This window comes from Pygocentrus nattereri, chromosome 15, assembly GCF_015220715.1.
Source record: "Pygocentrus nattereri isolate fPygNat1 chromosome 15, fPygNat1.pri, whole genome shotgun sequence".
Lineage (NCBI taxonomy): Eukaryota > Metazoa > Chordata > Actinopteri > Characiformes > Serrasalmidae > Pygocentrus > Pygocentrus nattereri.
This window is the reverse complement of record NC_051225.1, coordinates 18,718,707-18,787,507: the sequence shown is the minus strand read 5'-3', so window position 1 is coordinate 18,787,507 and position 68,801 is coordinate 18,718,707. Positions and strand designations below refer to the sequence as shown.

The window sequence follows — 68,801 nt, the reverse complement described above, 5'->3', positions numbered from 1 at the left end:
CACAGTCTGAATACATTGGTAATAACACACAACACGGTCATTTCTTTAAATCAGCCCAGAGGATAATGATTCAATACACTCTTAACGGTTTTCAGATTCTCAGTACACGAATTTTTTCCTAACGGCTGCTTCAAGGCCTGAGAGGCAGGTGAGATTTTTCACCTCAGCAGTATGCGTGGGGTGTTATTTGACTGATGGTCGGCATACAAGAACTTGGCATCTTTTCAAGAACGGATGTTGTGTTAATCTTTATCAAAGTCCATGTCACGTCTTTTTTTTGTTCAAGCATAAAGTAAAGTAGAGGACAGCATTTGGAAAAAAGCATAACTTGACCATATTGAATTTAAACAAAGATAAAACGAGGGACAATGCATAGCCTAACGTGGACATTTCTAATAGTTCACTGTTTGGGTGCCATGGCCACACATTTGTCCCCTGTGCCCTGTAATGACAAAAGTGTGGAGAAACTGGCACGACTTGCCATAACTTACATCAATGAGGACCGACAAACAGGATACAAATTTGCCCTCAACCGGATTTTCAATGTCCACGTTCATCCTCAGGTAGGTCCTCTCGCACGAGATTCAGACAAATGTACAGAGAAATGAACAAAAACAGCAAAACAGTCGTTCTTAGCCGGTAACGTTGCTGTTAGCTTGTTTGTTAGTAAGCCGCCAGTTGTACGTTGAGTCTCCTCAATCGAGGACAAAAATTCTGAGTGAAGAACCGTTCTCTGTAGAGGAACTTTCGGGGAACAAAAACTGTGGAACACTTTTTCTTTTCTAGGGTCCGGCTGGGAAGGTCTACTACCTGGACCTGGACGTTCTTGAGACCAAATGTCATATCCTAAGCCCCAAATCCTGGAAGCGTTGTGACATAAGGCCTTTCATGGAAACAGTAAGTGTTAGTTTGTCAGTTTAAATAATTGTAAACTGATTCTGTATTAAAAGCTCAGCTGTCTCGGAAGCAGCGATGGAGTCTTGTGCAGGGGGACTGTATGTGTTGCTCATACATAACCATTACTGTTTGCTGAGGCTTAGCAGACTGGCTGCTTCTGCCAGTTGGCTTTGTTTAATCCGTTGTCACATCATGAAACTTAAAAAAAACGGTCAGTAATTGTTTCAGCGCTGTCACACGCCATAAACTGATGAATTTAAGAAAAGATTGGCTGGAAAATCGGAAAGAAAAAAGACAGACTTTCTGATTGCTTGTGTTTGGTGCATGATAGAATTTACCTCTGGCTTGCTTGTTTTGTAGCAAATCTCTGGAAATTGCAACACCACTGTTTTACACACGCCAGATGGATTCTCTTACCTGTACAGCTATGACTGCACTCTGGTTCCAGGTACTTTATCGATGTCAAAGTCTCCATCCACACGAAAACACTGAAAATGTGTTAGTGAGACCAAAATGCAGAGAAAAAAAAAATGTTTTCAAAAATATCCTAATGCATAGTTATATTCCATTAAGTTGCTAAGTTATATATTGAACTAACAGGTGAGCTGATCTCTCTCTCTCTCTCTCTCTCTCTCTCTCTCTCTCTCTCTATATATATATATATATATATATATATATATATATATATATATATATATATATATATATATATATAAAATGTATGTGTATATATGTATATGCGTGTGTGTATATGTATGTATGTATCAGATGCGCCAGAAAAGTTACAGAGGACATGTCCAGACTGCCCCCTCCTGTTAGCCATAGACAGTGACAAGGCAGTGTCCACCGCTAAGACCACTCTTCAGAGATACAACTACCAGAGCACCTTACCTGTCAAACTGACCTTAGGAGACATTACCAGGGCCTCCCACCAGGTGCTGCACCAATCCTATGCTTTCTTCTAATTTACTATAAATGCAGTGTCCAGTTACTCAAAATATTAACTTCTAAATCTCTTCAAATTTGCGTTTCCCAGAGCTGATATCCAGATTTTTGTTTTTACGAGTGTCTACTCAACACTAGTTCATGCATTGTTAACAAAAGAAAAAAAAATCTGAAATATTATATAAGAGAAGTCAAATGAGTCAAAGGATTTAGTTACCACAAACATACATACAGTGGGTTGCAAAAGTATTCAGCCCCCTTGAACTTTTCAACCTTTTGCCACATTTCAGGCTTCAAACATAAAGATATGAAATTGACATTTTTTGTGAAGAGTCAACAACAAGTGAGACACAATTGTGAAGTGGAACGAAATTTGTTGGATATTTTAAACTTTTTTTAGAAATAAAAAACTGAAAAGTGGGGCGTGCAATATTATTCAGCCCCCTTGCTTTAATACTTTGTAGCGCCACCTTTTGCTGTGATTACAGCTGCAAGTGGCTTGGGGTACGTCTCTGTCAGTCTTGCACATCGAGAGACTGAAATTTTTGCCCATTCTTCCTTGCAAAACAGCTCGAGCTCAGTGAAGTTGGATGGAGAGCGTTTGTGAACAGCAGTTTTCAGCTCTTTCCACAGATTCTCGATTGGATTCAGGTCTGGACTTTGACTTGGCCGTTCTAACACCTGGATACGTTTATTTGTGAACCATTCCATTGTAGATGTTGCTTTATGTTTTGGATCATTGTCTTGTTGGAAGATAAATCTCCGTCCCAGTCTCAGGTCTTTTGCAGACTCCAACAGGTTTTCTTCCAGAATGGTCCTGTATTTGGCTCCATCCATCTTCCCATCAATATTAACCATCTTCCCTGTCCCTGCTGAAGAAAAGCAGGCCCAAACCATGATGCTGCCACCACCATGTTTGACAGTGGGGATGGTGTCTTCAGGGTGATGAGCTGTATTGCTTTTACGCCAAACATAAGTTCGATTTTGGTTTCATCTGACCAGAGCACCTTCTTCCACATGTTTGGTGTGTCTCCCAGGTGGCTTGTGGCAAACATTAAATGAGAATTTTTATGGATATCTTTGAGAAATGGCTTTTTCTTGCCACTCTTCCATAAAGCCCAGATTTGTGCAGTGTACCACTGATCGTTGTCCTATGGACAAAGTCTCCCACCTCAGCTGTAGATCTCTGCAGTTCATCCAGAGTGATCATGGGCCTCTTGGCTGCATCTATGATCAGTCTTCTCCTTGTTTGAGCTGAAAGTTTAGAGGGACGGCCGGGTCTCGGTAGATTTGCAGTGGTCTGATGCTCCTTCCATTTCAATATGATCGCTTGCACAGTGCTCCTTGAGATGTTTAAAGCTTGGGAAATCTTTTTCTTTCCAAATCCGGCTTTAAACTTCTCCACAACGGTATCTCGGACCTGCCTGGTGTGTTCCTTGGTCTTCATGATGCTCTCTGCGCTTTAAACAGAACTCTGAGACTATCACAGAGCAGGTGCATTTATACGGAGACTTGATTACACACAGGTGGATTCTATTTATCATCATCAGTCATTTAGGTCAACATTGGATCATTCAGAGATCCTCACTGAACTTCTGGAGTGAGTTTGCTGCACTGAAAGTAAAGGGGCCGAATAATATTGCACGCCCCACTTTTCAGTTTTTTATTTCTAAAAAAAGTTTAAAATATCCAATAAATTTCGTTCCACTTCACAATTGTGTCCCACTTGTTGTTGATTCTTCACAAAAAATTACAATTTCATATCTTTATGTTTGAAGCCTGAAATGTGGCAAAAGGTTGAAAAGTTCAAGGGGGCCGAATACTTTTGCAACCCACTGTACATGTGCATACATTCAAAATAAAAAATTAATTTCAAGAAGCATTTTTTGTCATCATCATTATCATCTTAAGTGTGTGTTATGTTAATTACCTGTGCATGAAAATAAATGCAATAGTTAATTTAAATACTTTTAGTATACTCTAGTCACAGTCCTGTGCCATGTAGGATACAGCGTTTCTACCAAGTATCTCTGCTGGATCTACATGATCTCTACTTGCTTGTTTGTGAGCCTGCAGATGTTTTTCACTTTCACATGGATTATACAGGCCTCAAGGCCACATTTACAAACCATAGCTGTAATCCTTTTGTCAAGCCATTTGAATTTAGATGAAGGGTTTTAGGTAATAGAATGAATGACAGCTCAATTAGAACAGTGTTTCTTAACCCTGGTCCTGGTAGCCCACTGCCTCCAACATATTTGATCCAACTAAAGCAGGTCATTAACAACCCCTTACTGGGTTGAAGTGGGTGTGTTAAAGCAAGAGAAATAGAAAAAAGTGCAGGGCAGTGGGACTTGGGACCAGGGTTGAGAAACACTAAATTAGAGAATAAGCAGTTTATATAATATTGACACAAAGCTCAGCTTAAATACAGTAATCAAAATGTATTTTAAACATTTCAAAAGCCCTAGTAGACTATAATCCAGTTAGAAAACCATTGTTTAAATTGTGTGAATAGCAATACAATAAAAAGTCCTTGCTGATGGCATTGTTAAATATTGTGAAAATGGGACTAGAATCTAAGGAACCTTGTCCTTTTCTTCGCCAGATTTCTCCAGTTGCAGCTAGTTTTGTTGAGTATACAGTACAGGAGTGCACTGTGACACCAGTGGAGGAGGTCTTGTGTGTGCCAGTGGATGCAGGGAAAGGGGTGAGTCTCTGCCAACAGCCAATATTGCTGCATAGCTGGCTATTTCTCTCAAGTATGTATAATGTTGCTGTACTTCAATAGCATGCTTTATGGCCATTATGAATGTGAATATCTATGAGTGGATGGAAAGTCCTTTTCTGTTCCTCTTCTTTTAGTCCAAGAAATGTTTATTCTGTTGATTTTCCACAAATGATGATAACTTCAGTTACTTCACTGCCCAGTTTGTCTCTGTCTGCTCATGAGTTGCTGCTTGTTTTCATTTCAGGCCGTCGGATTCTGCGTTGGGGTGGTTTTTGGTGCTGACCCTGTGCAGGCAGACGTTAAAGTGTCTTGTGAAATATTCCAACCGCAGGTACAATAAACATCCTTGTTTGTCTGTCAACCTGGATCCCCCAGTTCATGCACTATAAATTTAATTTTCTTTGAAGAAAAAAACTTTCTGGCTCTGAATTGATAGTGAATTAGATCCAGATGGTGTGGATGACAGCAAAACAACACCCCAAAAGGGGGTCTCCCATGAGTCAGCAGCATGGGAAAGAGAATCAAGGGTGGCAAGTGGGCCAAAACTAACAGACCAACCCTCCTAGACCTCTCCCTGTCCACACTCACCTACACCTCATCTGTCTTTTCTTCTTTCCTCCCTTTCCAATTTCCTTTCCCTTTTTTCAGTTCACTCATTCTCTTAGTGAAAGTCATCTGTCAAATGTTTGATTGTTCTGTGTAAATACTAATAGTAACTGATATTTTGATAAGTAATATTATATTGCTGTTAATCACACAGGTTAGTTCTCCTTTCTTGAGAATATAAAGCCTGAATTTGCGGTACCTGTTTAGAAGGCTTTACAGAACATCCCATTCTAATTCAAGCTTTTAGTAAGTAATGCTTCATCCTACAAGTTGCGTGGAAGACAGGCATCAAGACTCTTCTCCACCCTGTGTCTCAGGTGGTGGAATGAACTTTCACTGGCTGTGTGAATAGTCCAGTTCAGGAGCGTAGGGAATTTTTAACTGGAATCACGACATGGCATAGCAAGCCTAAACTCATTAGGTTAAAGGTTAAGTTCATTGGTTCAATGCACCAGATCAAATTTGTGGGTGGAGCATGTATAATTTGTGTGTAATAACAGTACCTTCTATTCTCTTCCTCTGTAGCGCATTGGGATTTCAGCTGTTGTTCCACAACAAGAGGAAAAGTCTACCACTCAACAGGATACTCCCACCCCTCCAGTTTATGTTCCTGATGCCCACGTCCCTACATTTCAAGACACCAGTCAAGGTGGACTAGTAGACACTGTTCAACAGCTTAGACCACACCCATCCCATCTCCCTATGTCCAGTGAATCCAGCGAGTCATCTGAGACAGGATCTTCTTCATCAGAAGAACTTCCAGGCTCTGTTCGTGTCGCCAGGCCTCCCCTAGACTTCCGCTATGCAGCTTTGCGCCAGAAGAGACAAGCACCTGCAGTCATCAAACCCCTACACAGCCCCACTTTCCTAGCTGGTTTTCCCAGCACACCCTCACCTTTCCGTTCCTGCCCTGGTGCTGCCCGCTACACTACTGTGTAGAAATTTCTCATACAAGAATTTACACATTGTTAAAGTTGGACGAAGTGGTGGATTAGCAGATGGAGCATTTCTTATGACTTTGTGCAAAATAAATCAATCAAAATCAAATAAAAATAAATCAACTAAATCAATATCACATAATACCTCTTAATAAAAAAAAATCAAGAATAGGACATTTAAATGTTAACATTATGTTAATGTTAGATTGAAACCAGTAAGGAGACTTACTTTGAGCTATGCCGTAACAAATCATTGGTATTTCTAAGTGTAAGTAAGATCTAAGAAGAAGCTGCACTCTGTTATCCATTCTTTTTTTGCAAAGAATTTTTACATTTTTTAGCACAAAACTTAAAAGCTTAATATGCCATTCTTTATTTTTGACATGCTTATTTTCTCCAAAAATGCAATAATCCAATAAAGATTCTTTAAGCAAGACATTCGCAGCTATCTCCTATGTATGTAGTAAGTACACTTAACACACTCATGTGCTGATTTAAACATATTTTTATTGGTGCCTCATTCAAATACATTGAGTAAACACATTTTACTGTTACAACAGAAACTAAAGTTATTAGGGGGTGTATTATATCTACACATATACAATACCTTTACAGATACACACGGCTTTAGTTGCATTACAGTTTTTCTAATTTTCTAATCTCACTTAATTTTTTTTGGCACTTCTATTCCCATTGTTTTCCGGCGTGTTTCACATACATCTACAGTGCAGTTAACACAGCTTACAGAAAAACACAAAAATTCATTGCATATCTTTGTAAAACAAAAGGAAAATGTAGTGACGGCTTATAGAAAATACATTTTATATTTATAAATACCTTCACCACTCATGTGCTGGTAAGACTGACAATATACAAAACTGATTAATAAAAAGACAGGTACCAACTGAGACTGTGAAACAGTCAATGGATTCTATCAGAGACACTATATATAAAACTCTGTACTGCTCACCCTCAATTGTTCCATATTCATTGAGTGGAAAGGGGAAATACTGTGGAAAAGCTCTAATAAGGACTTATATTTGCATGTTGGAAATGTTAATAAAATACAACTGATATTTACTGCTTTCCAAGACACATACCTTTATACAGGATAACATGGCAGTTTGCCATGTAAGCTTCCATAGTCCAGTGTCAGAAAACAGAAGGTCATTTACACTGAATATTGCATAATATTCTTCCAAATCTATTTGGATTTTGCCAGTTGCTGTTGTATACTACAGCTAGACTTGCTTTAAATCAGACTCAGATGTGCAGGCATGTACTGTTGAAATCTGACTTAATTTTCTTAGTAACAAAAGCAAAACCATGTGTCCTATGTTTACTGATATTTCCCCTCTAAATCAGTTTTGGTTGTTTTTCATTGAGAATATGAAGCTATGTGTTTTTCCATTGGGGTCTCATGTATTCATCGATATCCAACAAACATGCACAAAACATCACACATTAGTATGGAAAGGGTATTTTTTATCAGAATAGTTAAATGGATAATTATTGGATTAATTGGTGATTCTTTCACTGTAGCTATGCAATGCTACATCTAGGGCTCTTGAAGGTACATATTGAATGCTCCATTTGTTGACTATACTTCAGATTAATGATTAATATTTATCATCAAAATATTTCTGTTTTACCACTAAATTTCTCTTGTACGGTAAGATCCACATTTCAGAATCTGCTCAGGAAAAATATTTCTGGCATGTCTTCACCTGTCCTGGGAAGGCTATCCATAGTTATAACTCACTGTGGTGCATTGAACATTTGAAAATGAAATGAAATGCCTATATTTGCAATATAATTTTTCATGAGTCATTTGTGACACAAACACATACACACACACTTTTTCTAAGCCGATTATCCTTCTGGGTCTCATGGGTCATTTGTGATATTAAAAACAGCAATTTGTCATTTAATTTTAGTCATTCTGGTATTTCATGGCCACATCCAAAATGAAAAAGGTAATAGAGAAAAGAAAATCCAAGCCTAACTTTGGCTTTGGCTTTTCTTCATGAAATGTGTGATATGTGTCAATACTAAAATCAAAATGCAATGTTTAAATTATTTTTACATTTTAGGACATCCTCAAACTTCAGCCTTGGGAAAACCACCATCATGTCTCAGATGTGGTATCTCAGAATAAATTTATCAGACCAAACAGCCCCCCTAATGTTCATCACTATATATTTACATGTTGGTAAACTTGAAAACAAAAAAGCAAAGTGGGATGGTGCCTGTATTCGTTTACATTTGCCCTTTTATTTAAACACTGAATTGTGAGTTGATTTTTACATTTTCATTTTGTAAGATATGCAGCCTATTGATACAAAAAGAAATAACAATGTAAACATTGCTTTTTGATTTTAGTTTTGACACATATTATCAATTTCATGAAGAAAAGGCCTCTCCATGGATCACCACCTTATCGTGGTGGAGAGCTTTGTGTGCTTGAAGGACCCTAGGAGCTATGTTGTCTGGAGCAAAAGCTCCTGGTAGGATCTCCCATGGCAAACTGGTCCTAGGTGACAGGCCAGAGAAAGTGTGATCCATAACCACCCCTATGAGGACAACAAAGCAGGACTTGTGTACCCTGCCCGGATCAGGGTTACCGGGGCCCCACCCTGGAGCCAGGCCTGGGGGAGGGGCTCGCCAGCGAGCGTCTGGTGGCCGGGCATTCACTCATGGTGCCCGGCCGGGCCCAGCCCGAAGGAGCTACATGAGTCCCCCCTCCCATCGACCCACCACCGATGGGAGGGGCAGTAGTAGGGGTGCGGTGCATTGTGGATCGGGCAGTGTCCGAAGGCGTGGGCCTTGGCGTTCTGATCCTCGGTTGCTGAAACTGGCTTTTGGAACTTGGAACGTTACCTCACTGGCGGGGAAGGAGCCTGAGTTGGTGCGCAAGGTCGAGAGATACCGGCTAGATATAGTCGGGCTCACCTCAACACACAGCTTGGGCTCTGGGTCCAATCTCCTTGAGAGGGGCTGGACTTTTTTCTTTTCTGGAGTTGCCCATGGTGAGAGGTGGCGGGCAGGTGTGGGCTTTCTCATAGCCCCTCGACTCGGCGCCTGTATGTTGGGGTTTTCCCCGGTGGACGAGAGGGTAGCTTCCCTACGCCTTCGGGTTGGGGAACGGGTCCTGACTGTTGTCTGTGCTTATGCACCGAACAGCAGTTCAGAGTACCCAGCCTTCATAGAGTCCTTGGAAGGGGTGCTTGAAAGTGCTCCTCCTGGAGACTCGATTGTCCTACTGGGGGACTTCAACGCTCACGTGGGCAACGACAGTAAGACCTGGAGGGGTGTGATTGGGAGGAATGGCCTCTCTGATCTGAACCCAAGTGGTGTTCAGTTTTTGGACTTCTGTGCAAACCACAGTTTGTCCATAACGAACACCATGTTTGAACACAAGGATGTCCATAAGTGCACATGGCACCAGGACACCCTAGGCCGCAGTTCAATGATTGACTTTGTAGTCGTGTCAGCGGACTTGCGGCCATGTGTACTGGACACTCGGGTAAAGAGAGGAGCTGAGCTGTCAACTGATCACCACCTGGTGGTGAGTTGGATCAGGTGGTGGGGGAAGATGCCAGTCAGACCAGGCAAACCCAAACGTATAGTGAGGGTTTGCTGGGAACGTCTGGCAGAAGAACCTGTCAGATTGATCTTCAACTCACACCTCCGTCAGAACTTTGACCAGATATCGGGTGAGGTGGGGGACATTGACTCAGAATGGGCCATGTTCCGCTCCTCCATTGTTGAAGCGGCTGACTATAGCTGTGGTCGCAAGGTAGTTGGTGCCTGTCGGGGCGGTAATCCTCGAACCCGGTGGTGGACACCCCAGGTGAGAGATGCCGTCAAGCTGAAGAAGGAGTCCTACCGGACATGGTTGGCCTGTAGGACACCAGAGGCAGCTGGCAGGTATCGACAGGCCAAGCGATCTGCGGCTTCAGTCGTTGCCAAGGCAAAAACCCGGGTGTGGGAAGAGTTCGGTGAGGCCTTGGAAAGTGACTTTAAGTCGGCTCCGAAAAGATTCTGGCAAACCGTCAGGCGACTCAGAAGGGGAAAGCAGTGTGCCACTAGCACTGTATATAGTGGAGATGGTGTGCTGCTGACTTCGACTGAAGACGTCATTGGGCGGTGGAAGGAATACTTTGAGGACCTTCTCAATCCCACCAACACATTCTCCAGTGAGGAGGCAGAGTCTGGGGACACGGGAATAGGCTTGTCCATTACTGAGGCCGAAGTCGCTAAGGTAGTTAAAAAGCTCCTTGGCGGCAGGGCTGCAGGGGTGGATGAGATCCGTCCCGAGTTCCTCAAAGCTCTGGATGTTGTGGGGCTGTCTTGGCTGACACGCCTTTTCAACATTGCGTGGACATCGGGGGTGGTGCCACTTGATTGGCAGACTGGGGTGGTGGTGCCTCTTTTTAAAAAGGGGGACCGGAGGGTGTGTTCCAACTACAGGGGAATCACACTCCTCAGCCTCCCTGGTAAGGTCTATGCAAGGGTACTGGAGAAGAGAGTCCGGCTTATAGTCGAACCTCGGATTCAGGAGGAGCAGTGCGGGTTCCGCCCTGGTCGTGGAACACTGGACCAACTCTTTACCCTCTCCAGGATTCTCGAGGGTTCATGGGAGTTTGCCCAACCAGTCCACATGTGCTTTGTGGATTTGGGCATTCGACTGTGTTCCCCGGGGTATTCTGTGGCAGGTGCTTCGGGAGTACGGGGTACATGGCTCTTTGCTACGAGCCATTCAGGCCCTGTACAAACAAAGCAGGAGCTTGGTTCGCATGGCCGGCAGTAAGTCAGACTTTTTCCCAGTGAGAGTTGGACTCCGTCAGGGCTGCCCTTTGTCACCGATTCTATTCATAATTTTTATGGATAGAATTTCTAGGCGCAGTCAGGGGATGGAGGGTGTCCGGTTTGGTGACCTCAGGGTCACATCGCTGCTGTTTGCAGATGATGTGGTCCTATTGGGGACATCAGGCCGTGAACTTCAGCTTTCACTGGATCGGTTTGCAGCCGAGTGTGAAGCGGCCGGGATGAGGATCAGTACCTCCAAATCCGAGGCCATGGTTCTCACGCGGGAAAGGGTCGGGGATGAGCTCTTGCCTCAAGTGGAGGAGTTTAAGTATCTCGGGGTCTTGTTCACGAGTGATGGTACAAGGGAGCGGGAGATTGACAGGCAGATTGGTGCTGGGTCAGCAGTGATGCGGGCTCTTTACCGGTCTGTTGTGGTAAAGAAAGAGCTGAGCCATAAGGCAAGGCTCTCGATTTACTGGTCAATCTATGTTCCCACCCTCACCTATGGTCATGAGCTTTGGGTAATGACCGAAAGAACAAGATCGCGAATACAAGCGGCTGAAATGAGTTTCCTCCGCAGGATGGCTGGATGGATGGATCTCCCTTAGAGATAGGGTGAGAAGTTCGGTCATCCGGGAGGGATCCGAGTAGAGCCGCTGCTTCTTCACGTCGAGAGGAGCCAGTTGAGGTGGTTCGGGCATCTTGTTAGGATGCCTCCTGGACGCCTCCCTTGGGAGGTGTCACAGGCAAGTCCACCGGGGAGGAGACCCCGGGGAAGACCCAGGACACGCTGGCGTGACTATATCGCCCAGCTGGCCTGGGAGCGCCTCGGAATCCCTCCCAGGGAGCTAGTGGAAGTGGCTGGGGAAAGGGAGGTCTGGGCTTCATTGCTCAGGATGCTGCCCCCGCGACCCGAACCCCGGAGAAGCGGAAGATGATGGATGGATGGATGGATGGATGAAGAAAAGGTAACACTTGGATTTTCTTTTCTTTATTAGCTTTTCCATTTTAGATATGGGCATGAATTAAAATAATGACTAAAATAAAATGACAAATAGCTTCAAAATTTATTTTTATTTTTCTCAAAATTACTGTAAATTTTTTTTTAAATGGAACTGCAAATATAGGTATTTAATTTTCAATTTTGGCAAGATATTTGCACAGATGTTTGAAAAAAGAAATGGCAAAAACTTTTATTGTTTAAATTATAATTTCTTTTTTTGGACGGATATGCCTCCTGTAGTAATGCACAGTTGAAACGTATATAGGGTTCTGATGAGTCAACTTTTCAGATTGTTTGTGGAAGTAAACGACGTGATCATTTTGGGGCAACATATTCAGTCTTCTACATGCAAGCAAGCAAGTAAAGTCTATTTATATAGCGCTTTTCACAACAGGTGTTGTCACAAAGCAGTTTTACAGAAGAATCCAGTTCCAAGCCCCCATGACTGTCACCAATGATGACAGTGGCAAGGAAGAACTCCCTAGGAGCAGGAGGATGAAACCTTGAGAGATTCCAAGACTCAGAAGGGGGAACCATCCTCCTCTGGTTGACACCGTAGAGCATACAGTGTTAGTCTAAAGTATTATAGCATAAAACGGGGAAAAGAGATGGAGCAATGGTTAATTAGATTCGATTTTGCAGCAGCATCAGCAGCAGTCAGTTCATAAGGGTGAGGTTTGCACAGCATTGTACAGCATGAAGCTCAATGGTGGTCAAGCCAGTCCAGGAGCCTGGCGAGCACTGGCCACCCAATCAAGGCAGAAGAAGCAGCAGCATCAAACACACAGGATGGGCAACTGTTCAACTCAGCAAAGAATGGAAAACACTCAGAGCATTGGTTCTGTAATAAATGACTAATCACAGATTGCAGTATTAACAGGGCAGCAGAGACTCCAAAAGGTCTACTTATAACAGCCCTTTACTAAAATGGAGAAACCAGAAGGTAAGGTAACAGACAGAGGTGGACAAAGTACACAAATCATGTACTTGAGTTAAAGTAGAGATACCCAAGGTAAAATATTACTCCAGTAAAAGTAGAAGTTCCTGCATTTAGACTTCCACTTGAGTAAAAGTACTAAAGTATTTACCTTCAAATGTACTTCAGTATTGAAAGTAAAAGTACTAAAAGATTAATTATGGCTCTACTGTCCTGTTATCATTTCTGAAACAAGACTCGCTTCATGAACTAATTTTAGGTGAAAATCCTCCAGTGTCTCTCTTGGTAAACCAGTCTTTTAATAGAATGTTATTAATTAGTGACACTGATGTCTATTAAAATGATCATACGCACAAAACACTAAAAGCAAACTGAGTGGCCCTGATATCACTTTTACAAACAAAGTTTCAGTTTAAGATTACTTTGTAAATTAGTTACAAGATAAAAAGTTGCTTTAAACTCAGGATCACAAATAAGTTTTCCTTTACTATATTGATCTGTAGGTCTCTGTTCATAAACATAAACTAACTGAAACTAATTTACTGTGAAACGAAAGTGTTTGTATGAATTCAGAAAAAAAGAAACGTGCCAGTCACGACTGCACACGTGTACATATTTCTATATTGTGGTCTATTTACAGGTTAGGTTAGTTCCATCATTGGTGTTCTTGCTTTGCACTTCTTTTGTTTTGACATGTTGTTTTTATACACACAAAAACCAAAAGGAACGACAGCTTTCTCAAAATGTAGTGGAGTAAAAAGTAAGATATTTGACTTTCAAATGTAGTGGAGTGAAAGTAAAAAGTCACCCAAAATGGAAATACTTAAGTAAAGTACAGATACAGAAAAAAACTACTTAAGCGTCCACCGTCGGCTTGAGTGAAGTGCGACGACAGCACCAATGCTCCCAGTTTACCATTATACTCTATGATCATGAACCCCCAGGTCTGCACCTTTTATCGGAGAAGGAAAACTAATTACCAAAGTCTCCACTAAACAAGTAAGTCTTAGCCTAAGACTCTGTCTGAGTCCCAATCACTGACTGGAAGATTATTCCATAGCGGGGGGGGCTTTGTATGAGAAGGCTCTACCCCTGATGTAACTTCTTAATTCTAGGTACTAATAGTAAACCAGCACCTTGTGATCTAAGTACACGTGATGGTTCATAGTAGGAGAGAAGTTCACTCATGTACTGAGGGGTGAGTCCATTTAGAGCTTTATAGGTCAGTAAAAGGATTTTATAATCAATGCAAAATTTAACTGACAACAAGTGTAGCGTTAATAAAATTGGGCTGATATGGTCAAACTTTCTGGTTCTTGTGAGGACTCTGGCTGCAGCATTCTGGAATAACTGAAGCTTGTTAAGGCTTTTTGATTACAGTAATCCAGCCTTGAGATAATAAATGCATGAACTAACTTTTCTGGAAGGAAGGCTCATTCAGATCAGGATCTATCACAACCCAGATTTTTACAGATGAACTTGGTGCAACTGAGAAATTGTTAAGTTTAAGTGTAAAATTAGACCGTTTGTTTCTAGCTGCTTTTGGACCAAGAAACAGAACCTCTGTTTTATCCGAGTTAAATGGAAGAATGTTACTCAACAGCCAGTATTTTATGTCTTTTATACAGTTCTCAATCTTGCTAAGTTTCATTTTATCATCCGGTTTGCTTGATATAGATATAACTGGTTATCATTGGCATAACAGTGGAAATTCATTCCATGTTTACTGATAATGGTGCCCATTGGTAGCATTTATATTGTGAATAATCAATCCATCCATCCATCCATCCATCCATCCATACATCCATCCATCATCATCCGCTTCTCCGGGGTTCGGGTCACGGGGGCAGCATCCTAAGCAATGAGGCCCAGACCTCCCTTTCCCCAGCCACTTCCACTAGTGAATAATATAAGTCCTAAAATAGAGCCTTTTGGAACACCATACTTTACTTTTGCAAGGACAAATGATTCACTGCTTATGTTAACAAGCTGATAGTGTTCAGTGAGGTAAGACCTGAACCAGGAAAAAGCTATTCCTGTTACCCCTACAAGGTTTTCTAGTCTATCTAGTAATATAGAGTCAAATGCCACACTGAGATCAAGGAGGACTAGCAAAGACATTTCCTTTTTTTTTTTAAGAAAATAATAAAAGATCATTTACATTTTTAACTAGTGCCGTCTCTGTACTATGATGTAGACTAAAACCGGACTGAAATTTTTCATGTATATGATTCCTATACAAATAGGAGCTTAATTGTTTTGCTACAACTTTTTCCAGGATCTTAGATATAAAGGGGAGATTCAAGATAGGTCTATAATTTGATAGTTCGCAGGTATCGACGTTAGCTTTCTCAATCAGCACTCTAATTACTGCTAGTTTAAAAGTTTTTGGGATATATCCAAGTTTATTAATGACAGAATAGACTTGGTTATTTCTGGCAAAATGTCCTTGAGTAAACCTGTAGGAATATGGAACTAACAAGTAGAAGATTTTGCGGAAGAAACTATTGTAACTAGTTCATTTTGTTGAAATAAGGTAAATGATACCAGACTATCTGCAGTGCTTATAATATTCAAGATTTAGACTGGCATTATAAGGCAGCAGGTTTGTAGAGTTTAACTGTGAATTTGTATTGTTTTCTATGAGAGAAGAGAGATAGGCTGAGCACATTGTAGCAAGTGCTCTTCTATAGTCTATAAGGCTCTCCTTATAGACGTATCTCCTTCCAGGCAGACTGGAACACTTCTAGTTTAGTCAGGCACCATTTTCATTCTTGCTGTCTGGCCATCTGTTTTAAAGCTCTAATATGGTCATTATACCATGGGGTGAGTTTTTTTCTGCCTTACTATTTTACTTTTTAATGGAGCCACACTATCTAGAGTAGATTGAAAAGTATCCTCTAAGAACTTGGTCATAATATCTAACTCTGTAGGTTTAGATGGACAGATGACAGAAGCTGATAATTGTGGAAGGTTTCTAATAAAGCTACCAGCTGTGGAGGAAGTTATAGTCTGTTTAACATGATAACATATTGATGATCGTACATTACCACTAAAGTGAATTTCATATGAGATTAGGTAATGATCTGAGACTGCTGTGCTCTGGGGAAGAACGACTAAGTTATCTATGTCTACATCAAATGTCAGTATTAAGTATAGACTGTGGTTGTGGTCATGTGTGGGGCCCCTTTATAATTTGGGTGAAACCTATCGAGTTTAAGATAGATATAAATGCCTTACTTACTGCATCTTGAGGATTTTCAAAATGGATATTAAAATCTCTGACAGTTATTACTTTATATGAAATTTTTATTAAACTTGATAGAAACTTGATAGAATTCCTGTAAGAACTGATAATACGGCCCTGGCTGCCTGTAGATTAGTAAAAAGGAATTTTTATTTGTTCCTTATTCATATACAGTATTTCTCAAAAGTGAGTACACCCCTCACATTTCTGCAAATATTTTATTATATCTTTTCATGGGACAACACTATAGAAATGAAACTTGGATTTAACTTAAAGGAGTCAGTGTACAGACGGTGGCGTGGTGGGTAGCACTGTCGCCTCACAGCGAGGAGGGCCTGGGTTCGATTCCCCAGCCGGGCGACTAGAGTCCTCTCTGTGTGGAGTTTGCGTGTTCTCCCCGTGTCTGCGTGGGTTTCCTCCGGGTTCTCCGGTTTCCTCCCACAGTCCAAAGACATACAGTCAGGCCAATTGGACATGCTAAATTGTGTGAGTGACTGTCTGTGTCTGTCTGTCTGCCCTGCGATGGACTGGCGACCTGTCCAGGGTGCATCCTGCCTTCCGCCCGATGACTGCTGGGATAGGCTCCAGCACCACCACCCGAAGCAGCTTAGAAAATGGATGGAGTCAGTGTACAGCTTGCATATCAGTATCATTACTGTCCTCTGAAAATAACTCAACACACAGCTATTAATGTCTGAATAGCTGGCAACACAAGTGAGTACACCTCACAGTGAACATGTCCAAATTGTGCTCAAAGTGTCTAGCACTGCTTTAACCCTGTTGGACATGGAATTCACCAGACCTGCACAGGTTGTTACTGGAATCATCTACCACTCCTCATCACGGAGCTGATTGATGTTAGACACCTTGCGCTCCTCCTGCTTCGACTTGAGGATGCCCCACAGGTGCTCAATTGGGTTTAGGTCTGGAGACATACTTGGCCAGTCCATCGACTTTACCTTCAGCAAGGCAGTTGTAATCTTGGAGGTGTGTTTGGGGTCATTATCAAGTTGGAAAACTGCCGCGCAGTTTCCGAAGGTGGGGGATCACACTTTGCTTCAGAATGTCACAGTACATGTTGGAATTCCCTCAATGAACTCCAGCTCCCCAGTGCCGGCAGCACTCATACAGCTCCAGACCATGATGCTACCACCACCATGCTAGACTGCAGGCAAGAGACAGTTGTCTTGGTACTCCTCACCAGAGATGCTGGACACCATCTGAGCCAAACAAGTTTGTCTTGGTCTCGTCCGATCACAGGACATGGTCCAGTAATCTATATTCTTGGACTGGTGGTCTTCAGCAAACTGTTTGTGGGCTTTCTTGTGCGTCAGCTTCAGAAGAGGCTTCCTTCTGGGTCGATGGCCATGCAGACCAAGTTAATGCATGGCACGGTGTCTGGTCTGAGCACTGACAGGCTGACCTCCCACTTCTTCAACCTCTCCAGCAATGCTGGCAGCACTTATGCGTATATTTTTTGAAGCCAACTTCTGGATATGACGCAGAACACATGGACTCAACTTCTTTGCTCGACGCTGGTGAGGCCTGTTCAGAGTGGAACCAGTAGAAAACCACTATATGACCTTGGCCACCATGCTATAGCTCATTTTCAGGGTGTTAGCAATCTTCTTATAGCCTAGGCCATCTTTGTGGAGAGCAACAATTTTATTTCTGATGTCCTAAGAGAGTTCTTTTCTATGAGGTGCATTGTTGAATATCCAGTAAGAGAATTGTACCCAAAACATTAAATTTAACAGCCCTGCTCCCCATTCACACCTGGAGCCTTGTAACTCTAACAAGTCACATGACACAACTGGGTACAATTTGGACATGTTCACTGTGAGGTGTACTCACTTTTGATGCCAGCTATTTAGACATTAATCATTCATTTAGACTAAAGTATTCATCGAGTGTAATCCACGTTTCTATGAGGCAGAGAGCATCAAAATTTGATCGGTAGTAATTTAATTTACAACGACGGCTTTAGATGTAAGAGAGCTTATGTTAAGCAGTCCTAGTTTTAGACCAAAGGTGCAGTCATTGCAGACTGGTATAACTGGTCTGATATTAATCAAGTTACCTGAGCAAACCTTTCGGCTTTTTGATGCTTTGTTTTATTCGGGGAACAGACACAGTCTTAATTGGGAGGAACCTATGTGGCAACTCAAGACAGTTTGCGATATGAGCATTAGTATTTCTAGGATAAGTATAACCGTATACCGGTACTTATATATTACCGTATAAGTGCTGGCATTCGCCTTATTTTCAGTATTAACACTAGCATTATTAGCTATAACATTTCTATTTTTGGTGCTACTTAGGTGGGCTTCACTTTGTAGTCAGTGGATGGCCCTCTTCATGTTCTGTGAGAGGACAACAGATCCAAGGCAACTAGGGTGAAGCCCATCCCTCCGGTAAAGTGGATTTTCCAGAGCCACTTTAAAATATATATTATCTCTATATTTGGGTATATTTAATATATTTCAGTTTGGTGTTTTTATATTTTACATTTACTTATTTACTTTCTGTAGAGTGATTAGTTGAGCCTCATTTGACGTTGTGCAAAGGACAAATAAACTTGAAACTTGAAACTTGAAACTAAAGCGCTGGCTGTTCCCGAAGGCCAGTTGTCTACGTAGCCCAGGCCGTTAAGGCCGCACCAGCCATGGAACCAGGACTGCAGGACGAAGAGCCTGCTGAAATGCTTGGATCCCCTCTTGTATGAGGGAAGAGGTCAGGAGATGATGATCCTGTCCTCCGTCATCTAGTAGCATCTGGTACACCATGTATAACCATGGTCCCAAAGGTGTTGCGTCTGCTGAGAGCTGAGAGGAGGCCCTTGGCTATGTCTAAAACACGAGCACCTGGAAACAGTGAAGAAACAGTGGAATAGCTGTTTATATCTTTTACGTGGCGGACAATAGAGCTACCATTTTTTGCAACTGTTTTTTTGTTAGCATTTCATGTACTGTCTAAAACTTTTTGGAATTAAGTTTGAACTTATTTTTTCCCAGCACTTGATCAATTCTGTTAAAAACAACTGATGAAACATCTAGACTCCTATTGGTGTATCGGTGCAGTCAAACATGCAATTTTTGTTTGCATTTTGTTACGCATTGTCTTCCTGTTTATAAGAAAAGCCAGAGGACTGACATCTCATTAGTTTTGCTTTTCTGGCTGTTATAGTGTATGAACATAACAGTTGCATGGCTGTATTTTGTTTTCTGGATTTACCAGCTCCACATAATGAACTACAGTTTTGTGAGACAAAGACAAGCTGCAGTTTCCATTACTGCTGCAAAATGTAACAATAACTACTCACATTTCATGACTGCGTAATGATATCCTATTGATGAGATCTCACCTACTGCACCTTTAAATGTAAAGCACAGTTAAACTTAAAAAAAATACTTTTAATTATTATAGTTTTTAATATTTAGTACATTAGCAAAACAAGTTGAAAGCTGATGTATGAAATGTTGCAATGTTATGCTTATCTGACTCACTTTTCTAAGAAAATGCTTGACCTGTCAAAATAATCTCCAAATAACCATGCAGCTAGTTAAATGTCTGCCCTGTTTACACAATCCTAGTCAAGAGATATTTGACTGAGGCAAGATTGCCTTATCTTTCAGTTCTGTGAGAAATCAATAGAGTACTTTTGGGCTGAGTGGATTGTTTTTTTAACCTTTCTACTCTGCCTACGCTAAAAGGCACAAAAGTTAATGATTCATGTCTTCAGTGACTCTTTTAACAGAGTTTTTTTTTCATTAGAAGAAAAAAAATTTTCAAAAGTATACGCCACTCTTTTAAGAATATTCAGATCTGAATTCACTTTGTGTTTAATGACCAATCCAGGAGATACTTGGTTGCTATGTTATACATCCTTAGTTTTTAAAAATGACAAAGGTGCTAACTGAAGGCAAAAAAACACCTTCTCATAACTCTAGATGAAATAGCCTTAGTGCAGACCCCTTTCTCAGATGGAATTCTGAAATACATGTTATTAAAATTTCTAAATTTTAGCTGATCATAGAGCAAACACCCCAGGACTGCTTTACCCTGGTCTAATAACCTGTTGTCTACGCCCTCAAATTCATTGACTTTGGCACCTGTCATAAAACTGTTTACTTTTGGCTGTTTCACTGTGTTCTATAAAGGACGAGGATCGGACCCGAGCTGGATTAGTCTCACGTTTGTGGGTTTCCCATAACTCCACATTGTACTATGAGACGACTGTTGATTCTAGCAGCCCTGGCCCAGGTGTTGCTTGCACTCAGTGAACCAGAGAAATACAAATGTGAGGAAGAGAAGGACGATACTGCGATTGATGATGCGGTGCAATTCATTAATGAACTACACCACCATGGATACAAGTTCAAACTCGTCAAAAAGAATAGCCGCACATATCAGACAACGGTGAGTTTGATTGGGAAGCAAGCTGTCATTAAATAAAATGAACATTTCTACATCACAATCATCTCTAAACTCAAATGAATTAAAAGTGTAAATAATTTTAAATGTCATCTGACACTTGCAGGGTGATTCCTGTGATGTGGTCATGGCACTGACCTTAGAGGAAACCCACTGCCACATCGTGAACCCCAAACCTGTGCAGGAGTGCAAGGTCAGGCAAACCCATGAAACGGTAAGCTGAACTCTTCCCATTTCTGCTACTTAACCCTAAATGTAAGTTTCACAGACACTTCATATAAACACATTCTCTCACACTAATTTAATTTCTTTCCTTGAAGAAAGTAACAGCAAAATGTAATGTTACTATATGTGGAGGTGGACATAAACCAGGCATCAAAAGTTTCAGCTGTGACACAGAGCCAGGTACTTAAGTAATCTGTAACATGGTTTTCCTTAGAAATCATTTAAAACCACCTTCAACAGCTTTCTGTTTCAATTAAACGTATAACTTTGTTTTCCTCAACAGCTTCAAGCAAAGAACTATTGGCCACTTGCCCCGACTGCCCTACTCTTCTGCCTTTGCATGATCCTAAAGGCCTGGAGAGTGTGAAAGCTGCTCTTGAGAAGTATAATGAGGATGCTGAACATACATCCTACTTTAAATTATTGGAAGTAGGCAGACTAACCACGCAGGTAAGGTAGCTATTTATGGAAATATGGATCTGTTCTTTTGTTTCAAATAATTTAGCCAGCAACTGTTATGAAGACATATACACTGTAAAATATACACTGTATTGTTATTATTGAGAATGGGGAGAAGAGATATCTCATTTTGCTTAAGGTGTTTTATGTCTTTCCAGCATAACATGGTGTCCGGAATGAGCTATTTTGCTGACTTTGCCATAATGGAGACTGAGTGCTCAGACAAGGTGAAAGCAGAGGAAAGACCAGCATGCAAGGGGCTCTGCTCTCCAGCAGCTGTAAGACTACATTTTTAGCACAAGCTCTTTCTGTTTTTTTTTTGTTTTTTGTTTTTTTTATTTTCCTTGGTCAAGACAGAGAACAACCTGGTACTAATGTTTTCTTACTCTTCCTAAAGCGCTATGGATTCTGCCATTCCACCAAACTTGGAAATGGTATTGTAACTGTAAATTGTGAGATTTATCCTGCCAAGGTATGCTGTGCCTTTTTCACTTGCAGTCACATTTTAGGTTTAAACAAAGAGATCTGGTATTTTTCATCAAATTCCTAAAAATTTTGTTTTGTCCTTTACAGAATACAACGCATGTTGGTGCCCCAGGAAAGCGCTGCAAGCACCATAAAGGCCATCACAGCCACTCAAGTCATCATGAGCGACCAGAACATGGCCCTCACCCAGGTCACCATGACAGATCTGATCGCCCTGATCACCCACCACATCATAAACCAGGTCAACCAAGCCCCACTCCCCATCATCGCACTGGTCCATCAATCCCCCCTCCTCATCCACACTGCTTTATTCCTTCAGAAAGACCATTTCATGTAGGTCCCCCTAGTTTTCCTCATCATAGAGGTCCTCCTCACCATGGAGGTCCTCCTCACCATGGAGGTCCTCCTCACCATGGAGGTCCTCCTCACCATGGAGGTCCTCCTCATCATCGAGGTACTCCTCCTCCTGGAAGTCCTCCACCCCATGGAGGTCCTCCGCACCATGGAGGTCCTCCACCCCATGGAGGTCCTCCACCTCATGGGGGCCACCATGACGAAAAGAAACGTCCGAAGCCAACTGGACCACCCCACAAGGTGCTGCCTGACGGCAAACCAACTCCTCCAGGATCTAAGGATGTCTCAGATTTCCCCTTCCCACAATGCCATGGCTTTGTGAAAATACCCCCCTCCATCCACCCTATATGTCCATTTCCTCCTAGACCACATAGCAGAAGTACCGAGGTTTGAGAAAATGTGCACAGTCTATTAAAGAAAACTGAAATGTAATAGTTCTTCTTGTGTTAATCACAAATTATCATTATCCATTTCAGTGCAATAAACAATAAATCGTCTTTAATGACATCAAATCAGATTTGGTCTCAGCTTTTTTCATTTATATTAATCATCCTTATGCTATATGCTAGCCTGGTCATTTTGTTTAATCATTTAGAACAGGACAAACATTTTGTCCCTCAGATTTTCACTGATTTCTTTAAAAAAATAATTAAGATAAAGGAAAACGTTTACACTGTAAACTGTTCCACTCTTTTTCAGTTGATTTTGGAGGATATGGTGAAACTTACATAAAATTATACATATGCATATATTTTTACCATGTCAACATATAATAAATGCAAACATAATGTTACAAAAGAAGACACTGCATTTTTTTTATTCAAGACATATGATAGAGCAAAGAACTGTGAGCAAGTCAATTTGGCAATATCTAATGAAGCTCATGTGTACAGTATTTACTTTTCAGAGGTAGTGAGGCAATGAAGAGTCCTGTCATGTACAGAGCTGTGAGTGGTATAATGGTGTTCTTTCATCTTAGCTAAAGAGAGCTACATAGGACCTATGAGAGACTAAGGCATTCAGAAATGAATCAATAACATAATCAACAACCCCCTCAATAATCAATTAGTTTAAATAGGTCAATCAGGTCAGTGAGTTGAAAGGGCATTGTTTTGCTGGGCTGATTGGGGTTGTGTGATTGAAATTGAACGACATCACAGGGGCTTTTCATGAAAAATGGACCTTGTTTACTGACAGGGAGGGCATAGGCCTCAAGACTGCTGGTCCTGAGGGGTGTTATAGTGGGCTATAAAAGCATTGTTGCTCCTTCCTCCTTCAGTGATGTGTCTTTGTCTTTGAGAGAGAATGAAAGGTGGCAGTTACACCATGAAGGAGTGTCTGCTTTTGTTGCTAGTATTTGCATGTGGACATGGAGCCCCTGCAGGCATTGTGCCATCAAGTTCCTGTAAAGATGCTTCAAGTAAAGATGCTGCTGCACAGGCAATGGACAAAATCAACCTAGAACTCAGCGAAGGCTACATCTTTAGCCTGGAACGTCTCAGCAACGTTGGCCTGCTGCGCCACGTGAGTGTGTTTGACGTAATAAGTTGGTTACACAGAAATAAGAGTCAGCAAAATTTACAGGAAACTATATTTTTCCCACCTGCAGGGCGAGACTGGAGTGGTGTATTATCTAACAATTGATGTACTTGAGACTGACTGCCATGTCCTCAGTAAGAAGAACTGGAGGGACTGCAAAGTCAGAGATATTGGTGGACACCCGGTATAACTACTCTGTTTTCTAAACTTCCAATCCATTTGCATTCAGGAGTCTATTTAAGTGATTAAATTAAGAGCTTAACATTGTTTTGTACTGTGATGCCCAGGTGTATGGTCAGTGCAAAGCAGTGATCTACATAAACAAAGTTCATAGAGTATCCCGCCTCTACAAATACAGTTGTGCAGTCAGGCCAGGTAATAACCCGTACACAATAATGCGACGCAATCTCTCCTGTGTTAACTATCCCAGCAGGAAGATAATAGAGAAATGTCTGCTTCCTTTGGCAGTCCCTACCTCCAAAATTGCGTTAGTATGCCCTGACTGCCCAGTTCTAATTCCACTGGATAATGAAGAAGTCCAGAAGACTATGAGGATGGGCCTGGAGAAGTACAATAAGGAGAGCATGCAGGCTAACTACTTTAGTCTTCTTAACATAACAAGAGCTACCAGCCAAGTAAGACCTTTTTTTTCACAGATGACGAAAAAAAGAAAGTAAGAAAGAAAGAAAGATTGCACTGGATTTTATGTTTTGCAGGGAGGGTTTATCACTTTCTACAATGTTGAGTTCACCATCCAGGAGACAGTCTGCTCCAACACAACTGATATAGCTGAGGTTTCAAAGTGCGAAATAATGACCTGCGAGTTTGCAGTAAGTAAAAGTGTCTTCAAATGAGTATCTGCAGTAAATCCTTAATAACGAAATGTATTAATTTATGTAATGCATGATTAAATTCAATTCCATGGTGGTGATGTAAGTAGTAAACTATTGTTTTCCATCCTCAGCACAAGGGCTTTTGCAAAGCCACCCACTCTCAATCTGCTAGAGGTGAACACCTAAACCTTAAGTGTGACCTTTTTGAACCTGAGGTAAGATCATAGACAAGAACTTAGCAAAACTCAAAGGGGTTCACCTACCTGACTTGTGAGCCATTTGCAATTGCCATAGTCAGCGCATCAGGAGTGTACCACCATGTGTACCACCATGGCCCATTATTGTCTGGCCTAGTGGCCACAGAGGATTAATTTCATTAAATTACATTTTTTGAGACTTTTGAGACACTGCAAAACTGTGGAGTAAAAACTTGTTTTCCATAATATAAAAGAGAATATGATGAATGTATATAAGTAAATAGCAGTGGTAACTAGGGCACCTCTGAAAAGCTTAAAGTAAATGCTGCAAACATTGTGCAAAATCTTTTTTTTAACCTCATAGCCAATATCACAGGAGTTTTGATGAATTTTGAAATTTCCTAAACTGAAGACACAAGAGGAAAAAGGATTGTAAGAATATAACACAACATAAATGTATAATGTATAAGAGTACATATAAAAGCCATTTGTACTACTCAAGTACAAATATACATATTTTTTATCTTATATTTTTACTACTTTCACAAAAATAGAAGATTTAGGCACTTTGTTTACCACAGCAGAAATCACAGTTGAATTAAGTATATATACTTTAGTACCTCCTTAAAATGCCAGGGCCTGCTGGCAGCCTGAATGTTATATTATACATTTACTGAGCAATAAGTAACCCCTTAAAATGCAAGGCTTATTTAATTCTAAGGCTTATTATTCAGTTACTACAGGGACTTCAGTTCAAACTAGATGTACTGTTCTTAGGTTACTGAAGTGTGTAATGAAACTTTGGGCCATTTAAGGGGCTAATGCATTAATAAAAATATTATGGCAGTATGTTTAATTCTATATACACATGCTTCCCATGCTTCCTATTCAACCTTGTCTTTCAGGCTGCAGAGGAGGAAAAGAAGAGGCATCTGCTGGAACAGAAGCTGGACCACAGCCACAGCAGCACTGCTAATATTTCCTTAGGGCATGACCACACTCACGACCACACACATGCCCACTCCCCCTCACACGCACAAGACCATGATCATCCCGACGATCACAGGCATGATCACGACCATAAAGCCCTGCATGCCCACGATCACACCAAGGATTTCAGTCACCACCACACACATGAACATAACGAGGGTCATAATCAGTCCCATGGTCATGCGCACTCCCATCACCATGCTCATGACCATGACCACACTCACTCACACCACGCCAAAGCTCACAACCACACCCAGGACCAGGGCAAGCACCCCCACCACAACTATGGTCACAGTGATGGGGAAACCCATGAGCATGACCATGAGTTAGCACTAGACCATGAGCACAAACACGCACACCTCCATGAGTATGAGCATCACCACCATCATCACGAACACCAGCATGAAAGCTCAACTAAACGGCCTGAGGGTGTGGTCTACATGCTGCCCTCCATGGACAAGCCCATGATCCTTCCTTCCCACCCTGACCAGCCAGTGGCTGACCCAGCACAGCCTTCCACTCTGCCCTTCCACCCTGACCCACAGATTCCTGGAGAGAGAGAGCCCACCATAATGCCCTTCCCAACTGCCCAGTCCAAGGAGTGCCCAGCAGACTTCAAGACTGAGAGCAAGCTCATTAAGGAGGTCTTTGTTCAGGACCCTCTATTCAAAAGTGCTGCATGTGAAAAACCTGTGAAAAGCCTTTCCATGTTTGCCTATTGTAGCTAGGAAAACAAACTGTATGAGGTACCCAGTGGAATAAATCATATTTTGAACTTGCTGACTGACTACTGATTATTGTGTACAGCTCCACATGCCCACAAAACATTTTATATATATATATATATATATATATATATATATATATATATTAATTACAATAAAAATAATAATAATCACTCTCATAATCATCATTACCATCAGACAGAGACAGAACAGAAAAAATTAACAAAATATAGAAAAAAATTTAAATCACTATGATGCCACGATTTATAAAGAGAAATGTCTGACTGAAATAATGACTATGTAAAACTACTAACTTAAATGAGAGGTTATGAGAGAAATTATCTAAAGTAAGAAAATAACTGAATGGAAATAATCAAATTTAACGCCTGACAAAATAAAAAAATAATAATTTCATCAGTCTAAACAAAATCAAGCCTGAATGGAAGATGAATATTGGATGAATATATTTTATTAAGTAAATGATTAAAAGAAGAACTTTAAAAGTTCTTTTAAATGATTAAAAGAAAAGCTAGCAGAAACGTTAGAGGGATATTTTAAAGCAATGCAATGAAGTACAGACTAGTACTGTATTACTAGTATTGTGACCTGCTATATTTTTAATGAAAGTGACGTAAAGCGAGCCAGTCACAAAAACACATATTCTGATGTTTTAATTGCTAATGCTAATAAGCATTTCCAGTTAAATTTGATTTCATTTATTTCTCCAGTATGGAACAGGTCACAGATCCAAATTCACGTCCCAGCTCAAATGTAATGTCAACATTTGACATGACATGACACTCATACTCGATAAAGGGTTTACAGCTCTAGCAATATCATTAATAAATCTGTCAATAAATCTGTCATACAGAAGTAGCAGCATTGCCCAAGTGTGCCATGTGTTGCCTCATTCCAAAAGGCATGGTAACAGCGAAGGTACTATTGTTGTTAGAAAGACATTTGTGCAGCTGCTAAGAAGAAAAAAAAATGGAAATCAGTATCTGAAGAAGCAGTATCTGTATATTGTATTTTGCTTGTGATTATGATATGAAATGTCAACTGAAACTAGAACTTACTTTTGAATGGGGCCTTTATTGCATAGGTAAAAGGCCAGTGGCAGATAACACTGCTGTTTGCTGATGGGCGCAGGTGAAAGTTCAGGGTTTGCTGTGTGACCAGAACTGCACACACTTTTGTGTCTTCTCTGTCTGCTCGGGTTTGGCTAAAGGAGATTTACTGGAGAAAATGCTGAAATACGTCTTTCTCTTATTTATATGCTTGCACTTGCAGAATGGTATTGCCACACCTGATCCTACAGGGTGCCAGGACCCGGCTATTGTGACGGCAGCTGAGGAGACACTGGATCATATCAATGCATACAGACAAGAAGGGTACATCTTCTCACTTAACAGAATATATGATGTCAAGCAAGAGCCAAAGGTGAGTTAGTGCTGATAAAAGTTTAGACACTATGCCATTACTTGTTAACAGTGTTGACCAGTAGTAAGAAAATGTTCATAAGATTTTCTTTGAACTGGCCAGTTTCTACATATCATGACATAAATATGAATTAAGCTGACCCAGTTTGTCGCTATGCCCAAAGGAGGGAGGTGCAAGCCTGTTACATCTGATAATAGACGTGCTGGAAACAAAGTGTCACGTGATCAGCAAAAAAGCATGGAAGTCATGTGAAGTAAAGACAGTTTCGGATGTTCCAGTAAGCCCTTGTGTTTCTTGCCAGCAACTTGATCTGTACTAAATCATGTCAACATACCTAGGTAAAGCACAATGGTTTTTCAGAAACACTGAAAATCTTAATTCCTTAACAAATCTTCCAGGTCTTTGGAAAGTGTGAGGCATCAGTCACTTTTCAGACCACTATTATACTGCATAACTTTAACTGCACCATTCAGCAAGGTGAGATGTAATTGTGATTTTAGTTATTCAATCATATTCAGTTATAATGTCAAGAGTCATAAAAAAACAGAACAACTGTGCTCTTTTTCAGTTCCTGCTGTTGCCATTGTTGAAACTTGCCCAGACTGTCCAACAGCAGAGCGCCTGGATGAACCAATCATAGTAGAGACAGCAAATCTCTCTATGCAAAAATTTAACAAAGAGACAACCATGCCCAATTACTTTGCTCTACTGAACATAACATCTGCAAGTATGCAGGTACGTTAAATCCACTCTCTGTAAAATCTAACCATTCAAAATCATGATTCAGTTAGTTGTACCTCAAGACAATTTGTTTTCACAGTGGGTTGTTGGTCCAGCCTATTTTGTGGAGTTCACCATTCAGGAGACAGATTGTGCCAAAGCCTCAACAGATGTTAATTTCACTCAATGTCGCCCAAAAGATGGTCCATCTGTGAGTATCATAGTTGTTGCATCATGTGCCTGCAATCTAACAATGCACAGTTAGCTTGTAGTATCATTTTAAATCTGTATTCTATTTAAGATTAAGGGATTTTGTACTGGCTCACACACTACCATTGATGATAGCCCTGAGATCAAAATTCCCATAGAGGTCAACTGTTCCATGTATAAACCAACAGTAAGTAGCATTCAATGATCTAAAATTCAAATGTAATATTTACTTGGTAGAAAGTGTGATGGATCGACTGTGAGTTCTTTGTGTATTGTAGCCTGACAATGAGCCAGAGAAGTTCCATGATGCAATCAGCCACAGAACAACTGAAAAACCTGCAGTCCAAACTCCGTCTGGATCTGTGCTGCTTCTGCCCCCTCCACCCATCCCGAAGCCTCCCAGAGTACGGGCTGCTGCCAGCAACTGCCCTGGAGAAAGGAGACACTCCCTCGGACTAAGAGCACTAAAGCTGTGAACCAACTGTCCATTAACATCCTGTCCATAACAAATTATGCTATCTAGAAGTCAAAAAGCACTGGTGTCCATATGTATTATGTTGTGGTGCTAACTACATCCTCACTGGGCTGTGAGTTGTACTGTATGTCTCCCTGTCAAGCCCACACTGTAACCTCATTACACTTCTGTAAGCTGACCTCAGACAAGCTATTATCACAGAATTACGTGCTTTAAAAATACTTTACAAGATGGTAGTGTCTTGAATACCACTGACAGTGTGGAAATTTCAAACTTCCAGATTAAATCACCATTTCTATCATCTATCCAATTGAAATGATCATTTTATCTGGCACTTTAAGCCCAGTACTGCCATGAAGATGGTAATCTTGATCTAGCTATTCAAGGCATTAGGGAGCACCTAAATAATACAGTCACACTGTATGCAGAAAAATCGCAAATATTACATTCATCTTATCACTTTGTTTCTAGTTAGAAATATAAGAAGAAAAAAAAAAAAGAAATATAAGAAGAGATTTCACTGATTTCACTCAGTGTGAACTACCCTTAGTCTTTCTTCCTTTGAAATATCCAAGATTACTTCAAAAAGACCTGACATTTTATGTTTCTGTAACACGACAAAGAACCGTAGCACAAAATGCATTATTAAAATAAAATTATATGTATATATTTTAAATAAATTTAACACAGACCAGGCAGTCATTTTAATGCATCATTATAATTTAAACTGAAAAATGACTGTTGGCAGTGGTTATACCTCTGGTTTTATATCTGGTAAACTGTCACTGACTCTCTATGGCTATGAATAAAAATAGATGCTTTTGGAGCTGTTTTTTGACATATGTTCCTAAAAAGGCCACGAGGAGAAAATCCTTTGCGTTACGCCATGAAGTCCCGGTTCTGATACACAAATACGTCGTTGTGAGTGAGAATATCCAATCAAATACAGCTGGCTTTGTTGACAGATGAAACAGCCAATGAGTGATTGATTTCGACGCGTAGGCGGCATCTCAGCGCGTTTTACAGGAAGTATGTGCGGGGAGAATTTATGTATTTTCAGAACCTGACGCCGTTCTTCTTAGTTTGTTATGTCGTTTTTGTGTCGTTTATTCACAAATGAGATTAGCTGGAATCGGAACTCAGGCTATAACGCTAATGATTTTTGCCTGATCATCACAAGACGGTGAAGCATGTGATGTGGATCGAGCTTTGGGGACCTCTGTTCGAAGCATCTATGGTTAAAGTGGACTTTTGAGAAAACGCCCTCGCCCGGGAGACACTTCAGTCTGCTGAAAGTGTAGCCTTAGTCCATGTTGCAGAAATGGTTCATGTGTACAACTGTCACCCCTTCGCCTCTCAGCATATTGTTCCGACCGAACAAGAGCCTGGCTTGGTGTGTTGTGGTGGCGGTGCCCTTTTCGTGGTGTCTGCAGGAGGATGCAAGATCGAGGCATATCAGATGCAAGAAGACCAGTGCCCTCTTATTTGCCGCTTTTCTACCATGGGCACAGTCCTTAGCATCCAGCACAGTCAAACTGGTGGGTTTTTCTGTTTTTACACTATTTATATGCAGTTACAATGTATGTAGGAGTGTTGTATATGCCAAAACAGTTTGAACCATTCTGAAATAAGTCTTTCCTACCAGTGATAAGTTCAGACTGATCACTTTGATCACAAATGATCTCTTTTTTTGTTGTTGTTGTGTTTTGTTTTTGGGTGGGGGTTTGTGTGTGTTATGTGTTTTATTTTATTTTTTTACTTCTAGGGGACTACCTAGTCACTATTGAGGAGAAAAACAATGCCACTTACCTCAGGGCCTACACCAACTGGCGCTACCAGGCTGCTGAGAAGACCCGCGTTGGGGTGCGTCTGCTCGGCCACTTTCTGCGAGGTTCCTCCTTTCGTGGGGCTCCTAAGGAGCAGATGGAGATCATAGAGATTCCATTGTTCGAGCCCCCACTATGCATGGCCTGCTGTGCTCAGACAGGCGACCTGCTGGTGGGCTGTGCCAAAAGCCTGGTTGTGTTCAGCCTGAAAAGGCAGGCCTTGAACGAGCAGCTGGCTGTGCTTGATTTTGAAAGGGTCCTCATCCTCCACATCCCTGGATGGAGCCCATCACAGGTGGCTTTCTGTGCAGGATATGTGGCCTTGCAGATGGAGCTGGAGGTACTGGTATTGAAGCTGCAGCAGTTGGAGAAGAGATACCTGTGCCCAGGAGACCATGCACTACTGCCTGTTGATATCATGGCTGCATCAGGCCTTGTTGAAGATGGTATTGTTATGGATCCATCTGTACTGCGCTACCTAATACATTGACAAAACTTTAGTTTTATAACATACTTGTAAACTAAAGTTGCAAATAAAAAGGTCATTTCACTTTTTTATTCATATATAATTAGTTGTTATGACAATGGATGCAGTGTTTGGTGTGAAATGCACTACTCTAGAGAAACTTGCTGAGTCACAGTTGTCCACAATGGTGGTGGTGATGATCAGAAGTCTGTTGAGTTTGGTAGCACTAAAATGTATCTTACACAAAGCTATTACACAAAATCATTACAGACAAATTGTGTGTTGCCAGAGTCATTGTTTTACAATAGTTTTGACAGAAGGTTTTGGCTTAAAAACATTTAGGTTATAGAGGTCCTTACAGGACATTGTAAGGCAAAACAGCACCCAAAGAAAACTTTTTCCAGATTTACTGTTTACTGTCATCAACATTAAATATATCACCTCTTATCACTTCCATTGTCAATAACTTTCTCTGCCACACACTGTTTCACGTCAAACCACTCTGATTAACTTTGTGTATGTCTCAGTGATCAAAATTATGCAGACCTTTAGAAAAATCAGCAGAATTCCCTTTCCATTAATATTAATTAATTGCTTTAATAACCTTAATTTAGGGTTCATTTAAAAATAGCTTTTATTAAATTTTATTATTATAAAATTAACTAGCAGTAACTGTGTCCACTTGTCAAATGCTAGATATCTGTTGTGAAATTAGGTGCGTCTGTGTCACAGTCAGGTCCCCAATTTTTGTAATTTTGCCTCTGTACACCACCGCAATGGATTTGGAATGAAGCAGTCAGGATGTGATTTAAGCTTTCAGACTTTAGACTTTCAGATTTAAGGGTCAAGGGTTTAACAAAAAAAATTGCATTCACTGTTTAGATATTACAGAAATTGTAATATAGTCCCTCCATTTTTGCATGGGTAAAAGTAATTGGACAGATGACTGATAAGCATTTTCCTGGCTAGGTGTGGCCTGTTCCCCCACTCTTTCATGATAAATTAAGGAGATAAATGGTCTGCAGTTGATTCCCATCATTGGTCGTTGGTATTTATTGATGATGTAACTGCTGATAGAAGAAGCAGGATGTATTCTGAAGTTTATAGAGCTATACTTTCTGCTCAGATACAGAAAATGCTGCCATATTGATCTGCCCTCACAGTATAGATAAATAATGACCCAAAACATACTGCAGAAGTAACCTAAGAGCTTCTTAAGGCAAAGAAACGGAATGTTCTTAAATGGTCAAGTCAGTCACCAGATCCTCAACCTGACTGAGCATGCTTTTCACTTACTGAAGACAAAAACTGAAGGCAGAAAGACCCACAAACTAGTAGCAACTGAAGGCATCTGAAGTAAAGGCCTGGCAAAACATATCAAGGGAGAAGCATTTAGTGATCTCCATGGGTTCCAGATTTCAGGCAGTTTTTGACTGCAAACAGATTTCATCAAAGTTTTAGAAGTGCAATCCTTGTATTTACAATCATGTTTGTTTGTCCAGTTACTTTTGAGAATGTGATTGTAGAGTGAAAAATGACTGTAATTCCCAAATAGTTATTTTGTTACACCCATTGAATTAGAGATAAAAATCTACAGTTCAATCACATCTTGACTGCTGCATTTCAAATTCATTGTTGTGGTGTACAGAGGCAAAATTACAAAACATGTGTTAATGTTCAAGTAATTATGAATCTATAATATTTATGTCACTTTTTCTCCAGATGTGAAAAAAGAGCCACTAAGTCCCCATGAGCCAGATGACTTCTTTGTGTTCCCAAAGCATTTGGAGTTGCTGGGGGACGATGCAAAAGACTGCGGAATCTCTGTGTCTTTAGAGTGGACAGGGATGGAGACAGAGGCAAAGAATAACATGGGAATTACCTATGTGTTATACAGGTACAAGAAGTACACAGGATTCTGTTTGTTGGGGTTTAGCACAATAAATTACATCATAGCAAGTTTTCTTGATGATATTGTGGAGATTGTCAGTACCTAAAAGAACACTGAGCTTCTCTGTGCTTTCATTAAAAAGAGATTTGGTCAGGGTTTTCTACACCACTGTTATCAGGAGGTATTGACAGTTCCAAGAGTGCGTAATAGATCTTTTTTGGTACTAATTTGTACTGTACCATCCAGCTGACATTTATGTCTTATATGGCACTGTATGCAGTTCTTATTCTTATTCTGTTGTTCTCTTTTTTAGGAGATTTGCTCCCGATTTCTTTCAGGGCTGCAGTGTGGAGGAGACATGCTTACACTCCCTGCAGCTCCACCCCATGTACACGGGTAGGCATTCAGAAAGGGATGTCATGTTTAGGACACTAATGGTAATGACTAATGGCAAAAGAGACCAAATGTTATAAGCTCATCATTCCTCTTTCATTAGTGTTTGTTTCTCTGACTTTATCCAGGTAATCAGGATGGAACTAGTGACACGAAAGAGCCTTCCTGTATATTCTGTTTCTTTTCTCTGCCCAATGCTGGCTATATGTACAGTCTAAAGAGCACAGTAGAGCTCATCTCCAGCTACCAGTACCCAGAGAAGACCCATCATGCTGTGCTCTGTGACCAGTTTCTATATGCCCTCACCAGGTAGGTGATAGTAACATCCTCACTTTTCACCTAACAACAACATCAATATTACATAACATACAACATCATTATTTCACTGAGAAGTCTGTCTTCTTAGGAATGCTCTGCAGTGCTTCTCTGTGAGGTGCAGTGCTGTGGCAGCTCGAGCAGAGGATCCCTACATTGATACCACCATGAAGGTAAGCTGGAAGAATTAAAATTAGTTAGACTTCACTGTTTATCTCTGTACCATCCAGTGTGCTGGACAGTGAGACTTAACTGCAAAACGGTTTTTTTCTGCTTCTGCTCCAGTTCTCTTAGTGGGGGCTAATTTTCAAAGCTTGTGTAGTAATTGTGAGATTGAATTTGATTTGATTGAATTTGGTGGTCATTCTGTCTCAGAAGCCTAGCAAGTGTTTGTGAATGTCAGGGTTTATTCAATTAAAACTTAAAAATGAACCCCACATTTATTGCTTTTGTTATTGTACATTCTTTTACTGTAAGTATATGATCACATATTTAATATATAGTGAGTTACTCAGTTAATTACATCATGTATGCACTTCTGAATTCCACCTGCTTGTGGAAAAGGGTTGTTTTTTCTTGCTGCAAAAGTAGACTGTATGCACGAAAACAGCATTTCATCAAATTCAAATAAAATATACCCATTTCTGCTCATAAACACAAATCTGTAGGGTGAAAGTATAGAATCTGCACATGTGACAAAATTTCAATATCAGATTAACTGTGCTTTTGTTATCACCATGGATAACTGTAGCTTCTGAGGTTGAACTTTTTATTAATTAATTAATTTATTTATTAGTGCAAATTGTGTTTCTCTGTTCAGGCATGTCCTCCCTTCACCATGGAAGTGTGTGGTCTACGTATACAGCTTTTTATTGGCCTGAAATCTCTGTGCCGTGATGGCAACCACATTGTCTTGCTCACAGCTGCTGATGTGGAGAGCAAAGAGGAGACAGAGCGGACAGCCCGAAGAACTATGTAGGCCATTTTAATAAAACACAATCTTTCCCCACTGACCGAGCTTTTCAATAGCATTAGCACAGTTTATTCATAAAAATACCTGTATACTATAAGTCATTGCCTAGATCTCCCATCCTAAAACTTCATAGGTTTAACTTAGTCCCACTTTGTTTGATTTGGCCATCGTTTCTAACTAAATGAAAGATGATAATGATGAACTACCTGTTCCATTTTCCATCCATTTGTGCACCACATCCAGACTAAAGCTGTAATCTGGAAAAGATCATTTCAGGGTGGTACAAGCAGGCCATGTGCATCTTTGTGATGAAAAATGTTCCCCCAATTTATTTTTTTTTTGCATAGCAGTAGTGCTTTGTATGTTAGTTATTATTTATGCAATCTCACTGAGCACTTTATAAGGTACACCTTGTATCTACACTCATTGTTAATTTTATCAGCTCCACTTACCATAAATCAGCTTTTTGTAGTTCTGCAGTTACTCTGCATACTTCGTTCACCCTCTTTTATGCTGTTCTTCAGTGGTCAGGACCCCCACAGAACACATAATTTGGGTGTTGGAATGTTCTCAGCACTGACATGAAACTAATGTGATGGTGATATGAGTGTGTGGTGTGTTGGTACAAGTGGATCAGACACAGGAGTTATTCAAGTAATTCAAACATTATTCAAGTTCAAGTTTCAAGTTTATTTGTCATTTGCACAACATGTCAAGACATTCATGCATTGAAATGTTTGTGGTAAGGCTCAGATAATCACCCTACAGAAAATAAGTAAGTAACATTATACACACACACACACACACACACACATAAAGTGACTGACTGAAAATGGTAGTCGCGGAAGGACCCACAGCTTTACAGCTTGTTCAGAAGCCTGACAGCCTGTGGGTAGAAACTGTTCTTTAGCCGGGTTGCTCTAGCCTGGATGCTGCGGAATCTCCTGCCAGGATGGTGAACAGCCCATGTGCTGGGTGGCTTCTGTCTGAACCGGATCTTTTTGATCTTCCTGAGGCAGCGGGACTGGTACATGTCCTGTAAGGCTGGTAGATTGTTGCCTATGATGGCTTCTGCCATCCTCATCACTCGTCTAAGGGCCTTGCAGTCGCAGGCGGTGCGGCTGCTGTACCAGACAGTAATGCAGCCTGTGAGGATGCTCTCTATGGGGCACCTGTAGAAGTTGGTGAGGACCAAATTTCCTGAGTCTACACAGGAAGAAGTGGTGTTGTGGGACCAGGTGAGGTAATCAGTGAGTTGTACGCCGAGAAACTTCACACTGCTGACTCTCTGCACTTTGGCTCCGTTGATGAACAGGGGAGAGTGACCGCAGCAGTTGGAACCTCGGTCCGGGCGCTTCTTCAGTGGCAGTGGCCACTGTGTTTGGGGGCAGTTGTGGGCTGGAGGTAAGGGAACTGGCCCTGTGACCGCACATGTCCTTGAGCAAGACACCTAACCCCCAATTGCTCCCCGGGCACCGTGGATAGGGTAAGTGTGCTCACTGCCCCCTAGTGTGTGTCTATTCACTTTTGTGTATGTGGTGATTCACTTCATGGATAGGTTAAACGCGGATGTGGAATTTCCCCATTTGTGGGATTAATAAAGTATCACTTAACTTAATGTTAGACATGTGTTTGGCTACGCAGTCATGTATATACAGGGAGTACAGGAGATGGCTGAGCACACATCCCTGGGGAGCCCCTGTGCTCAGTCAGTGTGGAAGAGAAGCTGTTCCCAACTTTCACCACCAACTTTCATTATCATTGAGACTGAGAACAGTCCACCAACCAAAAATATACAGCCAATCGCATCCTGTAGGCAGCATCCCGTGACCACTGATGAAGGATTAGAGAATAGAATAGAATTCAACTTTATTGTCATTGCGTATGTTGCAGGTACAAAGCAACGAAATGCAGTTTGCATCCATCCAGAAGTGCTTAGCAGAAATATAAATATGTGTGTTACAATGTACAGTAAGTATAGTATATACAGGTTAAAAAAATATGAGGGGGTATGAACATGAAGGGGGTTATACAGGTTATAAACAAGAATGTACAGATTATAAATATGAAGGGGGAAATTATAAAGTACTATGAATAAATATGAGGGGTTATAAAGTTTTATGAACAGGTTATAAATATGAAGGGGGATAAGTATGTACTTATGAACAGGTAGAGTATTTACACAGTATATACAATAATGGGCAGTATATACAACAGATGTGCCGGTAAGTGGTGTTGAGTGGTGTTTAAGTCTGTGTGTTATTGGTATGTGTTAGGGTACAGTCCATTGTTATTTGTTTAGGTATCAGGAGGCAGAGTTCAGGAGTGTGACAGCTGTTGGAAAGAAGCTGTTCCGGTACCTGGTGGTCTTAGTCCGGAGGCTCCTGTAGCGCCTCCCAGAGGGCAGGAGGGTGAAGAGTCTGTGTGCTTGGTGACTGGGTTCTTTGATGATTTTCCCAGCCCTGTTCAGACACCGCTTCCTGTAGATGTCCTCTATGGCAGGAAGTGGTGCACCGATGATGCGCTGGTCAGCTTTCACCACCCTCTGCAGCGCCTTCCGGTCTGAGGCAGAGCAGCACCCGTACCATACTGTGATGCAGTTGGTCAGGATGCTCTCAATGGTGCAGCGATAGAAGTTCTCCAGGATGTCTGAGGACAGGTGGTTCATCCTCAGCCTCCTCAGAAAGAAGAGGCGCTGGTGAGCCTTCTTTACCAGCTTGGAGATGTGGACACCAAGGAACTTGAAGCTGTTCACACGCTCCACTGCCGTCCCCTTGATGTGGATGGGTGGATGTGGGTCAGCATTCCTTCTGAAGTCCACAATGAGCTCCTTAGTTTTCTCAGCGTTGAGCAGAAGGTTGTTTGTGTCGCACCACTCAGCCAGACGATCCACCTCCTCCCTATAGGCTGTCTCATCATTGTTTTTGATGAGGCCAAGCACCGTGATGTCATCTGCAAACTTAATGATGGTATTGGAACCGTCGACAGGCTTGCAGTCACACAGCCTTGTGGTACACCAGCGTTTATGGTGATGGTGGATGAGCAGTGGTTGTCCAACCGGACATGTTTGGGTCGATTGGTCAGGAAGTCCTGTAACCAGTTGCACATTAGAGGGAACTAATGCCCAAGTCTGTGAGTTTTGTGATGAGTTTTGAGGGGATGACTGTGTTGAATGCTGAACTGAAGTCTACGAACAACATCCTGTGCTATGGAGACTGCATCTTCTGTGCTCCTTTTCTGGCGGTATGTAGATTGGTGGGTGTCCAGGGTGGGGGGGGAGACAGGATTTGAGCTGTGCTAGGACCAGCCGCTCAAAGCACTTTGTGATGATGGGGGTGAGGGCTACCGGGCGGTAGTCATTCAGTCATGATGGTTTGGAATTTTTGGGTATCGGGATGATGGAGGTGGTTTTGAAGCAGCTTGGTACCACAGCACGGGCTAAGGACAGGTTGAATATGCACTCCTGCCAGCTCTCCAGAACATGTTCTGAGAACACGTCCAGGGATGCCATCAGGACCCGCAGCCTTGTGGGCTTTAATCCTGCCCAGCGCCGCTCCTACATCGGTGGGAGAAAGAGTCAGTGGTTGGTGGTTCCCTTTCTCAAAACGAGCATAGAAATTGTTGAGCTCGTTGAGGAAGGAAACATCAGAGGAGGCGGGGGAGGGGTTGATGGTCTTGTAATCTGTCATAATCTGGAGTCCTTGCCACATACGCCGGGGGTCGGAGTTGGAGAAGTGTTCTTCTACCTTCCCTTTGTAGTGGTGTTTGGCCATTTTGATGCCCTTCTTCAGCTCAGCCCTGGCTGCACTGTAGGCCTGTGCATCTCCCAACCTGAAGGCGATGTTTCGGGCCTTCAGTAGGGGACGAACTAACACAAAGAGGACAACTAACACAAACTGTGCTTCAGCAGATGAGCTGTCATCTCTGACTTTACATCATCAACAGTGTAGACCAACCAGGTAGGAGTGTCTAATAGAGTGGACAGTGAGTGGGAAAAGTGTTCAGCAGCACTACTGTGTCTGATCCACTCATACCAGCGCAACACAAAGTAACATGCCACCATGTCAGTGTCAGTGCAGTGTTGAAAATGATCCACCACCCAAGTAGTACCTGCTCTATGGTGGTCCTGTGGGGGTTCTGACCATTAATGAGTGAGGTAAAGGTGGGATAGAAAAAAGTGAGTGTAGATGCAAGGTAGGTGTACCTAATAAAGTGCTTAATGAGTGTATATATCCTTGCACTGCTTGTAGTATACTTTGCCCCACGTAATGTAGGTTTTCCTGGTAATTTGTTGAAACATGTCCTTGCTGATCATAACCATATTTGAATGATGTTATTGTATTTGCTTATGTGCATTGACGCTTCACATGCATTGACGCTCAGTAAATGCTCTGTATTGTAGCGAATCAAAAGAGCACAAAGCACTGACAGGGATTTTCCTAGCGGTAGGTATAGAGCCATCCACCAGCCCAGCTCTGGAGAGCTTCCTGTCCAGGTCATTCCTGTAAGTCAGCTCTGTGTGACCCTGTCCCTCTAATGACATGATTCCAAAACCTCCCCATAGATAATGCTAACTTACCCATTTTTGATTGCTAACATAACCTAACATCCCAGTTACTCTTTTATTTATACATATGTGTTTGTTTGTTTGTTTGTTTGGTTGGTTATTTTTCTTTAGTGAAACTGCTTTTGAAACTGAGGAAATGAAAACTGCTAAGACTTGGCAATGTGGGTGGATTTTGTGGTCTATTCACCCCTAGTAGCAGCATTTAGTAGAGGCCTTGAGGCAGAGCTTTTCCGTCACATGATGTCCATCAGCTGCTTGCAATAATGTCAAAACTGGACTAATATGATCAGTCCAGGAAATAGGTCACATCACAACTGCCTAGATTCAAAAAGTTTTTTCAGCTCCTGGGGTCATTACAGTATGTCAGCAGGTCTTCTTCTTGTTAAACAACCATCAATGATACAAGCCTGAATTTGTTAGCTATCTTGCCCCTTCACCACTGATAATCTAGCTAAATCCAGTCACACACAAAGGATTGTGCTCAACAAATGGACTATTGTACCCAGTGACCTGACTGAACTTTTTAGCAATGGACTTCCTATTTTTCTTATATTAAGTTTCATGACTCAAATACTTTGACTTATTCAGAATTTATTGCCATTTTCCAGTCATATAAGTCTTCAGCTGCACAAATGTGCAGGGCATTTGTTGCCATATTTTAACATGTGTTTCAACAGGAGACAGTTCTGGATTACAGGAAGACTAATCTAGCACCCACACTCTTCTATTAAACATCCATGCTGTTGTAACATGTGGCTTGTTGTCATGCTGAAATAAGCATGGACATAACCCAAAAAAGACGGTGTCTAAAAGTCAGCATATGTTACTCCAAAGTTTATTTAGTGCTAATGGTGCTTTCACAAATGTTACACTCTAATACCCTCCCATACCCTGAGAGACCCTGACTTTTGAACTTTTGGTGTTAACAGTCTAGCCTAGAGAACATCCATTATAATGAAAGTTTGACCTGTCAGATCACAATGCACATTTCCACTGTGCATCATTCCATTTCAGATGAGCCGGAGCCCATTCCCTTGCTCATAAAGGACTAGGGCTTTCATGGATACTCCTTTTATACTCAAGCATGATTGCATAACCTGTTTAAGAAGTTTTTTGAACATTTCAGTGTTCCTCATCTTAAATACCCTTTCTGAATTTTTGTGGAACATGTTGCAGGTATCAATTTACTATGTATTTACAAAAAACATCTTGTTTATAAACTAGTTACAAAAAATATTTGTCTTTGTACTGATTTTGTTCATGTACACGTCAAAAGTAGATTTAAAAATCACTGCTTCCTGCTGTCCCAACGTTTTTGAAATTGGGTTTATATATGGGAATGCGATTGCAGTTAATATCCTTATAGTGCAATGCTAAGGGGCAATTATACTGTTAACAGGAGCCCAACATCAGTTGACCTCATAGGAACTTTTTTATCTGTGGTATCTGATATTCTGTTCTTTGCTTTTTTTTTGTACCAGATCCAGGAAGACTTCTGTCTCATCAAAGCCTAAAGAACCAAATGAAAGTGGCCATGGCTGGAACCTGTATGTGATCAACACTGTATCCACACTACAGCTGTACAGAGAGATGGTAGAGTATCAGCCCTGATCCAGTTATAGCTGTGACTTTAAGGAGCCACTGATTATTGATATGAAGTATAGTTTATTGATAAGTATATGGACCATTCAATGAAATTATTTGAAACTGGGGACCCACAGTTATAAAATAATAAAATGAAAAGTAGTCAGACTTTAAAAATCTACAAAGATTATTATGATCTATTTAAACCCATTGCCTTCATAGAGATAGCAGTAAGCTAAATATATACAAATATAAACAGGGTACTGTCCATCAAGAGGTAGATGTCCCATCCGTAACCCTAACTAAATTTCAACTTGTTTTTAAAAAGATCTTCGTGATTTATAAACTGAAGTTGAAATACTCAGATTTATCATGACTTTAATTCTTAAATAAAATATTTATTCAAAAAGTGCTGTCCCACATTTTCATGTCACTACTAAAACACAAAGTGTTTTAGGCCATAGACGAAGCCTTATTTTAGCCACACCCCTGGATTTTTTCAAGCAGAAAATGCATCCTTGTCCCTTATCGCCACATGGTGAGCAGTTAGATCCTATTGTTTCAAAGTAAATGTGTCCCAAAGTTTCAAAATTGCCAAAAAAATGTATACTCCAAATTAGCTTAAATTGTCACTACAGAAGTGTTTGATTAAGTTTTGGAAGCATCATGGTTGTTTCAGTAATGACAAACAGGAATGTTTTTTATTGTATTAAAATAAACATAATGATTGTATAGGTCATTCAAAGCAAAAGGATTTTAGTTGAAAGTTAACTTTGACTTTGAAAGTTGACTTTGAACCAGTTCAAGTAGAATGATCCATGTACCTTTAAATAATGTCCATTATAATTTATGCAAGTCTGGAAAGTCTAGATCAGAAAGTATGAATTAAAACTTCAGTGATTTCCAACATTTTGTGCATCTTTTATAAAAGTACAGATAACCTGTTGATTTGAAACATATTTATAATAGAAACTATTGTGCAGGGCGGCACAGTGGTGTGGTGGGTAGCGCCGTCGCCTCACAGCAAGGAGGGCCTGGGTTCAATTCCCCGTGACCAGGGTCCTGTCTGTGTTGCATGTTCTCCTCGTGTCTGCGTGGGTTTCCTCCGGGTTCTCCGGTTTCCTCCCACACTCCAAAGACATGCAGTCAGGCCAATTGGACATGCTAAATTGCCCCTAGGTGTGAGTGTGTGAGTGACTGTCTGTCTGTCTGTCTGCCCTGCGATGGAATGGCGACCTGTCCAGGGTGTATCCTGCCTTCCGCCCGAAGACTGCTGGGATAGGCTCCAGCACCCCCCCGCGACCCTGACGGAGAAGCGGCTTAGAAAATGGATGGATTGATGGATGGATGGATGGACTATTGTGCAGTTGCTAAATTTCCATCAGTAAACATTAAAGCTGTAAATATGTAAACTTTATTATTTGGAAGTTATGGTAGTATGTTGCCAATATAGTAATGTCTGTGAAGTTTTCACAGGCATCTGCATGATCACACAGGAATACCAAAAAGTAGTAAAGACATAACAGTATAAACAGTACAATGAAAAACAACAGATTAAATAGATTAGGTTGAAAAACAGAGGATTTCTTTAACATAAAGCTAAAATAGGGTCCATCAGTAAATTGTAAAGCGCATAGAATACGACTTATGAATATAGTTTGTGTTTACTTAATACTTAACATTCATTCTCAAACAAATCACATTTTGTTTATTCTGTATCCCCAGGTGGAGTACAGTAAGCGGTATGGACAGACCAGCCCACTGTCTCACAATTGCTTGCACCTGCTGAGTGAGGCTCACCTGCTCCTCAGAGCTGCTCTGCTGGGCCAGGAGACTTCAGACAAAGTTCAGCTCCAGGAAGCGTTCAAGGAGAGCTGTGCCCACCTAGGAGACTGCTTCAGCAGGTGGGCCAGAATTCCTACTCTTAACTACGTGCCAGTCTACTGGCTTTGGTGCTACACCATGATAACGTTTTTTAGTTTTAGTGGTATTGATGGATAGCTTGAACTTAATTGCAGTATATGCTTTCTATTTGCCTTTTAAAAAAGATCAAAGAAGTGGTCACAACTCTCTTGCACTTTTGCCTCATTACATATGCAAGGTTTCCATGTCACAAAAGACTGGGAAAAGATGATTATAACCAAGCACCTACTCTTATTAGAGTTACACCTACAGTTATTTATTTTGAGATGGAGAAAAATGTATTCCATGTCACATTGTTCTTAATTTTTTAATCCAGCGTCTTGGATGCTGGGTCAGCCTCTCAGGCACAGTTTTAGAATGGTTTAAATCATGTTTAAGTAATAGTTCATGGTTTCACTTGGAAATCATCACAAAGATTTGCCATTTCTTGTGGAGAAACTTGTTCATGCATTTGTTACGAGCAGACTTGACTACTGTAATGCTCTTCTTACAGGACTTCCTAAGAAAACTATACATCCCTTACAACTCGCATACAAAACGCAGCAGCAGCGTCCTAACAAAAACAAAAAAGATGTCATATCACTCCTGTTTTAGAAGAACTGCACTGGCTGTCTGTATAACTCAGGGTAGATTTTCAAGTTCTGCTACTAGTTTTTAAACCTCAAAATGACCTTAAAGCACCTGTTTACATCACAGAGTGTCAGAGTGTGTTCCAACACATGATCTAAGACCTGCAGGTAGTAGCCTTCTACAGATACCCTGTGTAAAATACAGAAAACATGGAGAGGCCTTGTTCGGTTGCTCTCCTTGTAAACTGTGGAACTCAGTTCCACCTTTTATTAGACAGTCAAGCTCAGTGCTCACTTTTAAGAACTTTTAACTCTCTTTAAGTTAGCATTGAATTAAAACTCTGTCTCATAGTATTTATTTTTTTTATCTTTTTCATTTTCTTCTGATTCTAAATAAATGCTAATGATTTCTTGTATAACTATGTTTTATCACCTCTCTGTAAAGCACTTTGAGCTGCCACAGGCATGAAAAGTGCTATATAAATAAAAATTATTATTATTATTATATTAATGTCATCACATTAACTATCAAATGCAGGTTATCCCTAAATACTGATTTGACAACACTATGGCTTACATGTGCGCTGTGACAGAAATGTCACAGCCATTCTTTAATGCACTGCACATAGCTTAGAGGTTATACTCAAATTATTTCAGTTAAACTCTTGATAAAAAATTATTTCGACCACATGAGTCACAGGTTGAATAAGGTTGAAAAGGTATTTTTCCTACCTGCCAGAAACAGTCTTTCTTACGAAACAACTTGTAAACCAAACACATGGTTATATTGTGCTGATCATAGTATGTTGATTACGAAATAGCATCTGTGAGTTTTTAGTAGATAATCTGATAAATTAATCACTCTTTTCAGCACAAAACGGAGGTAGATCACTCCCTCTTTTAGTAAATCTGCCATTTTCCTCTGTCTAGTTAATGTTTACAATACTTTGTAAGGTCCCCCTTTTATGTAACAGTCCAGTTTAAACAAGTTATAGTTTATAAGACATTCTGGGTAGTCACAGTACTCATTTAGAATCATTGCTTCATTAACTTTCTTAATGGAACATAAATGTCAACTAAAATATGTTACTTTGATTTATTTGAAAAATACTATACTACTGCAGTTTGTCATTACTGTTCAGCACTATTTAACAGTATCTTTTAGATGTACTGGAGCCGTGAACGTACCTCCTGTTTATGAATTGCTGTGGTATGACTTCTTGCTGACACATATTCTGTTTTATTTGTAATGCAGTTGCAGTATACTTTTCATTTTTTGACTTATTGATGTCTTTAAAGTTTTATGTCAGAGCCCCTTTGGCACTTCAAAAAGCGTATAAAATTACAAATGTTGAAAAAAGTATTATGCATGGCACACATACATTATCTATCTTCTACAAATGTTCCAGTTCACCATGACTGCTGTTACTGGGAAATGTTACCTTTGTTTTTTTAGGCTGGATAAGCGAGACTGTCATTTGGCACTCCCCTACTACAAGATGTCTGGCCTGTCTGTGACTGAGGTGATCCAGAGGAATGTGGCTATGTGCAGCAGCACTGTGTCTGACTATGGCAGTGGTTTCCTCTTCTTCCTCAAGCATTCTCTCTATGAGGAGACCATGGAAGAGCTCAGTGAAGTAAGAGAATGTTCGTTAAGTCCTTCATTCTGTTCTTTTTTTTATAATTACACAATGTTACTTATTACATGTGGAGCAAAGTAAGAAGAGACTGCATTATATGGTAGAAATCTTTGTATACATTAAATATGCAGTTTCAGATTATAAATGAAGTAGTATTGCTACGTATGGTAGCATAACTTTGAAGTACTTCTTGGCATCTAGCAAAGATAGTTATTTTAACAATAATAAAGGTTAAAAGTCTGCTAAAGGGCTGTAACAGCAGACAGATTTCACTGTATTTATGTATAGTTGGTTTTGCACCACAGTACAATACAGATATATTTTTGACACAGCGAAATACTATCACTCACTTTTAGATTTTTAATTTTTTTTGGGGTCAAAGTCCTATTGCCAAAGCAACATCACAGTGTATTGTATAATTGTTAGAAGACTAATTTTCTTAGGAGACAAATACATTTAAATATACATACAGTTGTAAATAGTTTTGGGTGCACAGGGGAGTTTGGAATACATTCCAATTTGTCAATATGTCTGATGCGAAAAATAGAACTGAATTCAATTCCCAACCCTCATAATTTATTTCCTCATACTCCTCTATGCATATCAAAACATCCCTACTCATACTAGGTAAATAATATGTTAAAGGATGGTAGAAATGCGTGTACTTCATCTATCCCACTCCTCTCATTAGGAGACGGCTAACACAGTGCTGGATATCTTCAGTAAGGCAGAGCCTGGTCAGCTGCCCCATGTGGTGAGTAGCTTGTTCATGATGAAGGCCAACCCTGGTTGTGTGCTGGCTCACCTGGAGCAGCTGGAGGCCTCTGGAGGCCCGTCCGTCACGCTGACTCTGTGCAAGGCTGCCCACGCCCTCCGCTTAGGTGATCTGCAGCTCTACCAACAGCAGATGGACCGCCATGCTGAGGTATGTAGTGTTTTCATCTGTTAATTTATCTGCTAATTCCTTTATTCAGACATTCATTTCTCCACTTTCACATTTATTTATTTGCTACAAGAAGGACATCTATGAAAACATCAATGTAGTCACAGTATTGACTGGGTACAGTGTTAGCAGTATGTTCTGCTTTTGTTTTCTCTGTGTCAAATCACTTCACCAAGCCCTTTCTCTTCGCAAATAGGAAGTAACTGTTGTGTACTTCTTTAACCCTATCTTACCTAATATGTTGACGGCAATGCATTTGTATCAGTGTGTACTACCTTGTGGTGTATATATATATAGTGCACTGTGATAGTTTCTAAGGCTAAACAATCAATTAAATTGTAGCCTCATGATCATTGATCATTGTATGCAGCTATTAATATGCATGCTTAAAGCAGGAAAAATGTACCTGTCTTGCTTCCTGTCTTTGCTTAGTAGCTAACGCTGGTTGTCTTTTCAAAATAATACACTACACTGTTATGCACAAACTCACACTTACACAAATGTCTGCTGTTACACAGAATCATGTTTAGAGCTAAGAAGCAGTTTGCTTTATAAAAAAGGTTACATATGACATGAAAAGAATAAAAACATGCACAATATTCTTTTTGTTGAATGAAAATAAATGCAACTACCAGCAGAAATCAGCTGATTTTTTGCCTTGGCATGAAAGTGTTAATAAAATGAGGTGACTTCTCTGTGTGTTATATTGTTATATTGGTCAGATGTTGCAAGTGTATGGCTTCATTGACGAGCCAAAGCTGCTTCTGCATGGCAGAGGGAAGGCAGTGGTACCCACTCAGCTGGCACAGCACCTGCATGACACCCAAGATGGCCTGCTTGTGGCTGCAGTAGTAGCACTACATGAGAATAGCAAGGTCAAGCTGGAAGAAGCCGACCTCTTCTTCCAGGTATGCACTGTCTGACTGCCATGTTGATCAAAACCTGTATCTTAGGGTTGTATTGTCTTGTTCTTATATGTCTTTCCTACTCTCCTTATCAGGAGTTATGTAAAGATAGTGTGGAGACTCAGAGCAGTCCTCAGCTGCTTGTGGATTTCTGGGAGGCTTTACTGGTAGCCTCATCTCAGGAAGCAATCATCCATGAGCTCCTTTTCCGTCTCACGTCCGTCTATATTGACCGCATCACACGCAGGGACTGCTCTGGCATTAAAGCTCTCAAAACTGCAGAGGACCTGGTGAGTTCAGTTATCTCCAGTCCCACAGATGTTGAATGTAATTATATTTTATGAAATGACTATGAAAGCAGAGCAAGAGGCTGCAGGTAGGGAATAATCAGAAAAGGTAGGATTACATGTAAATCAAGCCATAAGGTTCTCTGAAAAATCAGATGTACTCAAACCTCCCCCCTCCCCTCCCCTTACCCACACATGTGGTATGTCTATGTCACTCGAAAATATCTTGGGTGATCTAGTCTTCTATTACTTGTTAACTACTGTAGCCTTGTAAAACTACTGTAAAATCAAAGAAGCAAAACTTTAAACACCAAACGCATCTGTAATGATTGACTGTGCTTGGAGTAAAAGAAGAGTGATATAAATTTGTGTTTTAAGGAACCATTTCTTTAAAGAATCCATATCACAGAATGCCAAATTCCATCAGTGTTTGAAATAAAACACTTAGGGAAGTGACTGATATGTTTCATATATTTCAGTGTTTAAAACGTAAAACATGTTCACTTTCCAGTCTATACAACCTATATGTGCTCAGCAAAAACAGACCCTTTACACTCAAGTTATAAGGAGCATTTCAACCTGATTGCATTTTGAATGAGGCTCAGTAGAGGGCAGCCAATTAGAAGAGAGCTCATTCACATAAATCAGATTTAAAGGCAGAAAAATAGCCTGTTTAATTTTAAGGGTTAAAGATTTACCAAACGTTAATATAAAAATTAATTATGACTTTTTTTTTGTACAATTCGTATCTCTAAGGCTAAGCCTGTGATGATCAATGAAATTTTAGCCTACAATTAATTCTCATATAAGCACTAGCAATCAGCATTTTAAATATATCAATCTTAAAGGCACAGAAAAGCAGCCTGTTTAATTTTAAGGGGTAAAGCGTGGTGACCAAACGTTAATATAAAAATTAATTGTGACCGTTGTTTTGTACATAAACCCCCAGGCTAAAAAATCAAATACAAGAAAAATGTAGGGTATGGGTCCTAAATTTGAATAGTACAAACCATTGTGAATCTTGTGAGTTTTGCTCTACAGATTTAGCCTGGCTTTTCCTCATTTGCAAAGCCATAACCGTTACAGCAGTTACACTTTTGTGTCACCTCTTTGCTTCCAGATTAACTCCTGCTCTCACTATGGACTGCTCTTTCCATGGGTGAGCATCCTGACTCCTACTCACTTCAACATCATCCACGATCACCAGGAGGACCTGCAGAAACTCCAGGTCTGTAACTGTATTAGTCAGAGTTGATTTGTAGAATGCACTACAGTTCATGTTGAGATAAAATCATCACATCCATTGTGCAATATTAGACATAGTTGAAAGCTGCAGGAATTCCTTAGGCAGTACCTTAACTGCCTTTAGGATTAGTAAGTTTATTTTCTGAACATGTTAAATATGTACCTTTGAAAGTTTTTACTTGAAAGCAACTGCTGGTTATCCATTTGCAGCTATTCCTAATAGGACTTTTAAAGACTGGAGGTTTGTACCTATAGCCTCATAGATATGAATAATGCAGAGACAGATGGTAAAGCGACCATTTAACCTACACAGTAATCAGTTCTAAAGCCTGGACAATGCCCAGATTTTCTCTATGCTTTGAATCTTTTTTGTTGCAGTCTCTACTGTGCGGCCCCACTCTGGATGTGTCCTCCATTCTGCCTCTGCTGGAGCAGCTGCCAGACACAGATAATGCTGGCCTGAGCGTGCATGTGCTTTGTGCGACCAAGCTGGGCCAGCATGAGAGCTCCATTGAGTGGCTGCTGGACCGCTGTCCACAAGCCATCATTCCCTACGCCAATCATGAGCTGCAAAATGACAAATTGGTAAATTGCCACAACGTTCAGTCACTGTTCTTTATTGATAGACAGACTATACATAACTATAAACAAATTGCAGTAACATCCTGTGATGTGTATTCTGTAAAAAAGCTTACTTCTTAGTTAAAATTATGAGTATAAATTAGGTTATTTTTAGAAATGTGTAATACGGCTGTAGTATGATCTTTGTTCTTATCCTGGGCTGTTGTTCTGTGCAGGCACTGTGGTGGCAAAAACTGTTTCCTGAGCTTTGTGAAAGGACACGAGTTTCATCAGGAGAGAACAGTATTTTGCTTGCAGCTCTGAGAGGTAGCTTTTTGTTTTTAGGATATTACACAATACTGTAACACAGAGTTGGGCTTCCAAGTCAAGTGCTGGTAAAACGGTTCTTGCTTTGTCAAAGAATAAAAACCACTCACATGTTAATGATGTTAGCACTCTCCTCTGATCATGCTTAGATCATATGACATATTTCTTGACCATTCTTTCTAATAACAGAGACTCTTGTGGTGGTGGCAATGGAACTGAACCCGCTGGAGTTTTTGGACTTGCTGCCTAACGATGGGACTGCACACTTCTTTCTGCCTCATCTTCTGGAATGCAGCCAGAAAAATCTTCTTACTTGAGCTGCCAACATTGTGTGTGTGTGTGTGTGTGTGTGTGTGTGTGTGTGTGTGTGTGTGTGTGTGTGTGTGTGTGTCTGTGTGTGTCTGTGTGTGGGGGTGTGTGTATAGATAATATATATACTGCTAGACAATTAGTAAGCAAAAATAATGTACCAAAAAATATAGCACCAAAACACTAAAGGGTTTAATTAATAATGTTGAGGAGATGTTGAGGTTTCAAATAATAAAGGATTTAGTGACTGAACTAGACATGATAAGTAATGTGCTGTTACATGGCACTCTAAAGACTCCAGAGTGGCGCAGCTCGCTAGAAAACTCACAGGTCCGGGAATTGAAACCCAAAGCCCTCTGTGGCTGGGAGAGAATTCAGCTGACCCAGCTGACCTTTGGGTGGAAAGATGACTTGCTTAACATCTCTTGTCCATCTGCAGTGGTGCTGGCCAATATGTTCGGTGACATACAAAACTGGGCAGTCAGCACACACAAGTATGTGCAACTTTGCCCTGTGATGAGCAGCAGTTTTTAAAAGATGCATGGCTTGGGTGCAGAGGAAACATCTACTTGCCTCCCTTTGTTTAGTATCATACAACAGAAGAACTACAGACAGTGGGGGTGATTGTGAGTAATATTAGGGAGGACATTTGGGAAAAAATAGAGCCAAAAAAGAAAAACATAACCGGATGTTTCCATGTAGATATGTTTTAGTCTGATGTGGTTTGCTGAGCATCAGCGGTTCTGAGTCACTGCTTGTTTTTGAGTTTTACCTGCCTTGACACACCACATTTGTCCAATTACTTGAATTGTTCTGGTGTTTCAGAAAGTTTACATAATGGAGACTTTCCCCTGTGTTTTGTTTGCTTATTGGGCAATAGGTAAAAGTGACAGAGTGACATTTTGTAGACTGCCCAATATATTCTTCTGATAGTATGCTGGACCAAAGCATCATGCACTGTATGTCCAAAAATATCCAGATGCCTCTTCTAATTAGTGAAATTGCCTACTTCAGGACGTGCTGTTTGATACAGGTGTTCAACTGCACTTACAGCTTATATAATCTCCACGATAAAGCATTGCAATCGAATTGGGCTGTGGAGCAGCTGTACTTGAACCTAAGGTCACCACGCACAATGGCAAGCATCAGCTAGAAGGGTATAAGTCTCCCCAGATATGGCCTATGGAACAGGAACTATGTTGTCTGGAGTGATGGAGTGGCTTTGGAATAAATTTGTGATCCAGAACTAATCATCCAACATCAGTACCTGACCTCACTAATCCTCTTGTGGATGAATGCAATCCAGTCCTCACAGCAATAATAAATCATTATTAATACACTTGATGTCAGAAGAAGAGTTGGATGAACAGGGCTCTACAAACTTTTGGACATACATCATGTGATGTGTGACACATGCCTTTCTATGTTATACTACTGTATGCTAGTTCTAGTCATCTCATAATACGTGAATGTGAAAGAAAGCAGTTTGCACTAATACCACTTATCTGTTCATCATCTCTCATGTACTGATATTTTAAATGCTTTCCAGTAAATTTAGCCATGTTTGGCATGTTTTCTTCTTCTTTCTTTACAGTTTTGTCATGTTTTTATTTATTAGCCTGTATAAAGCAGCCCTTGTGTTCAACGTTTCTGAATTGTAACTTCTAAGTCAGAAATTTAGTTCTAGCATTGTCAGCCCTGACGCTGTCAGTTTGCCTGCCTTGGACTCGAATTCCCAGCATGCTCTGCCTATGGACTACAGTGACTCTGCTGAGCACGTGACGCTCCGGCGCTCCGGCTCGCCTTGCTTCTAATCAATGAGATTTTCAACACCTGTGAACCCGTGTATATAAGCCCTGTTGTTTCCTGTGTTTAGTGTTGAGTATTATCTAGCTTCTAGCTCTCTTACGACGCGTTTTTCCTTGCTCTTATTCTTTGTTTATTCCGACCTTTGCCTGTACTTCGTTTTCTCCTTTTTGCCTTGCCCATTGATTGCCTTACCGTTGCCGTTTTGTTTGTATTTTCTCTACCCTTTAGCCTAGCTCCTTTACCTTGTTTTTGCTCTCCTGTGTACCGACCACCCTCTGGTATGTCTATGTTGCTGCTGTTATTGTTGTTTCTGACCCTGCCTGTCCCTTACTATTCTCTTGTATTGCCCTATTATATTAAAACTTGTAAGATCCATCAGCGAGTGTCTCCCCTGTTACTGGCAGTCGTGACAAGCATGTTAAATACCAGTGTCATTGTTCTTTTTTATGGCCTCCCCCTTTTCTCTTATTAATACTTATTTCAATATGAGTTACCATCTATACACACACATACACACTTAATAATTCTGGGTCACGAGGGGAGCTGGAGACTTTCCCAACGGTAATTGGTTGGAAGGCAGGAAACACGCTGGAGAGGTCGCCAGTCCATCGCAGGTCAAACATACGGACACATACATTCACGCACATGTGAAATCATGTCCAAGCAGCCTGACTGCATGTCTTTGGACTGTGTTTGGACAGTTTACAGTGGCAATACACATAGTAAATATATGTCAAATTACCAGAAGTCTTTATTCATTATGTGCAAAAGTTTCACTTTAGTCATAGACATGGTAGGCAATTATAAACATCATCTCATATATTAACCAGAATTTCTTTAGCTCTTTCCGAACAAGCCAAGGAAGCCCTTCCTTCGTCCTGTAAATAACACATATAAGTAGCATTAGATTGTTAAATCTCGTTATAACATTGCATAGAAAACATTGTCATTATGCAACAGACCAAGGCCTAATCCCATTTCACCTCGTAGCCCTCAGCCCTCTGTTTTGCGCGTTCACGTCTAGGGTCAGGGTCACTTTTTGTTGAGATAGCGGGTGTGAAGTGTTGGGGCTACGTGACCCTCCAAACGGAGTGTTATGAGAAAAAAATAAAAACCGGCAAGATGGAGTAAAAACGACCCACAAATGTACCCTCTCCGTTAAAAACTATAATAACCATGTATTATTTTAGTTTAATGTAGTTTCAGTGTATTATGGTTGTTTTCTTCATAACAAGCACAACAATTCACTACAAAGTATGTAAATGTCTCGGTAGCTAGCTAGCTAACTTTCCCGTTCCAGCTTAAATAGTCCAGCAGTGTTGACGCCTGAAGTGAACTGCTGCACCATTTAAGGTGGAACGGGAAAGAATATCGGATCTTTGGTGATACGAATTTCAGCTTCGTATCACCAAAGAATTATCGGTGGGTGATAATAAATAATTGTCTTATAACCCCTCTTAGAAAGCTTAGATGCCCTAAATGTAACTAAAGCCCAGCAGTAAGGAGCTGAACTTTACCTTCCTCTGCTGTCACTGAAGACGGGTAGGGTCGCCTACAGAGCAGCGCTAGAAGCTGTTAATGAAGTGATGTGTGTCTGTTTTTTTATTTGAGGGTTTGTCCCATTTCGTAGTGCAAGATTTCAACCACTACCCTTTGTAACTACGTTCCAAGGGGTTAGGGTGACACTCGAAAACAAGGGTTAGGGGTACAAAGAAGAAATGGGATAGGGCCCAAGCGTTGGGACTACAGAGCACAGACTTGTACAAAGTAAAATGTGATATGGATATTTTGTGTAGTTAAACAGATTCAGGTAAAACATGCTTCTGGTCACTTTCCCATGTTTACTTATAATCAGATGTCAAGATTACGTGTCACAGAATACAAACGTACATCAATTTAATCAGCCTTTTCATGGCTGTAATATAGTACATATCCTCCCATATAAATTTAAAACAGCCTTTTAATGTAGGATGTATACTTTAATACAATTCTAAATAAAATATATTACATTTTATTATGCCTCTCCATGGATCACCACCTTATCGTTGTGGAGGGGTTTACGTGCTTGAATGATCCTAGGAGCTATGTTGTCTGGAGCAAAAGCTCCTGGTAGGGTCTCCCATGGCAAACTGGTCCTAGGTGACAGGTCAGACAAAGTGTGATCCAAAATTCCCCCTATGAAAATAATTATAAAACAGGACTTGTGTACCCTGCCCAGAACAGGGTTACCGGGGCCCCACCCTGGAGCCAGGCCTAGGGGAGGGGCTTGCCAGCGAGCGTCTGGTGGCCGGGCATTTACTCATGGTGCCCGGCCAGGCCCAGCCCGAAGGGGTTACATGAGTCCCCCCTCCCATCGACCCACCACCAATGAGAAAGGCAGTAGTAGGGGTTCGGTGCTTTGTGGATCGGGCAGTGTCCGAAGGCGTGGGCCTTGGCGTTCTGATCCTCGGTTGCTGAAACTGGCTTTTAGAACTTGGAATGTTACCTCACTGGCGGAGAAGGAGCCTGAGTTGGTGCGCGAGGTTGAGAGATACCCGCTAGATATAGTCGGGCTCACCTCAACACACAGCTTGAGCTCTGGGTCCTTGAGAGGGGCTGGACTTTATTCTTTTCTGGGGTTGCCCATGGTGAGAGGTGGCGGGCAGGTGTGGGCTTTCACATAGCCCCTCGACTCGGCGCCTGTATGATGGGGTTTTCTCTGGTGGATGAGAAGGTAGCTTCCCTACGCCGTTGGGTTGGGTAAAGGGTCCTGACTGCTGTCTGTGCTTATGCACCAAACAGCAGTTCAGAGTACCCAGCCTTCTTAGAGTCCTTGGGAAAGACGCTTGAAAGTGCTCGTCCTGGAGACTCCTGTCCTACAGGGGGACTTCAACGCTCATGTGGGCAATGACAGTGTGACCTGGAGGGGTGTGATTGGGAGGAATGGCCTCTCTGATCTGAACCCGAGTGGTGTTCAGTTTTTGGACTTCTGTACAAACCACAGTTTGTCCATCACGAACACCATGTTTGAACACAAGGATGTCCATAAGTGCAAATGGCACCAGGACACCCTAGGCCGCAGTTCAATGATTGACTTTGTAGTCGTGTCATCAGACTTGTGGCCATGTGTTTTGGACACTCGGATAAAGAGAGGAGCCGAGCTGTCAACTGATCACCACCTGGTGGTGAGTTGGATCAGGTGGTGGGGGAAGATGCCGGTCAGACCGGGCAATCCCAAATGTATAGTAAGGATTTGCTGGGAACGTCTGGCAGAAGAACCTTTCAGATTGATCTTCAAATCACACCTCCGTCAGAACTTTGATCAGGGAGGTGGGGGACATTGACTCAGAATGGGCCATGTTCCGCTCCATTGTTGAAGTGTCTGACTGTAGCTGTGGCCGCAAGGTAGTTGGTGCCTGTCAGGGTAATCCTCGAACCCGGTGGTGGACACCCCAGGTGAGAGACGCCATCAAGCTGAAGAAGGAGTCTTATCGGGCATGGTTGGCCTGTGGGACACCAGAGGCAGCTAACGAGTATTGACAGGCCAAACGATCTGCGGCTTCAGTCGTCGCCAAGGCAAAAACCCGGGTGTGGGAGGAGTTTGGTGAGGCCTTGGAAAGTGACTTTAAGTTGGCTCCGAAAAGATTCTGGCAAGCCGTCAGGAGACTCAGAAGGGGAAAGCAGTGTTCCACTAGCACTGTATATAGTGGAGATGGTATGCTGCTGACTTCGACTGAAGACGTCATTGGGCGGTGGAAGGAATACTTTGAGGACCTTCTCAATCCCACCGACATGTTCTCGAGTGAGGAGGCAGAGTCTGGAGACACGGGAATAGGCTCGTCCATTACAGAGGCCGAAGTCATTAAGGTAGTTAAAAAGCTCCTTGGTGGCAAGGCTCCAGGGGTGGATGAGATCCGTCCCGAGTTCCTCAAGGCTCTGGATGTTGTGGGGCTGTCTTGGCTGACACGCCTTTTCAACATTGCGTGGACATCGGGGGCGGTGCCACTGGATTGGCAGACTGGGGTGGTGGTGCCTCTTTTTAAAAAAGGGGGCCGGAGGGTGTGTACCAACTACAGGGGAATCACACTCCTCAGCCTCCCTCTTAAGGTCTATGCAGGGATACTGGAGAAGAGAGTCCGGCTTATAGTCAAACCTCGGATTCAGGAGGAGCAATGCGGGTTCCGCCCTGGTCGTGGAACACTGGACCAACTCTTTACCCTCTCCAGGATCCTAGAGGGCTCATGGGAGTTTGCCCAACCAATCCACATGTGCTTTGTGGATCTGGAGAAGGCATTCGACTGTGTTCTCCGGGGTATTCTGTGGGAGGTGCTTCGGGAGTACGGGGTACATGGCTCTTTGCTATGAGCCATTCAGGCCCTGTACAAACAAAGCAGGAGCTTGGTTCGCATAGCCGGCAGTAAGTCAGACTCGTTCCCAGTGAGAGTTGGACTCCGTCAGGGCTGCCCTTTGTCACCGATTCTATTCATAATTTTTATGCATGGAATTTCTAGGTGCAGTCAGGGGACGGAGGGCTGTTTGCAGATGATGTGGTCCTATTGGGGACATCAGGCCGTGAACTTCAGCTTTCGCTGGATCGGTTTGAAGCCGAGTGTGAAGCGGCCGGGATGAGAATCAGTACCTCTAAATCCGAGACCATGGTTCTCAGGCGGAAAAGGGTGGAGAGCCCTCTCTGAGTCGGGGATAAGCCCTTGCCTCAAGTGGAGGAGTTTAAGTATCTCAGGGTCTTGTTCACGAGTGAAGGTAGCGGGAGATTGACAGGTAGATTGGTGTTGGGTCAGCAGTGATGCAGGCTCTTTACCGGTCTATTGTGGTAAGGAAAGAGCTGAGCCACAAGGCAAAGCTCTCGATTTCCCGGTCGATCTACATTCCCACCCTCACCTATGGTCATAAGCTTTGGGTAATGACCGAAAGTATAAGATCGCAAATACAAGCAGTCGAAATCAGTTTCCTCCGCAGGGTGTCTGGACTCCCCAAGATGATGGATGGATGGATGGACATTTTATTATGCTGATATTTGCTCTTCTACTTTGTGGTTATAAATAAAATTTCATTCTCTTTTCACTAATCCTAAATATTTTGATGAATATACTTTTATGTATGTAGGTTGGAAAGCTTCTCTGTTTCAAACAAGAACGAACGATTGAACTAACTGTGTTTCTTGTGTTACAAGAAGACCTTCTCTTTTTACACATAGAGGTAGTGACAGCATTTGCATTCCTGGCACTTTTGGCTGAATTATTCACAAACAGTATGTGCTGGAGACGTTGTCTTGTTAGGTTTTCCCCGCTCTCACTACATAAATTGTATAAATGAAGAAGAACAGGAGGTTTTAAACCTCCAAAATGTGAGCACCTGGGTGCCACATGCTTTGTCTTTATCATTCTGCTCAGTCATACTCACCTTCTTTGTCCAGCACTGTATAAATGGCCTCCATTCCTGACAACACATGGTCATAGACATGGCAATGCAGGAGCCAGGTGCCTGGGTACTGAGGTCGCATCACAACTGTCTGGAATGTGCCCGGGAATAGATCAAATACATCTGCACGGTGGACGCCACTTTGCTAGAGTTAGTCAGGGAGACAGATCGATATAGAGGGTGTGAACAAACCTTGGATATTTATTTGTGTATATATGTGTGTGTGCATGCAATGTTTGTGATTTCTTTTGTTTTACCTTGTAGTCAAAGCTGTGTCCATGGAAGTGTGCTGTATGTAAGTCTATTTCACTTCCCATTCCCATCAGATACCAGTAAACCTTATCTCCCACCTGCATGTTCAGCCCAGGAAGGTTTCCATAGAGCAGTCCATTTATTCCTGTAATGCATAAGCAGATGGTGATCATCATTTTACCACCATCATTACTGTTGTTTTGATAACTAGCTACATTGTATCTCTGGTAATTGGCATAAACAAACTTTTTTTCTAAACCGCTTATCCTTCTGGGTCGCAGGGGAAACTGGAACCTATCCCAACAGTCATTGGGCAGAAAGCAAGAAACACCCTAAACAGGTCACCGGTACATCACAGGGCAGACAGACAGATGCATACCCTCACACATAGGGGCAATTTATGTCCAATTGGCCTAATTGCACGTCTACTTACCATGCATTTTATTGCTTTCAATAAAGTCCTCGTCCTCTTTTAATTTGCTGGGAGGGTTTTTAACATGTGTTTTGATATTGTCATCCAGGTACCAGGACTCATTTTCATTGAACACCATAAACAGCAGTGCAAACTCCTCAATTTCTTTCTTTAGCCCTAACTTCCTCAGGAGGCTCTTCCGACAGATGACCAGTGGACCAATCAGTCCACTGTACAAATCCTGAAATAAAAAGACAAAGGTCTTGCTTATCCTTATTTTAGTTCAAAGTAATTGTTAAATTGTTCCCTTGTAGGTGCTCCTATGGGCCCCTATTGTGTTGTTACCCTACCAAATGGGTCTAGTTTATGGTGCACTTTCTGAAATCAAAGGGTTATATATGCTACCTTGTTAGCATCTACTGTTGAATAGTAGGCTCCAACACTGCATTCCTCCTGCTCTTCTGTTGGTCCAGCAGTCTTAGGAATGTACCAGGTGTATGTTTGAGTTTGTCCTTTAGAAAACGTTACACATGTTAATATATTAAGCTTTATATTTTGTTCGGTAGCTTTTTTCATCTCTTGTTTATATTAAAAAAAGCATCGCTCAGATGTTACACAATGCTGCAGGTACAAAAAAGCTGCAGAAGAACTTAGTGATACCTGGGGGTGTTGGGATGACTTGAGGAATCTCTGTTTTTATTCCATGTGCATGTATAGAGTATGGCCTCTTAGCCATATTCTTAAACACTATCTTTACTTTCTCTCCCACATTTCCATGGATCATGGGCCCTGAGGGGTTATATTTATAGAGATAATGAATTAATTTTCTCCACATTATAACATAGACATTCTCAGACATTGTATTGTTAGATATTTACCCATAATTCCTAAATGTTCCAAATCAGCAGGCCTTTCTTTTGGCTTCTTGAAGGTTTCGTCAGTGTACTCCCTGTACAGGACCTTCTTGTATTTGGAGCCAATAAATTTGCCCTCCTTTTTAAGAAATGGGTTGCCTGGACTGCAGACAATGAACAGTGGTTTCTCACTGGTATGTTAACGATTCTATTACTTGCTTAATATGTGCTATTATGTGCTATTACTTGTTTAATATGTGCTAGAAATACTCTGGACAGAATTTTCCAGGATGGTTGTGTTTCTCCAGCACTGAAGCTCACTATAGTTGTATAAGACCACAGCTACTACAACATAATAGTGGTCACTAATCATCCTCCTAGAAATCTACCTTCCTGTGGAATTCACCGTCCAGTCCATATCTAACACACCTGATACAAGTGGACAGTATAGGTGATCTGGACAAAATGTGTTCAATTACAGTTGCAAGCAAACTCTTCAGAAAGGTATATCTCTAGTAAGTGGACTGGTGACATTTAACACACAACATCATCTAAGAGCAATCTAACAGCTGGTCATAGCCATGTAGCCTTACAGATATGGTTATGTTTTAGCATTTATGTTTGCATTTTAAGATTATTAAGTGACCCATATTAGTCTCACAATAGCGAAATTTCACCTCGACAATCTAACAAACACACTAGTGAAGACACACACTAAGGGGCAGTGAGTACACTTAATCCCCAAAAATTGGGGATTAGGTGCCTTGCTCAAGGACACCTCAATCCCGTCCTGTTGGCTCAGAGGATCAAATTGGCTGGTTCCCTCACCTCTAGCACATGACTGCCCCTGAGCACTTTTATCTTTAACCCTAAACTTAACCTGTACCACATCTTAAAACAGGATGACTGAATAGAAATATCCTGTGAAATCTGCAAACACTCTGCAACTTTACCTATCTTTAAGGCCATGAAACATCTTCTCTTCCCAGGTGCGAGTGGGAGAGTAGTCCCAGTCCATCTCTACAGCAGCAATGTAATATTTCTTCTGGTGCAGCATCATCTCTGACTGCCTGCTAAAGATACTGCACTTCTCCACCGTGTAGTTTGCACTCATTCCTGCATGGATGTCGTCAGCAGTCTTGCATGTTATTTGAAACTGTCCTGTAGTGACCAGACATACCAAGAAAGGATCATATTTGAGTGAATGTATATGTTTCAGCAATGAGCTGATTTAACAATAGGAAAAGATTATATATTTTATGGTGATAATGATTCTCAAGGGTTACTACAGTGAAATAACACAGCTGTTCAAACTCTCTTTAAGAGTAGTAAATAGTGGAACAGGAGGAGTACCCATGCTGTCTGGTTCCATAATGACAGTGTGCGAGACATGAGGGAACACAGTGATGGTATCTTTACGGGTTCCCCTATAGAGGAACCTGTTTCCTTGGAAGTAAATGCCATGGATGTCTCCTTCTGAACCCAAACCAGAGACATGCCAGGAAACTTTGTCTTCCTTGCACATTGTCAGTCCTTTGAGATTTCCATACATGTATCCATTGATTGCTGAAGATACAATACATTTTAGAGAAGCTTTTATTAGTGGAGTGCTTTTTTGTAAACCAAGATATTTAAAACTTTTTAAGTACTCACAGTGCATTTTATTTGACAGCTCAAAGTCTTCATCATCTTTTTTCACAGATTTAGGTTTCTTTGCATATCTGTTAATATTCTCATCCAAATACCAGCTCAAGTTTTCATCAAAAACTGTAGCAATCAAGTGGAATTCTTTTTTCACATTTTTCTGCAATGTGACCAGTGCAATGGTTAAAAGTCCAAAAGTAAGCAAGCACAATATGTAACTCTGTTGATCTGTGTCTCAACAAGCACTTTGCACTTACTTGTTTGCCTGCCTTGAGGGTTTTGGATTTACAGATCAAGAGAGGTCCAACCAGTCCAGAGTGGGTATCTCGAATTGGGTCCACAGCAGAATAGTACAGGTAGGTGAGACAGTCAGGATCACTTTCAGTCGGGCCTCCACCCTTAGGCACCACCCACTCGTATTTATAGGTACTGTCAGTATGAACCAAGGCAGCAGGAAGGGGCTCAATAACTCCTAAAAAATGCAAGAAGAATATAACTTATGTTACAGATGTACAAAATATGTACTGTATGATTGTATACATATCATATTGCACCACAAACAGAGAAAAACAAAAAGGAATAAAACTGCAGCCTTGTAATCTTAGATCAGTACAGTTAATGGGGGGTCTTAAACTGAACCAGTAGCTGATGGATCAGCATCAAGGCATCATAAACAAATCATGAATTACACTAAAAAGGAACTTTCTACTTTTTTGGGTTTGGATTTGGCCAGATAAAACAGAAGACAGAGGACAAAAGACAGTTTTGTGAAAGTAAGCGTTCTACAAAACACTCTACATGAAGGCTTACAGTTACGTAAACCTTGTGTTTCTCAACACCTCAACACCATGGCAGTGCTGTACATACTTGCTTCTTTTTTGAGTTCTCTGAGCTTTTTGGCAGTGTATGATTCTACAGGAACAAAAAACAGATGATTCAGTGTTACAGTTACAGTGATGGCATATTCTTATGAAAAATGTCTTAATTTCTTTTCTACTTACCTTCTAAGACATTATGGTAGAGTGTGCCATCCATCTCAATGCTGTACTGCACACCATGAGCTTGAATACTGTAAGGCCGGCTTGCTTTATTCCTAAATGTTACCTTTATGGTGTCCTCTTCCTCTGCTCTGATGATTGGTCCTATGAGAGAAACCACAGAACGCTTTACTGACCACAAACTTTTAGGACTGGATTGTCTCACGTGGATTACATTTGAGTTTGTGCACTTTTAATGGCGAGTCTCAACTTGACGCCTTTGCTCAAGGAATCTTTTTTATGTGAAGCACATCATGGAACTGGCTTGTAAAAACTCATGTTTCTCAAAATAATTGTTCACATTTTTCAAATATGAGGTGCTTTTCCTATAAAAATCACTGTTGTATGTAAGCCATAGTAAAGTTTGAGAAATCAGATTAGACGTGTCAGAGAGACTATACCCAGAATGCCAAGGTGCTGCTCCTCAGGTGTTCTCTCCTTGCGCTTAGTGAAGGTGTCATCTGTGTATTCCACATACTGGACCTTCTTGTATTTCCCTCCAATGCGGTCATCGCGATTATCAAAGAAAGTGTCTGCCATACTGTGGATCAACAGTTGGTTATACAGAGCGTAATGGATTGCACAACTGTTTGGATGCCATGCAGAATTAGCAATAGATGTCTTCACCTGTCATCCTCTAGTTTGATGCCAGTGTACTGGTTAATCTGTGTAGGCCCATAGTCCCAGATGACCTCTTCAGCTGCTATGTAGTACTGCCTGACCTCTCCAAATGGTCTGGGTTTATGGACATTGGGGAAACACTTCTTGATCTCAAAAATTGCCTGCATGCCCGCTGAAGTGGGGTAAACATGGTTAAGTCAGTGCTGGCTTATAATGGTATTCATTAAGTACTTTTCTTAGTAAAAATAATTATCACTGCATGACAGCATATTGAAAATGCTTTGTATATTTGGTTTATTAAAGGTTAAATGTGTTTCTTAACATATTTCTGTAACCCTGAACACAGTGGGGAGGTGCTGTCCTGCCTTACCTTCCAGGTGATCGTTGACCTGGCAGCTCAGTAGCCACTGCCCAGGGTTGTCTGCTTCCATCTCTACATTGACAAAGGTTGCTGGGAACAGGCTTACTGTGTCTGTGTGGTGCCGCTTGTTTGTCAGGATCTGACCGTGGAAGAACGCAGAGTGGATGTCCACCTCATTCCCAATCCCAAACAAATGCCAGTGAATCTTATTGCCCATGCACATGCTCAGGTCCGGCAGGTTGCCAAAGACATAGCCATTAATAGCTGCAAAATAGTGGTTGGACAAAGACAAAGCTAAGAGGTTAAGCCCCGACACTTCTTATAGAAAGCTATCCTGAAGTGACTTTGATAACAGTTTACAGAGTGATGTTCTGCTTACAATGCATTTTATTGCTCTCTACAAAGTCCTCATCATCCTTCTTGACTTTGGTAGGTACAGTGCAGAATGTCTTGATATTGTCGTCAAGGTACCAGCTGAGGTTTTCATCAGAAACAGTAAACATGAGGGTATACAGGTAGTCACCTGATTTATCCCCATGCACATCCAGAGTACCTGAGGAATTACACAGCAAATGTGTACATTGTGTACTGGCAAATGTATGGACTAGGTATTGAGTGGTTTGGTTTTGTAAGATTTTTTTATTGCAATTTATTCTTAGTTTCCAAAATAGCAACTGAGGCTTTCCTTCTTACCTAATGGATATACCTTATTTATTAGACTTTTTTTTTAAAAAGTATTGTGTACTCTATTTTATACCCAAGTTTAAAAGAAAAAATTTAAAGTATACCTTTTTTACAGATAATGAGTGGTCCAATAAGTCCAGAGGCCATATCTTTCGGGGCATTGACATGAGAGTGGTACACCCGGGTCAAGCAGCTAGAATCATCCTTGCCAGGAGCGTGAGAGGGGTCCAGAGGCCATATGTAGCTGTATGTCTTCCCAGGAGCCACAGAATCATCCTGCTTCTCTGATGTCTCAGACATGTCTGGATACAATGCCCCTGAAAAGAAATAGAGCGTGTGGTGGCACATATTGAATTTTTTTGGCATTTCACAATGATCTATAATGCTTACATACAGATCCTTTTAAACATTTCACAGGTCAGGGTCAAGCAAAGAGGCATGGTTTTGTAATGTATTGCATACAGTAGGAACAGTATGTGGGCATATAACAATGTGTGTTGAATATACAAATGCAATATGCATTGGGCCCCTAAGCCAATACCTTCATTGGTCTTGTTGTAACTCATCCCATGTGGATGAATGGAGTATGCACGAGTGGCCATATTCTTTAAATGCACAACCACTATGTCATCTTCCTCCGCGCTGATGAGAGGCCCTAGGTAGCCCAGCCATTTTGGTTTTTCTATCTCCTGCCTGAAGGTGGCATCTGTGTACTGCTGGTAGACTGCTTTCTTATAAACGTGACCAATCCTCTGTTCCCCCTTCTCCAAAAATGTCCTTGCATGTCTGAAGCACATTAGAAATTGAAATACTTATAAATTAAACATAAGAAAATCAATATATTTATATTACTGACATTATGCAGAATGATCTTTATATACAATAAATAAAAGGCCAACACAATACAAGCATGCAATTTGTAGCCTTACATATTGCCAGTTTGTAACTGTAACGTTAGCCTTAAGTTGCACTGTATATCATAACGTGGCTATATATTGTGCCATTTCATGTTTGAAAGGTTCATATAGAAAACTATAAACTCACTCATCTTCCTTCAATGTCTTGTTTTGGATGAGGTTCATGCCACTAGGTGCATAATCCCATCGAACCTCTTTAATAGCTATAAAATATTCCCTTGTGATACAGGACACAGTTCCAACACTGCACAAAAATCCAAACAGATTCCCCCATAGCCTCCCCATCTTGTTCTTCTGGGACATGGATGTCAGAGTTTCTGGCTGTTTGCTTCATTCCTTTTAAAGGTAAAATGGTGAGCCATGCCAACCAATAGCAGAAGGATGTTCAAAGGTATCAGGACAGATGACTAATGTATTCCTCTGTCCCACATGACTGGAAAGACTACACTTGACAAACTCCTGACTTTTTGCAAATGTAATGCTATCTTTAAAAATAGTGTATAGGTTGAGTTAACCCTTATCACGACCACTGGAACAAAACATGGATTAGTTTGCTCGACTTGGACCTTGGACTTCTAGCCGATACATCAATGATCTGCCTACTGTGCTGTAATCATATGCTTATATGCATACATTTTTAGTAAGAACTGTATTCAATTTCCAGATACTTTGTTTCTTTTTCCTCCCACTTAGGGTTACATGTATCTATATGTGTGTATAAATATATATATATATATATATATATATATATATATATATATATATATATATATATAATCTTTTTTTTACCATGTTTTTCTCATATTCTATCTTGAGTCAGTATTATTTGACTTGACCCATTAAGCCAGATTGTCCTTTATTAATAACACTTTTATAAAAATATTATTTCAAAGATTTGAACTGATCACAGCCCTGAAAATAACATTATTTTTTAAAATATCAGTTTCTGGGCTCTAACTAGTTTATTCTTTATTGTTTTCTGTCTGACCTTTATGAATGTATGTCTAGATTTTCTTCCCAAGTTGCAGAGATTTGGAATTTCCAGCCTATGTGAATTACGCAAACTTGAAAAAATGCTTGAGAGCGCTGTTCCAAAATCAATAGAGTTGCGGATAATAGTCTAACAACATTGTATGAAGAAGCTCAAATTGCGGTGACAAAACCACAAATAGAATTTTTTTTTAATAACCAAAAAATTATAGCTATAAAATATTGACAGAACGCATGAATTGTTCCATGGAGAGTGCACGGACAAGGTAAGTCACTTTAAGAAAAGTCTTGTTCCTATAAAATGTAGTCTAATTCTAAAGTTTTTGTCTATCACCACTAGTGTTTGTTTGGCTGGAACACCTTGTCCATTACTGAATAACAAATAGCTATCTAGTGACTTTGCAAGAGCAGCATGCAGAAATATAAGCCCTTAAAGATGCATACAGGCTCCTGCAGCTCTAGGTGGACTAATCAGGTTCCTCCAACAAAGCCATGTAATCTCAGCATTATGGTGTATCTCACTCACACTTGGCTTCAGTGTTGTTACACAAAACATTATACAAAAATTTAGTTTATATCTAAATTGTAACACTTTTATTCATTTTAAGCCAGCACAAACATTATAAAAAAACAATAGAAATTTTCCTAAATATAGAAAATATCATTCTGACTTGACTGTCTTTGTCTATTTCAGTTAATAAGTTACAATGCCATTTTCTCAAAATGAAGACACTTATACAAAACAAACATACGTCATAAAAATACATTTGTCCTTACACAAAATACATGTTACAGTCTGGATAGTGTACAACAAAAACACATTTGAACCAGCTTCTTTCTGGACAAAAGTTCAATTCTTGTGATTTACCCCACCCTATGGTTACAGTGTCTCAATGAGGAGTACTCAATCAATAGTGTGTAATTTACAAATTCTTGTCTTATGTAATGGCATCATCAGCCTTTGGTCTGACTGAAAGAGAGTGGAAGCCTCATACTAGACTTGATTGATTGAAATTGACATTAGATTGATGAATGGAAGCAGACTTCTTCCAGCTGGGCTTACACAGGTTCCTCAAGCCCATTGAACTAGAAAGTCCCCAATAAACACTGCCAAATTCAAATGTTGCCTGTGATTACTGGCAGGTTCTAGATTGTCACAGTGTAGTCTGTCTGTTCTGTTTCTAAGTGTTCTCAAAGCCAGCAGTCCAACATTAGAATTTTGGTGTTTGTTGGGGAGGACTGCATGGATACACCTTGTATCTTCAGGCATTCAGGCTATATTCCTGCTTATAGCAGCAGGGCCTGCACACAGCATTGACTAGTCCACTGACGATTTGGATGACACAGATGAGGAACTCCAGGGTGCTGAGGCCTAGCATAATTGACAGCAACGTCACATTCCACTCCACAATGTGAACAGGCTGTATGCACTCAGACCAGCTTTCTCTCGCAAACAGGTATCTAAAGAGATCAAATGCAGAGGTTACAGGAAGGTTTTAAACAGATATATTGAAGCCCATGATTAAAAACACAAACACTAATTAATCCAGATAATTATTTGCTATCTTAATGAATTATTCAGTCACAACTATGAAAATAACATGCATTATGTGGTTATGAAAGTAAGCTCTGAAGTTAGGATCACATATGGGCACTTATAGTCTAAGGGCATACAAGCGTTTATTATTGATTTTTTTTTTTACTTAATGCTTTCTTGGAACCTCTTTACACTAGTAAAGGGACTTGAATAAGAGCAGTTGATAAATACCATGAATGAAAATGTGAACATAAACTGTAATAAATAAGAAGTGTAATAGGTACTAATTACATACTTCGGCCCATCACTCTCAAAAGGAGATCTCCATCCCAACGAGGTGAAGCAAAATGGTCCATTTAGCAAGGCGACAGCTGAGATGAAGAAGCAGTATCCAGAGCCAACCAGTCCAATGAGAGCAGCCAGCACTGAGCCACACATCTACATAATTACCAGCAAAGCACACAATCAAGGCAAGACACTGCTGAGGCAACAGACTAGTTGATCCCACTGTGGCCAGAACTTACTGGAGAATTCTCAGATAACAGGATGTGTGTATCGTGTCTGGACTAACTGACTGCAACATAACAGTAGACAGAGGACTCCTCCCTATGGACAGATGTAGTACTCACCGCACAGCTCTCAGTTCCACAAGAGTTGGCACACTTCCCCATGCATAAAAAAGTAATGGCAGGTATGAACATCTGCAAAGAGAGAGAGAGAGACAGAGAGAGAGAGAGAGAGAGAGAGAGAGAGAGAGAGTCATTAAAAACGGATATTTTGGTAATAACAACATAGTATCAGATAGAATGTTGAATTTAAGGATATTTTCCTTTGCTCAGACTTCATTACTGGCCCCAAAGAGCAAGCTTTCTCACTGTTTAATCTGTGAAGACAAGGTCTCCATTGTCCAAGCTTTAATTTGAGCTTTGCAGTACCATTCATTACATTCTTAATCTGCATGCAAAGCGACCTTGAGTAATTATGACTAGATTAGAGTTCATATACTTATGCTTTGACACAAAACAAATTCCATCTGAGTTGTTCAGTATTCTCTTTTGGTTGGTTTGTTTGTTTGTTTGTTTTCCAGTGTGTCGTTAAATCAGAGTAACTTCATATATGAATTCATGTTCATAATGTAAAATAACCTGCCATACAAGTCTCCAGTCACTGGTTCTGTTATAATATGAGTTAATTTAGTAATTAGAAATGACTTAGGAATTAATTAGAAATTGGAAAGAGTAATATAGCAAGACCTTCCACTAAAACGTGATGCATAATTATAATAATAAATTATATAATATAATATCTAACATCAACACAGGTATACATATTGATATATTGTGTTCATTTGCACAATTTTGTTCAGAGTATTGTTTCTACAATATGCTATACTGCCATAATGCCACAACTCTTTACAATCACCTCAGGAAGCTTAGTGGCTTTTAAAAGGTTTCACTCTCATTTCTTCATCAGCAAAACGAAAAGACCAAGAATATTACTTACAGCTATACCTCCACCTCCTATTCCCATGAAGAACCACACATACTTGGTCAAATGATTATCCTTCACAAAATCCATCTGTCCATCTGGGAAAAAGAGCAGCAAGTTGGCCACTATGCAGCAGGTGGCCAGTGGGATGAGGGCAAAGCCCAGAGACCGGGCGAACCCCAAAGAACACATCTTTCAAAAAGCAGGGAGAGGAGAACTGAGGGAAAAGCCAATAACTCCCACACTCTGGCAAGCAGCTGCAGCTGTAATCCAGGAAGGAAACTGAGGGAGGCTGAAGAGAAGCGTAAGCTTTTTAAGAGACCCTCCCCCTCCACTCCATGCACCCACACATCCCCACCAACTGCTGAGGACTGCTGTAAGGGATATGATGCAATGTCTTCCATTTTGGGTAGTATGACTTGTAGTGCAGGGAAAGCAGTGAGAGCAGCCAGGGTGACTTAATACATGTCCCAACAGGGAAGGAAGCCATCAGACGAAGAACGTCACAAACTCTCTGAGGCTTGGTGGTGAGGGTCCTGAGCTTGTCTTTTCCCTCCAAACAACTGCATCCTCTCTCAGATCTAGAGAGAATTGAAGCTGTCTTCACAGAGTTCCTGTCAAAAAATGTGGACACTTTTTCAGTTGTTGACATAATTTGAAAATGCCTGTTGCCCTTTACATTGTGTGTAAATGACGTGAAGAATGGACCAAAAGAAATGACCCAAAATAACTTGAAAAAAGTAGGTGGGTTTTTCCCTTCTCCTGTAGTTGCCATTTTGGAGATACAAGGTATACACACACACACACACACACACACACACACAACTGTACAACTGGTAGTGTATCTGAT

General features: G+C 40.9%; 7 protein-coding genes across 9 annotated transcripts; 5 read left to right on the top strand and 2 right to left on the bottom strand.

The window, feature by feature from the left end:
• Positions 1 to 242: 242 nt before the first annotated feature.
• si:ch211-262h13.5 (uncharacterized protein LOC571127 homolog) lies at positions 243 to 7,928 on the top strand. The gene is made up of 7 exons (XM_017717846.2): positions 243 to 563; positions 787 to 897; positions 1,258 to 1,345; positions 1,666 to 1,832; positions 4,451 to 4,552; positions 4,818 to 4,904; positions 5,705 to 7,928. The coding sequence occupies exons 1-7, from the start codon at positions 369 to 371 to the stop codon at positions 6,116 to 6,118; spliced, it is 1,164 nt and encodes a 387-aa protein (XP_017573335.1). The 5' UTR covers positions 243 to 368; the 3' UTR covers positions 6,119 to 7,928.
• Positions 7,929 to 20,275: 12,347 nt separating this feature from the next.
• ahsg1 (alpha-2-HS-glycoprotein 1) lies at positions 20,276 to 22,591 on the top strand. Its single transcript, XM_017717868.2, has 7 exons — positions 20,276 to 20,535; positions 20,657 to 20,764; positions 20,871 to 20,955; positions 21,059 to 21,225; positions 21,393 to 21,512; positions 21,632 to 21,706; positions 21,808 to 22,591. The coding sequence occupies exons 1-7, from the start codon at positions 20,344 to 20,346 to the stop codon at positions 22,465 to 22,467; spliced, it is 1,407 nt and encodes a 468-aa protein (XP_017573357.1). The 5' UTR covers positions 20,276 to 20,343; the 3' UTR covers positions 22,468 to 22,591.
• An 809-nt stretch (positions 22,592 to 23,400) lies between these two features.
• Positions 23,401 to 26,361, top strand: fetub (fetuin B). The gene is made up of 7 exons (XM_037545437.1): positions 23,401 to 23,598; positions 23,684 to 23,797; positions 23,901 to 23,988; positions 24,082 to 24,248; positions 24,330 to 24,443; positions 24,578 to 24,661; positions 25,549 to 26,361. Exons 1-7 carry the CDS (start codon positions 23,401 to 23,403, stop codon positions 26,359 to 26,361), a joined length of 1,578 nt encoding a protein of 525 aa, XP_037401334.1.
• A 1,178-nt stretch (positions 26,362 to 27,539) lies between these two features.
• si:ch211-284e20.8 (uncharacterized protein LOC563738 homolog) lies at positions 27,540 to 29,770 on the top strand. Of its 2 annotated transcripts, none has more exons than XM_017717869.2 (7): positions 27,540 to 27,798; positions 27,962 to 28,075; positions 28,197 to 28,275; positions 28,367 to 28,533; positions 28,619 to 28,729; positions 28,820 to 28,915; positions 29,007 to 29,770. In XM_017717869.2, exons 1-7 carry the CDS (start codon positions 27,604 to 27,606, stop codon positions 29,202 to 29,204), a joined length of 960 nt encoding a protein of 319 aa, XP_017573358.1. In that variant the 5' UTR covers positions 27,540 to 27,603; the 3' UTR covers positions 29,205 to 29,770. The 2 variants fall into 2 exon arrangements, with proteins under 2 accessions (XP_017573358.1, XP_037400980.1); XM_037545083.1 differs by having other exon boundaries at positions 28,346 to 28,533.
• A 448-nt stretch (positions 29,771 to 30,218) lies between these two features.
• Positions 30,219 to 52,111, top strand: hps3 (HPS3 biogenesis of lysosomal organelles complex 2 subunit 1). 2 transcript variants are annotated; one of them, XM_017717847.2, is made up of 18 exons: positions 30,219 to 30,741; positions 30,969 to 31,475; positions 33,218 to 33,392; positions 33,700 to 33,782; positions 33,908 to 34,088; positions 34,186 to 34,267; positions 34,915 to 35,069; positions 39,470 to 39,571; positions 41,116 to 41,227; positions 42,944 to 43,122; positions 45,167 to 45,347; positions 46,042 to 46,275; positions 47,016 to 47,201; positions 47,294 to 47,488; positions 48,606 to 48,713; positions 49,109 to 49,315; positions 49,528 to 49,618; positions 49,808 to 52,111. In XM_017717847.2, the coding sequence occupies exons 1-18, from the start codon at positions 30,525 to 30,527 to the stop codon at positions 49,933 to 49,935; spliced, it is 3,123 nt and encodes a 1,040-aa protein (XP_017573336.1). In that variant the 5' UTR covers positions 30,219 to 30,524; the 3' UTR covers positions 49,936 to 52,111. The 2 variants fall into 2 exon arrangements, with proteins under 2 accessions (XP_017573336.1, XP_017573337.1); XM_017717848.2 differs by lacking the exon at positions 39,470 to 39,571.
• Positions 52,112 to 52,467: 356 nt separating this feature from the next.
• LOC108439431 (ceruloplasmin) lies at positions 52,468 to 64,260 on the bottom strand. The gene is made up of 20 exons (XM_017717849.1): positions 64,064 to 64,260; positions 63,561 to 63,805; positions 63,124 to 63,336; positions 62,715 to 62,888; positions 62,345 to 62,599; positions 61,981 to 62,146; positions 61,755 to 61,894; positions 61,318 to 61,458; positions 61,184 to 61,228; positions 60,574 to 60,788; positions 60,326 to 60,476; positions 60,026 to 60,238; positions 59,626 to 59,833; positions 58,697 to 58,836; positions 58,479 to 58,607; positions 58,224 to 58,330; positions 57,840 to 58,059; positions 57,412 to 57,551; positions 57,137 to 57,299; positions 52,468 to 52,614 (listed from the first exon to the last, which is right to left on the bottom strand). The coding sequence occupies exons 1-20, from the start codon at positions 64,237 to 64,239 to the stop codon at positions 52,574 to 52,576; spliced, it is 3,282 nt and encodes a 1,093-aa protein (XP_017573338.1). The 5' UTR covers positions 64,240 to 64,260; the 3' UTR covers positions 52,468 to 52,573.
• A 1,245-nt stretch (positions 64,261 to 65,505) lies between these two features.
• On the bottom strand, positions 65,506 to 68,249 carry tm4sf18 (transmembrane 4 L six family member 18). The gene is made up of 4 exons (XM_017717870.2): positions 67,967 to 68,249; positions 67,093 to 67,164; positions 66,759 to 66,901; positions 65,506 to 66,387 (listed from the first exon to the last, which is right to left on the bottom strand). The coding sequence occupies exons 1-4, from the start codon at positions 68,141 to 68,143 to the stop codon at positions 66,189 to 66,191; spliced, it is 591 nt and encodes a 196-aa protein (XP_017573359.1). The 5' UTR covers positions 68,144 to 68,249; the 3' UTR covers positions 65,506 to 66,188.
• Positions 68,250 to 68,801: the final 552 nt, after the last annotated feature.

What these genes read in the sequence shown, in the direction of transcription:
- si:ch211-262h13.5 (XM_017717846.2), top strand. Translation starts at nt 369, where the DNA reads ATGCATAGCCTAACGTGGACATTTCTAATAGTTCACTGTTTGGGTGCC. An exon ending in TAAGGCCTTTCATGGAAACA is followed by an intron (nt 898 to 1,257) that starts GTAAGTGTTAGT and finishes CTTGTTTTGTAG; the next exon opens with CAAATCTCTGGAAATTGCAA. An exon ending in TGACTGCACTCTGGTTCCAG is followed by an intron (nt 1,346 to 1,665) that starts GTACTTTATCGA and finishes TGTATGTATCAG; the next exon opens with ATGCGCCAGAAAAGTTACAG.
- ahsg1 (XM_017717868.2), top strand. Translation starts at nt 20,344, where the DNA reads ATGAGACGACTGTTGATTCTAGCAGCCCTGGCCCAGGTGTTGCTTGCA. An exon ending in CAGCTGTGACACAGAGCCAG is followed by an intron (nt 20,956 to 21,058) that starts GTACTTAAGTAA and finishes TTTCCTCAACAG; the next exon opens with CTTCAAGCAAAGAACTATTG. An exon ending in GTGAGATTTATCCTGCCAAG is followed by an intron (nt 21,707 to 21,807) that starts GTATGCTGTGCC and finishes TGTCCTTTACAG; the next exon opens with AATACAACGCATGTTGGTGC.
- fetub (XM_037545437.1), top strand. Translation starts at nt 23,401, where the DNA reads ATGAAGGAGTGTCTGCTTTTGTTGCTAGTATTTGCATGTGGACATGGA. An exon ending in ACGTTGGCCTGCTGCGCCAC is followed by an intron (nt 23,599 to 23,683) that starts GTGAGTGTGTTT and finishes TCCCACCTGCAG; the next exon opens with GGCGAGACTGGAGTGGTGTA. An exon ending in CAGTTGTGCAGTCAGGCCAG is followed by an intron (nt 23,989 to 24,081) that starts GTAATAACCCGT and finishes TTCCTTTGGCAG; the next exon opens with TCCCTACCTCCAAAATTGCG.
- si:ch211-284e20.8 (XM_037545083.1), top strand. Translation starts at nt 27,604, where the DNA reads ATGCTGAAATACGTCTTTCTCTTATTTATATGCTTGCACTTGCAGAAT. An exon ending in GCCCAAAAGATGGTCCATCT is followed by an intron (nt 28,730 to 28,819) that starts GTGAGTATCATA and finishes ATTCTATTTAAG; the next exon opens with ATTAAGGGATTTTGTACTGG. An exon ending in GTTCCATGTATAAACCAACA is followed by an intron (nt 28,916 to 29,006) that starts GTAAGTAGCATT and finishes TGTGTATTGTAG; the next exon opens with CCTGACAATGAGCCAGAGAA.
- hps3 (XM_017717847.2), top strand. Translation starts at nt 30,525, where the DNA reads ATGGTTCATGTGTACAACTGTCACCCCTTCGCCTCTCAGCATATTGTT. An exon ending in CATCCAGCACAGTCAAACTG is followed by an intron (nt 30,742 to 30,968) that starts GTGGGTTTTTCT and finishes TTTTACTTCTAG; the next exon opens with GGGACTACCTAGTCACTATT. An exon ending in AGATGGACCGCCATGCTGAG is followed by an intron (nt 46,276 to 47,015) that starts GTATGTAGTGTT and finishes TATATTGGTCAG; the next exon opens with ATGTTGCAAGTGTATGGCTT.
- LOC108439431 (XM_017717849.1), bottom strand. Translation starts at nt 64,239, where the DNA reads ATGTCCCAGAAGAACAAGATGGGGAGGCTATGGGGGAATCTGTTTGGA. An exon ending in ATCAAACTAGAGGATGACAG is followed by an intron (nt 61,895 to 61,980) that starts GTGAAGACATCT and finishes GTTGATCCACAG; the next exon opens with TATGGCAGACACTTTCTTTG. An exon ending in CAACAGTAGATGCTAACAAG is followed by an intron (nt 58,060 to 58,223) that starts GTAGCATATATA and finishes TTTTTATTTCAG; the next exon opens with GATTTGTACAGTGGACTGAT.
- tm4sf18 (XM_017717870.2), bottom strand. Translation starts at nt 68,143, where the DNA reads ATGTGTTCTTTGGGGTTCGCCCGGTCTCTGGGCTTTGCCCTCATCCCA. An exon ending in TAGGAGGTGGAGGTATAGCT is followed by an intron (nt 67,165 to 67,966) that starts GTAAGTAATATT and finishes CTCTCTTTGCAG; the next exon opens with ATGTTCATACCTGCCATTAC. An exon ending in GTGGAACTGAGAGCTGTGCG is followed by an intron (nt 66,902 to 67,092) that starts GTGAGTACTACA and finishes GTAATTATGTAG; the next exon opens with ATGTGTGGCTCAGTGCTGGC.